Raw genomic sequence first — 70,169 nt, 5'->3', positions numbered from 1 at the left:
CCACAGGACCCGAATGATCCACTGCCAACATCCTGGTGAAAGACACCATGGGACAGCAACAGAGGTCAAAGGGACCTAGACTATATGAAACAAGTGCCGTGGCTCGTGATCGGCGTATACACCATCATTAATGCCTCTCTGAGCTTTGAGCACACGGTGAAAGTGAGACTCAATCATCTATTAAGGCATTCTGAAGTTATGTAAGGCAACGTTGGCTTAATTTATGCTCTGTAAATAATTATGTCATTGCGCAGTGATCTCGCTTCATCACACTGGATTTTACATCACATCCACAACTTCCAGCTTAGGTGATGTCACCCAAAAAAAACCCTGAACAACAGATTTCTGTTATTTCTCAGTGACTAAAGGACATCAGTTTGCCAAAAGAATATTTAATAACTGATCCTGAAACATACACTTTCGACTTTTTTGCATTAAAAAAGGAATGTGGCAGTGACTGGAGCACAGCTGAAGTTATTAACCCTTTCAGCAGACAGATAATGTGTTGGTCTAACCTCAGTGCGAGCCAGAGGAGCCGTCGAGGAAGCACAGCTGGCCGGGTGGCTGTGGGCTCTCGACACCAGCTGCAGACTCTTGTGCAGAAAGAGCCACCAGGTGTCTGGGATTTCACGCTCCTTCCCTCTTTCCAACGATTCCTACTGCCGCCTGCTGAACCGTTACTGGGTTGGATTAGCACCGGCTGTTCCTCCACAGTGCCGCTACGGGCCCAAAGCTCACCACGCTTTACTGCCCATCTCCCTCACACAGGATGGAGGAAAATGTTCTTTGGACTTATTTTCAAGTTTGCTGCCGAAGCCGTGTTTTGGTAGTCTGTGTTTAGTGATGGTTGAGATCTGTTTGTTTACAGGGTGAGCATATTTGTTTTCACTGTTGTCAAGACAAGAAATGTTTAATTAAGAAAGGTCACTTAACCAAAATTACAAAAACACAAATTGTTCATACAAATAGTTTTTGGTTTTGGTGGCGTTGGTCTACCGCTGAAATTTTCTATTCCCAGAACATGGTCCCCAAAACCCCGGACAGTCCAAAGGCTCAGTTAAGTTCTGACACTTCCAATGACAAACTGTGTGAATGAATGAAGGAATTTCAGATGTGCATGCTTTCCCGTTACTCTGACGGGATATGACTGCTTCAAGTACAAATGACTACACTGGTCACTTTTCCACAAAAGTTGTAATGGCAGCCTCTTTTCCTAGCTAGTAACATTTATATATTACTTTCAGTGCAGTGCAAGTTTAACTATATGACTGTTACTATAACACACAGGTGAAACCAGCCATGTTACAAAAGTGTCCTCCTATTTCCAGTCTTGCTGCAAAATTTAGCTAACTCAGTTCTAGCTGTGTTTAGCACATATAAGATAATCAATAGTATATATTTTCCAAAAGCTAGCTCTAGTCGGATTTACTGATTTGACGATATTCCACTGACTCCATTCTATCAAGGCAGTGGCGCAGTTATCAGAGATGAATGTTAAGTCTGTTTTTCGCTAACCAAAATTAGCATCCTATGTTATACCACAGTGCAGTTGCTAGCCACGCAAGTTAGCTAGCATATATATTAACATACAGTGAAGTGACTCTATGCAGTCTCATGAAAAACAAACTACACCGCACCATTCAGTCGCTTTTGGAATCATGTTTGGTAGTTATAACTTGAAGTCCTGGTCTTCTGTATGACTTTATCAGTCTCTTGTATCAGTGTGAAGGAATTTTGGTCCTCTTCTTTACAACATTGATTCAGTTCATTTTGAGGTTTGTGGGCATTCATTTATACACAGCACAGCTCAGCTCTGAACTTTGACTTAGCCACTGGTATACAGAGGAGTTCACAGTCAACTGCAACATCTCAATTTTGGTATCATCTGTCCAAAGCAGTGGCGTGTCTAGAAAATTTTTGTTGGGGGGGCCAGGTAGGGGCACAGATTTGGAGAAGGGTGGCAGATTTAATTGGCAGATAATGTTTAAAAAAAAATTTCTACCAACCGTTAACCATAATTCAATAATCCTATAAACCTAATAACCAAATGCACTTTTAACTCTTATTAGAATGAGATTTTAACCACTACGGTGCAAAGTTTTTAGATACTGCGTTGATAAAGTACAAGAGATACAATCAGTGCTTTGTCAGTGTTTACTCAGCATTCAAGGACATCAATATTTGCATAGTATTTTTACTGACATATAGTGCACATATGTTTTGGGCAAAAACATTTTTGAATATTAAAATACGAACATTTGTAACAAACAATTGACAAATTAGCCAATGCCAATGCAAAACTTTATCTGCCTGTTAAAAAAAGAAGATAATCTTCTCACAAACTGGTGTTTGATTTTGAAACAGGAAAAAAGTGGGGAAACAAATGAAAAGACGAACATTTGAATAAAACCTGAAAGCAAGTAAATACTTTATATGCTGCCTTACTTTGGTAATATTGATAAAGAACAACACTGGCTGATGATGAAATACAGTCAGCTGGCATGGTGACACTGCCAGTATTAACCTGCAGGGCTGGACTGGGACAGAAAAATTGGGCATTTTCACTACAGACCGGCCCACCAGGTATTAAAGCCATAAAGACTTTGACTGAAAACAAACCCTGTTGTGACAGTGATGTACAGTCTTGTTGGTATATGTATGATTTCTATACATTTTACGTCAGATAAAAACTTTGGTTGTATGATTTAGATAATTATTTAATAAAAGCGAGATATTTTAAATGAGAATAAGAAAAGTATTTCTTTGTGCCCCCCTTTCCCTGTTAATGCCCTACCTGGCCCCCTGGCAAAACTTTCCTAGATCCACCCCTGCACAGTTACCAGCTGTCAGCTACATAAAAAAGGATCCTGGTGTTATTTATCTCTCAGAAACAGTTCATAACTTCAACTCATTCATGTCACCTAAAAGGTAAACCTGTTTCTCCATCACCTGTTCTGCTCTGATGATTCAGTAAGGACATCTCCTGGTTTCATCTTCATGTTTCCCTCTCACCACATATCCAAACCGACATCATGACCAGCAGCTTTACAGCTGTGGCTCCAGCAAACATCAGCTGATACTAGAAATTAATATTAAATAAATTCTAACAACAGCTGATCAAGCTTAAACGTGCTGCTGTTGTTTAGCGCAATATCTGCTGGTTTCCTCTTTCTGGCGCAAAGTGGGCGATAAACAAACAAGAGAGAAAAGCCGATCAGCTGATCATTGATCAGTTTAATGATTGAAGTAGCAACAGGAGAGGGAGGGGGAGAGAATGAGAGAAGAAGAGGCAGCTGTGCCGCATAAAGACAGAATAAATCCAGCTTTGTGTCTTTTTTCCATTCTAGCTAAAGTCCAGGACAAACTGCGTCTCTTCTCAGCTCAATACGAAACGCGTAATATTTTCTCTGAATGAGGGACCATTCCATTTTTTTAAGGAGCCGTTGGCAACTCTACTAACTAACCTTATGAATAAAATAAAGTTCACTATCAGTAACATCATAGCACCCACCCAGCTGTATATAAACTCCGTCAAGCTGGCTAGAACGCAGTATGAGTTATTGTAACTGACAGTAAAAAGTCAGCAACATGAAAATAAACTCCACCTAAACTTGGTTTATATCTGACCCAGATAGACTGCAGGTCATACTTACCTGAAGTTCAGTTCACCTGATACTCGGACTGGCGGCTGCCTCGGGGCTCTCCTCCTGCCTCCCCTTCCCTCATCCACCTGCTGGCCTCTGTGGAAGCCCCGCCATAGCCACCACCAAACAACTGAGTTATTTTTACACATCGACCTGCATCTGGCCAATCCACCACCTCTCATTGTTCATGCCATTACAAAAAAAATAAAAAATAAGTCACCGGGCACATGCCCAGTATGCCCGATGGCCAGTCCAGCTATGTTAACCTGCAACCAAATCTGCAGCTCCATACAGCAATGTTACGACTTAGATTATATCTTATAACTCATAACTCTTATGTTAGCTCCCCTCAGTAGCATACTGTCTGAAATATTCCACAGCTGCAATAATTCTTTAAGTGTTATTTTTTTCCTTGGTATTCTAATTTCACCGAAGTTTACTAAACTCAACAAACTTGATATTACTTACCGGGACATTTATTCTGTCCTCATTTTCTTTCACCGAAAAATTGTTTCCTGCAGTGCCATCTTTCGCGCTTGGCTCTCCTACCTTTGCTAACGTGATGCGCATAGCGCAGAAGCCGATGCTGCATTCACTTACACTCGGATATCTGAGCTTCACCGTGAAAACATAATCGGACATTTGATATTTGATTGAAGTTTATTGTTTTGCCTTTGGGGTGGCACCTGGGGTGGCCAGTCTGGTTGGGGGGGTGGCCTGTGCCCCCCCAGGCCACCCCGTTGGACACGCCATTGGTCCAAAGGGCATTGTTTCAGAGCTCTTGCAGTCTGTTCAGACTTTGCAAAACTAATCCATGTTGCCATGTTTTTATTGGATACGAGAGGCTTTCTCCTCCAACCCTTCCAAGCAATCCATACTTGTCCTGTCCTTTTGAAATATGTATGAACTTACCTTAAAAAAGGTAAGATTTTGAAACAGTTACATTTCTGCTATTGTCAAACAGAACACAATAACCAAAGTGAGATTTTGTTTTGTTCATTTTACTTGCTCTTATCTCTCCTCAGCTTTCCCTCATTATTTCTCCCTTCCTTCCTCTCTGGTATTTCTTCTAATCTTCCCAACTAATCATGAGTGTTTAAAGCCTAAAGTGAAAGAGAAAGGAAGTGTTTAGAGTAATGCATCCACACAGATCAATACATAAACACACAGACACACACGTGCGTAGGTGTATGTTGCACTCAAAGAAACCAATAATGCGCACTGTAAACACACAGATATACTGTATTCATATACAGAAATACACACAGACCAGGCGGCTCAAGCAACTGCTAACAATTACAACAATTAGTGGTTGTACTTAGCCAGCCAGCCAGCCACGCTGCCTGTTTATAATGTGATGGAGCACAAATGTCATAACAATGAAGCTTTGAGACAAACAAGATGCATTATCAACATGATGCCTGCAGTAAACTGCAAGCACTTGTGTTATCAAGCCGAGAAACTGAGGAAGTCTTAATCTTCCGAACGTCAAAAAAAAGCCATGGTTATTTTTTTTCTCAGTTAGTGACAAAGCGTTTTAGTGTTCATAAAAACATGCTCAGAATTTGCAAACTCATGGTGATGATCTTTCATCTTGATCTTTATATGTTAAAGGTATCGGTACTGGTATCGGTATAGTATTAGTATTAGTATTTAGTATTTATTTATTTATTTATTGTCATTGTCAAGAACAATGAAATTGCGTTTGGGGCTTCCATACAACCCCAAAAAAAGAAGAAAATAATAAATACCCCTTAAAACCCAAGTGTACATATTTAACCCAGTGTGACTCCAATGCAATAAGACAATCCTTAGCAATAATGTTCGTAGAAATTCAGACAAAGACCTGAGAAACATGACAAAATACAACAATGCAAATAAATACAGTCCTGATGTTTACTTGCTATCAGGTCAATACCAAAATTTGCAGTATCACACAGCAGCCCTTATTATGTTTCAGACGGTCTGTTAAAAGGTTAAGATTCATTCACCAAGAATATCCATGACTTGTTTCATGGAAAACGTGACCCCGCAGAAACAAAAAACATGCTGGAGGTCAGCTCGGTGCATTTGATGTGGCCGCAATATCGTTTTGTGTTCGTGTGGACTGAAGGTTTGGCTGCATCGGGACACAGCGGGAGAGCTTTAATGGCTGCTGCTAGATTGAGCAGCTCTAAGTGAATTAACTGGAGGAGGAGAGCTTGAAAGTGACTAAAATAAGATTAGTGGGCATGAATAGGACTACAAGTGCGCGCGCACGTGTGTGTGTGTGTGTGTGTGTGTGTGTGTGTGTGTGTGTGTGTGTGTGTGTGTGTGTGTGTGTGTGTGAGAGGTCTTGGGGACATTAGTGAGTCCATACAGTCACATTGTGGCTCCGTTTTGGGGACAAAAGGCAAAAAGTCTGCATACTGTGAGTTAATATATTTTAGGGTGAATATTGAAAGTTAAACTTGAGCTTTAAGGTTAAGGCAAGTCTCCAGAAAATGAATGTCAATGTCAGTCCCCTTTTCATAGTGGACATTTTGCCAAAGTAAATGTTAAAATGAGTGATCTCATAGTTACATTTAGGCTCTTGAAACCATGCTCTCTGACTGTCATTGCATCGACTCACTGGGGCACTTGAATAGAACAAAACTATTGTTAATATCTTATGAACACCTGTGATTTTCCTACTGTGACTAGTCAAAATGTCTGGTGAGAAAATTCCACTATCCACACTTTTATGAGTCTTTTTTCACATCTTTTATTTTCAAACTATTATTTTTTATAGCAAATTCTAGTCTAGGACTTCATCTGATGAAGGTCATGTAATCTGCTCAAAACAATGTTAAATATTTAACATGAAACAACAAATTATTAATTCAAGGATTAATATTTTATAGGCATCTGTGTTTGTATAGCATGATAATTTCATTTGGCAGACCTTGGGGCACCCCCGGGTTGCTTTTGGTACTAGTTTGTTCTTGCTTCTTTAGTATTAAAAGCCAAAAAAAGGGAATGTGGCTTTACAGGTAACAAAGAAGTACACGACTGGATTTGGGGAAACTTTTTTCATCAATTAACTGAATTTTTTCAGCCAAGGAAACTGTCCACAGTTAGATTACAGAATGAATCACTCTAGTTTCATGGAAAGCCATGGAAATTTCCAGCCTGTTTTCATTCCTTGCACAATACACAATTTTTTTGCTTTGATGTAGGCAATACTACACCAAACTCATCAAACTTGACCTTGGCTTGAAATTCAAACATATTGCTTAAGCATTTTTTAACATGCCGTTTTAATGTTGTAAAGGTGCGTATTTTAACCCAAACTGCAATATTTGCCTACATTATTCATTAGTTTTAACCATATAAACCTTAACAAGCAAGTTTTGGAGCATTAACCCAACCAGTTGGTAGAGCCACACAAATATGAAAGCAAAAACTAAGTGGAACAAAGTGCTCTCCCAAATCCTGCCAAAAGAAAACAACCCACAAACCACCACCTGTCGTCGGGGACTGTGATCTCCTGGTGTTCAATATTGCCTCCAAAGTTGCGTCAAAGACTGGTGCCATGAGACACTGTGCACAAATCTCTGTGAACAGCAGTATTTGACTCCCCAGAATGTCAACATGTTACTAATTTGTGATTTTACAATGTCATACTTGGTTGTGAGGGTCCATGCAGCTTTGGCTTTCAGCACAAAGGGCCTATGTGTAGGCATGTGTAGGTTTAGGGTAAGTGTAGGCGTACCCTAAACTCTGAGAGTTGGCATTACAATTACAGTTGGACTTTTTTGCATATGTAATTTGTTTTCATGCACATATTTACATCTGTGGTAAAAAGACAGTGTATGTGAGGCTTAGTGCTCACATGTGGCTGGTAAGTGTTAAGGAGGCCTGTGTACTGTAGCAGTGAAGTAGCTAGCATTAGGCTAGCACCTTTGTCACAAATGGATCAATTTTTAAAATATTAGGAAACTGCCAGGGTCGTCCAGTGTACTGACAGTGATCAAGCGATATCCGTCTCTTTCTGTCTGTCCTCCTGGATCTCTCCAGTCATCTGTCTTCCTGGCAGGCAGCAGTCTATCCTACACTGGGACCGTAGCCTCCTCAGCAGACAGCAGCCCTAATTTCATTAATTATAAACCAATATGCTGCTCGCAGTCCCTCTGGAAAGGACTTTACCCAGCACTGGCATCTGTTCAGCACAAACACAGTGAGGGATGGAGGAATGGAGGGAGGAGAAAACAAGGGCATCTCCGACTCCCACCCTAGGTGAAGCATAGAACTGTGCAGGGAAGTGGATGGAGAGGGAAGGAGGTGGTTGTTGAGGTTTTAAAAGTAAGTTGACATGGACTCAAAGTAGGAATCCAAAACAGTTTCATGTACAGAGTCATGGAAAAGGAAAACTTACAAGCTTGAAGTAAAAAGGACAGATTTCTATAGAAACTAAAAACCTCAGATCAAGATTTTCTGTGACTTTGGTTCCAATTTTTTTAAAGAAGAAAATACACAGTTCTTTGTTTTGTTTCTTTTTATACTCTTATCAAGTTTTCCAAAAAAAGAGTGATAGAGGGTTTCTGTTTGTCACTTCCCGTTACCAGGTGTAACTCTATAACCAATCCCTTTTCTCTACCACAGCCAGAAGTTCCAGACTATTCCTCCTGGATCTTCTCCTGATTTAGTGGGATTCATGGCCTGGCCTCAGGTGGGAATTCAACCAACTCAGAGGCTACAAAGACACCCTTTCCTCCAGTCATCCAATAAGCCATTATCACATATACAATACTAAACATTCTACAACACACTGAAACACATTATGTTTAAACTTGACACCACCAGCTCACCAACAAATGAAAAATAAAAGCAAAGCAAACTTTAAAGAAAAGTGGAATGAAAGAATAATCATAAACAGGCTGTTAATTCATTCACACATGAGCTGCACAGCCTTACACACAAGCATTCAAAGTGCAAAAGCATGTTACCAAAGTCAGGGCTGTTTACTCCCTCGTCATTCATAAATTATATACGTAAACACAGACATTCTGGCACATCACAAAACGGCCGGACAAAAAAGCGATGCAGTTTTTTATTTTATCGTTGCATTGGCTACAAATATCAGGACAAAAAGGTGCTAAGCATCACTGTTTCTGTAAATTAGCATTAAGCAGCAAGTGTGAGGTTTGAATGCAAACAATGGGGATTAAAATATGCTGAAATTTGAACATGTCGTTTGACTTTTGTTCTCTGTGCTTTAAAAATTCTGACTTTAAGATATGTTTAACGATATGGATTTAAGGTACTCATGCATTCCAGTTCCAAACAAGCAATGGGAAAAGGTGAACTACTTCCTGTATCACAGGGCAGCTTTAATGTGATTTTCAGCTCTAATTAGAGTTAAGTCACTTAGTGAGTTGTAATGATGTTTGGCTCACCGAGTAGCAGACGCCGTCCATCAGCCAAATGAAATATTAAAGTGACCTACCGCTGGATTGAGTGCGTGTGTATGTGTGTATTTATATTTGTAGTTTTGTCGAGAGACCCCCATAGCACACTGTGTGTCCATCATGACCACATACAGTACAGTAAACACAAACGCACACACATTTATGACCTACATTTACTACACACACAAACAACAGGGTGTCAGGAGGGGCAGGGCAGCAAATATGCACGTGTGTTTGTGTGTAAGCGTGTTTGTTGGGGGGGGGGGGTGAAACTCTGCAGGTGCACTGGGCCATAAGTCTAATGCAAAATTAGTGTTATCTTCCTACCAAATAATTCATGAGCCCGCATCTGAAATGATCGCAGAATGACTCGGCTTGTCGTCCCCTCTGTCTTTGTCACTCCTCCCCCATGAACGATGATTTATTTAAGATGTCACATGGAGCAGAAAGTAGTAAATAAGAACAGCTACAACTGACAATTCTCTGGTTTGATCCCAAATGACCGTTAGGCATGATTCGAGTCATGGAGGGCATAGGAAAGGAAGAAGCAGCATCTTGATTTACAGTCATTGTAAAAAGAAGGTACACTATCTTTCAGTTTAAGGCTTTATGTACTAGGACGTAATTAAAAAGTCATCTAAACCTGGGTGGATCTTGGAATTAGGCAAATACAAATTCACACTAACCATAAAATTTGACAAAATGCAGAAACACAGTGGGGAAATCTAAGTACACCTTTATAGGAATTGAGAGGAAGCAACGCCGCTCTGCTATCCAAATGTGCTTGATTTGAGAGGGATCCAAGCAGAAAAGACATCAGTAATTGTTGCTGCCCATCAAGGGAAGGGTTATAAGGCTGTTTCCACACAATCATCCTACAGTGAGAAAAAGTTATTCACTGTGGGAAAACATTCAAGACAGCTTCCAATCTTTCCAAGAGTGAATATCCCAGCAATTGCCCCCAAGTACAAATTTGCCCAACAGCTACAGTTCAGACTTTACAGGCATCAGTTAGCATGTTAAATATCAAAGTTAATGAAAGTACAATTAGAAAATGATTGAACAAAAATAGCTTGTTTGGAGGGGTTTCCAGGAGAAAGCCTCATCTCTCCAAAAAGAACATGGCAAAGACTGCAAAAACTCTGGAACAATGTCCTGTGGACAGACCACACCAAAGTGGAGAACTTCTTTGCAAACCTAACTGTTCAAGAGTCTAATATGAGGTCATCTGTCTGACTGTAAAAGCTAAACTGGATCGTGCAACAGGACAATGATCCCAAACACAGCAGCAACTCGACAGAATGGCTGAAAAAAAGGGAAAAAAATCAAGGTTGTAGTGGACCAATTAAAGTCCAGACCTTACCCTGACTGAAGGGCTGTGTTAGAACCTTAAGAGAGCTATCCATGAGCAAATCCTGGAAACCCTCAATGAACTGAACAGTGCTGTAAAGAAGAGTGGGCCAAAAATGATCTGAGAGACTGATAAAGTCATACTGGAAACAATTATTTCAACTTATTGCTGCTAAAGGTGTTTCTACAAGCTACTGCATCTTGAGGTGTACTTTTTACAAACCTATATGTAGTCCTGTGAGAACTTTCTTCTTCATTTTGACTTAGTTTTTGTCAAATGAATAAATGGCACAGTGCAATATACCATGTGTCGTTGCTCATCTGAGGTTGTATTTGCCTAATTTAAAGCCCCGGTAAGGTCTACATAGTTTTTATCTCCTGATTTTTTAAATCTTAGAGTTGACAGAGGGTGTACTTTGTTTTTGCCATGACTGCATATTTATTTTTACTGCAGTTTGAGTTTAAAACACTATTCAAACAAAGGGTGTCTTCTGTAACGATTTGGCTGTCAATAGTCTTAACGAAAGGCTGCAGGTGGGTGGGGCTTCTGAGCTTCTAGCTGTGTTTCTAAGATGACCACATTAGAGATAACAGCTCTCACTGAGATGACTGAGAACCATTTGTAGAAAGAAACTGAGTGCTTAGAGCAGACTGAAGCCTGAGCTTTTAGCTTATAGGGCTACAGTACATACAGTATGCCTCATTACTTGATACAAACATCCACAATTTGAACAGAAAAGTGGTCAAAATCATAATAGGTCTGCTTTAAAAAGCACAAGGGCTGTAATTCAGGGCCTATGTGGCTTGGAACAAGAAGAGGAAGATTAAATATGAACCATATCAAGTCTAATATATGCCTTTTTATAGAAATTGTGATCTAATAACTGCAATTTTGCTCCCATTTGTTTGGCCAACAAGGTAGCTAGCAAACCGTAAAAGCAGCAGCAAGCACATTACTGATGTTGTTTGGGATGTGGCTTTTCTCTGCACCCACAACAGCTTTCAATCAAAAGAGGTCAACAAAACAGTGATTTAGTATTAAGTTATAGTGGATCTTTTCTCCTCCACCAAGAGTGGCAATGACTGTGTGTGTGGGTGATGACAAAGTCGCCTTTTAAATTAAAAAGGTAGCATTACTGTGGCAGAATATCTTGTTCCCTCAGGAAGGAACGCTCAGGAAGCACAACCATAAAAAACATTACCAGTCATCAATTAATTTGATGAGCGCTGGAGTAGAGGCAGCTGACAGATACTATGAAATGTCCTCCAGCTCCATTGACTTTATGTCGTGAAACATCAACTGAATCGTACCATTATTTTCCTTTTACCTGATACTTCCAGAGGGAAATAGCGAGAAGACTTGGCTTCACTTTTAGTGCACTGGCCGGAGCCCAGTTGACTGTGTTTACTTTATTATAGGTCAGTGTGTGCACACCCACTAACTATAGCCAGGGCCTCAGCATATAAAACCCTAAATAATATGTCTACATTTAGAGAAATCATCGGGTGTCGCTGTGGAATGCAACACCATTGTGGTAAAACATTTTCACAAAAGAGCAAACAACCACTGGAGAAAGCCAGAAAAGGGACAACGACTTTGTGTTATGATACAATGTGATTGACACGTGTATTTTTTTGTGGCCGTATTATATATGGATCACCTATAATGGTTATCATGCAGCAAATACTTCAACATCCACTGTGGGCAAAGATGTTTTTGTGCAATTATTTTTTGTTGTTGTTTTTTTCTTGTTAAGAAATGGTAAAATAGAATCAGTGAAATGATTAATTCCATCTTCTTGCTTTTCTTGCATTGCATCAGGCCCTTTTAATTAATTAATATAGCAGAATGAAAAGTGCTTTTGTAGTTATTACCATTACAGTGGAACTTACAAATACCCCATTTAACGAAAAAGCCCAGAATGCCCAAAAATGCCTTCCGAATCATGTGACAAACCCTTGGCTTTCGTACTTGCGCTTCGCTGTATGCATGCATGCGTATGCTTTCTTCAGCCTCCACCACCTCCTCCTCCACCAAGAACTTCGTCTCCAGCCAGCATCGCCTCACTCAAAAGGGCGATGGGTGCTTCGACTTACGAAAATTTTCGACTTACAAAAGACCCTCGGGAACGCATTAATTACTTAAGTCGGGGTCCCACTGTACTTATTGTTGAGGTTATTAGAAACACCTCTGCTTATACTGCTGTGACAAGTCAAAATATCAGCAGTTAAAAGGGTTTATTATAACATCCCCGTTCTCTGTACTCACATACAAATCTGGCCCACAGTCCTGGATTTTTACCTGAAGTTCTATTAGAGACATTAACCAATGTGTAAGGAAACTTTGCGTGAGATAGAGTGGCATAAAGCTGGCATTCAGAAGAAAAGCTGTTTTTTAATGTACTGGTAAAAAGATTAACAAAAGCTGTGTCCCAATTCCTAGGCCGCATCCTTCGGAAGCCGCATTTGAAGGCCAATTACGTCACAGCCAGGCGACAAAGGCTGTCCCAATTCGAAGCCTGCTACAAATGCGGCTGACAAATGTGTCCTTTGTTTCTCTGGATTTCAAGCATGGGGTGTAACTATCCCAGAATTCATAGCGCAGCCCAGCCAATTTCAGTTTCCAACAATGGCGGCAGCTACTTAGTTTTAATATTACTCTTTCTGGGTCACAAAATAAACTATTAAGTTATTTTCATCTGCTTGGTTTATCAAGACATCACATAATTGCAAAAGTGCTCCGACATTTTTGGAGACGTCTGTTACCCACCAGCTCAACAGCTAAACGGGAGGTCAAGGCTCACTAGAGCCGGCGAGAACACCGAACCTCTAGCACATTGTTTTCAGACCCCCCACAGTCCTTCACTACCCAGGTTAAACATGATATATAATTACTTGGATAACTTAAAAATGTTGTTATTTGGCTTTTTTCAGTGTTTTTTTTTTGTTTCTGAGTATATCAGTTTGACTGAGATTTAAGTTAAAGTTTTCACACAGCTGAATAAACATCAAACAGAAAACTGATGGTCGAGAATTTACTCCAATGTCGTGTTATATTTTAGGGGAGAAAGGAGCAGACGGTTGAGTTTATTAAACTCCACCGAGACAGCTGGGGATGCAAATTTGAAGGCTAGCCCGTCCCATTTCACAGCCTCGCGCTTCCGGGCTTCTCGGTCTTCTCGGTCTTCGAAGGACCGACCCCACGTAGACTGTGAAGACTGGGTTCTCCGAAGGATGCGGCCTAGGAATTGGGGCACAGCTATATAGACGGCATTGTCATATTTCAGTATATGTCAGGGAGTTAAATGGGTTCCATAGAAACAATGACTCTTATCCAGTGATGCTCAACTAATGGCAAACTTCTGGCTTCAGTAACCATGTGACCACGCCATGAGAATAAAGGCATTTTACTGTTACATGGAAGTTTTGGATTTCATTTAAAGTCTATTTACAATCATGCAAAAGAAAGTGGTTTCACTTGCCATGCCCCAAAATTCAGCAGACTGCAGAATCATCTTTAGCAGCAATAAGTTGAAGTACATGTAATGGCCCACTCTTCCTTACAAAATTGCTTCAGCTTACTGAAGTTTGCAGGCATTTTTTTCCCATTTTGGTTAACCTTTAGCTGTGGAGAGCTGGCCTCACATTTAGCTCTTGAAGACTTTGGTATACAGAGGAGTTCATGGACAGCTCAATGACTGCGGAGTGGCCCGGGTCCTATAGCTGTAAAACAAGCCCAAATCATCACCCCTCCATCCCTGTGCTTGACATTTTCTATGAGGTGTTTGTGCACTATTGTGACCAGACATCTCCACTTTGATCCCATCTCTCCAGAGGACATTATTCCAGAAATATTGTGGTTGACTTCAGATGCAACTTTGCAAACCTAATCCAAGCTGCTATGAACTTTTTGAAGAGAAGAGGCTTTCTCCTTGAAGTGTATCCAATTGTGCTGTCATAAACTTTAACATTTAACATGCTAACTGAGGCCTGTAGCATCTGAGATGTAACTCATGCATTTTTTTTCAGCATGGCACACTCTGACCTTAGGGTGAATTTGGTGGTAGCCCACTCCTGAGAAGACTATGACAGTTATGACATTGTGTTAACACACACCTGAATAGTCCCAAAATGTTTGCTTTTTCAGACGTGGTCACAGCTTTGATGATTACTTAATTAAGTATATTTGATTAGCAGCAGCTGGGTATTACTTACCCCCTTAAATGAAACAGAAACATATTTAGTTTTTTACACCAGTCCTGTGAAAACTTTGTTTGTTTGTTTGTTTTTTTACTACATACAGATGTTGCCGTGTGCAAGTTAAACACAAAGCCATAGCTAGGAAACAATTTGCTGAGAGAAAGAACCTGCCATGAGGTTCAAATAGGTTCAGTGCACTCAAATGAAACAACAGGCTATAGATGCCATGTGTAGTTGGATGGCTTTAAAAGTAGCTTCATATTTCCTCCACTATAGCCTATGTTTAGGGTCCTTTGCATAGTCTGAGGTTTTATTGGCAGGAATTTTGAAACTTGAAAAAGAGTAGGATAACCTTAAACAAGCGTTAGATCAAGGGTTTGAATCAAATAGAACTGGGTCCACAAAAGTAGATATTAGCTGTGACATTAGTTTAACTTATCTTTTCTCATCGGATCCATTTAGACATACTAAAGACCAAAACTCCACACAATATACTATAAACAATGAACCCCCCCACCCCCACCCCCCCCCCAAAAAAGATCTCTTCTACTCAGTGGTATAAACTTACCCCAAATTAGGGGGTCATCTGGGCCAGTGGTCCAAAGTTAAAAGGAGCGTTACCCATTCATTTACCCACACAGCCTTTTCTAAACACTGGTCTAAATAAATTGGATATGAAGCCTGGATGCTAAGCAGGCATCATATGATCTTTGTTTCGTTCTGGCAAACGAAATTTGACAAAAAACACAGTCGATAGCAAAGCTCCTCCGATAACCTAAACACACTGGCACGCAAGGACACACACACACATATTCGCACATGTCTCAGTGGATCATATTTGCCAGCAAATCCATATGATTGTAACATAAACACAGTGATGCACAAAGAGGGAGGTCTGGGCCTTGTAGGCACCTGAGTGTTTGCAGACATGAAGGTGCGCGTTTGTGTGTTTTCTTTCGCCCAATCCCCTCGTGTGTCAGAAAGTGATTTCATCCCGCTCCGTACAAGCTGCTTTTGTCGAGCCATCACATCTTACTCACCACCTCCCCACCCCGAGCACATTTAGAAGAACAGATGAATAAATGGACGAGGGGGGAAAAAAACAGTAGACTAAAACCACAGTGGAACTCAGCGATGGTCAGCCAGGCCCACCACGCCTCAGCAAATGTTTGTCCAAACCTGTTATTTCTGGCATTGTACTGTCTCAAAGAGATCATTTTATTCTCTGAGAGGAATGCAGCAGCTATAAATAGTCTGGAGATGAAGGAGGGGAAATCAGAGATTTGTAGAGTAATTACAGAGTCAGAGTTGAACCCTTCTGTTACGGCTCATTTTTCATCAACCTCTGTCTCCACGACTGTCTGACTGAGTGACCGACTGAGGTAAAAACGGGCCCTTTTTTCAATGGGAATGCAAGTCTGACCTGATATTTGACCTCCATTTTTATTTCTTCCATGCCTGTTATTTACTCTCTACCTCTTGTTTGTCACAAAACCAAGAGTGGATAGATTTGAATCTCTGTGAGGCACAACTGATTTTATTTTGGAACACTTACCTCAGTATTTTTAGTCTGAAATAAACAAACAGAAAATGCTGCTTTTTGTCATTTTCATATCAATATGTTTGATGACAAATAAGCTACCTCCAAACCTTATATTCCAGATTAAAACCAGCCCTCTTCCTCTGCATTTGGCAAAGCCTGCACCCCTCCAGCGCGAGGCTCATTTTGGGCCAAATTACTCACTCCGATGTAAGACAGATGACACAACGAATATTGCATTTGAACGTCAAGTCAGCAGTTTGTGTCTGATTCAGACTCATCTGAGGTCATTTTTGTTTGATTTAAGTCAATTAAAGGTTGAAATGATCGCAAAACATATATACATTACATAAACATACACATGGCATGCAAATAACTCATGTTCAGTCCAGCAGTGCAATATAACATCCCAATCTAACTGAGTATGTATATATATATCTATATATCTATAGATATATATATAGATAGATAGATAGATAGATAGATAGATAGATAGATAGATAGATAGATAGATAGATAGATAGATAGATAGATAGATAGATAGATAGATAGATAGATAGATAGATAGATAGATAGATAGATAGATAGATAGATAGATAGATAGATAGATATGGGTGTATGTATGAGCAGATATATATGTGGGTATGTATGTGTATATATGTATATATATTTATTTATGTTATTCAAGTCCTTTTTTGGAACCCTGTGTTGGAGAATTGTCCTAATTTGTCGGTCTGATGACAATAAAAAGTCTTGAATCTTGAAACGCAGTGATAGAAAGGCTTCTGACGCACAACATTCCCTAGCAATGACAGGGTGGGGGGAAAAATAATGTATAACATGGAAAATTTATATTAAGAGGAAATGAGGGTAGTCAATACAAAGCGACAAACTAAAACAGTCAAAGAATAAAACCTTCACTCTCCTTTGTTTCCAGAGAAAACTCAAACAGCCAGGCGAGTTGCCCTGACAGCACTTGTGTCTTAAATGATCTTTGTGGAGTATAAAAGGACTTTTAGCTCGTAAATTGCTGTAATTATCAAACATGCCCTTCTCATTTTGCACAGTCAGACTTCGTTGGCAAATTCACCCCAGCAATTAAGGAAAGCTGGAAATGAATGACAAGTAATGGTGTGGCCCACATTACTCAGATGAGGGCAAGCAATCCAGAGACAGAAGGGTGTAATGGTGGGAAATGTGCAACACAGACTGAGAAGAATTACACACTGAGTGGATTATAAACTGTGTTTGCACATTTATTCATAATAATATGGATGTGTTCAAGGCAAATCCTGTTCCTGCTTGTGTGTTTTTCATTCACTATTAGTATTACTAGGTATGAATTGGTTGCCCCCCCTCCCCCACACCACCACCCTCCAGCTCTTGAAGACTTTGTGCAGTGTTCAGTGTCACTTTGTTGTGGTCCCAGGGAGGAGCATAAAAAGGTGGTGGTGGGGGGGCACGAGATGCAAATGATGGCGTTTCAGAACACTTTGCAGCCAATCATAGACAAATTATGGCTCCGTGAGGATTTTGCTCAACATCTGAAGTGGCTCCTGAAGCATCAAGAGAGGAAAGAAATGTGGAAATGTGGAAAAGTCACTCTATTCTAGTTTTTCCTGCAGCTCTTAATGGCGAGGAACATAATATTAAAACACATTAAAACAAAAACAAAAAAAGATTTTTAAGTGGAAATATAAGCTGTGTGTGTTTAATCAGCACAAAGGGATTCAGTCAGTGATGAGATATTTGTGAACTTTGTAGACAGATTTCTTTGGCAATATTTCACATTTAACAAAATTTTCACTTTCATAGTTCAAATAGAAAGAAAAGAGAAGAACATGCTTGATTCCGATGCGCCCTGGGTCTCTGTGACTACCTATGCCTTTTTTAGCAACAGAGAAATGGCGCCTCTATGTGGCCACGTTTTAGTACTGTACTTTTTAATACAACAAACGTGGACTGAAGTAGGACAGCAAAATTGTTCCATGCCCATTATTTTATTTTTTTTTTTTTAAATCAGGAAAGGATTCAGCAGTTAAGCACATTTTAGGTTTAAAATGAGCACATTTCCCCACCTAAAACCAAACAGGACATTGTGGCTATTCTTTCTCTATAAAAGGTGAGAAAGAAGCCGGGAAAGGATTTCTTTTATTATTATGAAAATTATATTGTCTGGAATTATTAAGACGTAAAAGAAAAAATAAAACTTGTTTTAACGTCTCTTTTTTTAAATTAAATTATATGACTTATTATTGTAGTTAAAATAAGAGCGTACATTAGAGGTGGGCGTATCATTATCATTAAATATCGATACCAGTGTCGATATTGGTACTAGATTTGACTGATAGTAGCACAACAGGATGTGGGTTTCTAAGTTCAGTATGTAGCCCACTGAATTCTGTTAATGCTTTTTTTTTCTTAACCTTTTTGTGTTGACTGTTTCAAAATACATGAAAATTTGATACCTTGAAATTTTGAGTTATTAAGTGTTTTTTTTTTTTTAGATAATATCCCACAATGTTGACTTAAGACAAAAATAAATAAATAATTAAATAAAAAATAATAATCTGTGGTGAAAACACGCCTTCATACATAGTTTAATGGGAGACAATAAAAAAAAACTTTTAGAGTAAGTAATAAAAATGTTACGTATTCACCCGTTGCTTTCCGAGATACACAAACCAACTGATGAGGTCATAGTTCGTGTGAGTGGTGAAGGCTAACCTAACCTAACGGTCGGAGGGGAGCAATGAAGCTGTGTAACAACCATTAGCCAAATCGTGAATAGGCCACCGTTAATCAGAGCAGTAACGTGCATTTATCTTTTTAGCTTCAGAATAATATGGCTATGGAAGCGGAGAGCCAAAAGGTGAGTGCACTGCCAAGTTTGCCCTTGCCGCTTTGCGAGCAATTATTTTAGCTAACAGCTAACGGAGCTAAGGTAAGTAAGTAATGCTGGGTTATGTTATGTGATATAAACTTTATCACAGTTAGTTTTCGATACTTTTGAGCTACTTTATTTCCAATAAATTGTTGGTTATAATCTTAGTTTACGTGAAAAATACATTAAGAAAAATGCTAATTAACTTGGAATTAACTTGTGCAATATATATAACTTGGCAACATGCTAGCTAAATAGGTTAGTTCAAAGTAGCTAAGACGTTAACTACACTTTAATGGGGCATGCTGTTTACACGATTTAAACCATTTTTACCTGAGAAATATTAATGCTCGTTGAAGATAATTTTAAAAAGTTCGTGTTGTTTGAGTAACTTTTTTTTTCTCAATTTGCACACAATCCTTTAAACTATAGGGAAATATACTGATTAAGTTAATTGCTAATCATTTTTCACTGTGTTGTATCTTCCTGACAATTTTTCTCCATATTCTTTGGACATTTGAAGTGAATCTTTAAAGGAATTGAATTGTTACCCAGCCCAGAGGCTGTTTCTTGTGTATAAAGGTTGAAGGTACATCTACTTTGGTTTAAGAACCTGCTGTTTAATTATTTATTTTGTTAGTTTTGATTAAATCAAATCAAATCAAATCACTTTTTATTGTCACATCACATGTGCAGGCACACTGGCACAGCACATGCGAGTGAAATTCTTGTGTGCGAGCCCCACAAGCAACAGAGATGTGCAAACACAACAACACAAACGAGCAAAATACAAGAATGGCCAACCTGAAACTAATAAATATATGTACAATATATAATAGTGTATGCATTTCTGGATGTGTATACTAAATATTTTCCTACGTGTGTGTGTGTGTGTGTGTGTGTGTGTATACACATTTTTACAAATTAAATAGTAAAAAAAATAAAATAAAATAATAATAATAATAATAATAATAAAATATATAAAATATACAGAGTTGAATATGTGCAAAACAAGTGGCATTTATATACAGTGTGGAGTGCATAATGTTGAAGTTCCAGTAGTGAAGCTGAGGTGTCTATGACGTGTTCAGCAGTCTGATGGCCTGATGGAAAAAGCTGTCTCTCAGTCTGCTGGTACGGGACCGGATGCTGCAGAACCTCCTTCCTGATGGAAGCAGTCTGAACAGTTTATGGCTGGGGTGACTGGAGTCCTTGATGATCCTCCCCGCTTTCCTCAGGCACCGCTTCCTGTAGATGTCTTGGAGGGAGGGAAGCTCACCTCCAATTATCCGTTCAGAGCACCGCACTACTCGCTGGAGAGCTTTGCAGTTGTAGGCGGTGCTGTTGCCATACCAGGTGGTGATGCATCCAGTGAGGATGCTCTCAATGGCACAGTGATAGAAGGTCCTGAGGATGCGGGGGTTCATGCCAAATCTTTTCAGTCTCCTGAGAAAGAAGAGGCGCTGCTGCGCCTTCTTCACTGTTTTGTTTGTGTGTACTGACCACGTAAGATCCTCAGCCAGGTGTACGCCAAGGAACCGGAAGCTGCTCACTCTCTCCACAGCAGCACCGTTGATGGTGATGGGGGTGTGTACTTCTCTGCACCTCCGGAAGTCCACTATCAACTCCTTTGTCTTTGCGACGTTGAGGGTGAGATGGTTGTCTTGACACCAGTGGGTCAGGGCGCTGACCTCCTCCCTGTAAGCCGTCTCATCACCGTTGGTGATAAGACCCACCACTGTAGTGTCGTCCGCAAACTTCACAATGATGTTGGAGTTGTCAGTGGCTGTGCAGTCGTAGGTGTAGAGTGAGTACAGGAAAGGGCTCAGTACACACCCCTGTGGAGCACCAGTGTTCAGTGTGATGGGGGATGAGGTGATGCTGCCCAGTCTGACCACCTGGCGTCTGTCAGACAGGAAGCTAAGGATCCAGCTGCAGAGGGAGCTGCTCAGTCCTAGATCCTGCAGTTTCCTGTCCAGCTTCGAGGGAACGATGGTATTGAATGCTGAGCTGTAATCTACAAACAGCATCCTCACATACGTGTCTCTCTTCTCCAGGTGTGACAGGGCAGTGTGTAGTGTCAGGGCTATGGCATCATCAGTGGACCTGTTGTGGCGGTATGCAAACTGTAGAGGGTCCAGTGAGTCGGGTAGTGCAGAGCAGATGAAGTCCCTGACCAGCTTCTCGAAGCATTTGCTTACGATGGGGGTCAGGGCTACAGGTCGCCAGTCGTTCAATGAGGAGATGGTGGAGGATTTGGGTACAGGGACGATGGTGGCCATTTTGAAGCAGGCTGGGACTACAGACAGAGAGAGGGAAAGGTTGAAGATGTGCGTGAACACTCCAGCCAGCTGAGCCGCGCATGACCTGAGGACGCGGCCGGGAATCCCGTCCGGACCAGTAGCTTTGCGTGCGTTCACCTTCCTGAAGCACTTCCGCACATCCTCCTCAGACACAGTGTGCGCACTGACGTCATCCGCGGTGCGCACACTGTCCGGTCTCATGGTGTTCGCTGTGTCGAATCTAGCGTAGAATACGTTTAGATCCTCACACAGAGAGGCCGTGGTCTGCGGTGTGCTGGTTTTCCAGCACACCACTTAATCCAGCTGGATTAAGTGTTAAGTTTTAGAGCAGAATTTCCTTGTGAACATGGCTACATTCATTTTACGAGTCAGGTTGTGTAAATAGAAGTGGGATTCATAATCTCTGGCCACTTTAAGTAAAGCTAGTTACCTATTCCTTAAGACACATATGTAATCAGCCAATCACAGAGCAAGTAAGTGACTCAAAGTCACTGAACAAGTAATCCTGCTGCTGCACCTCTTGGTCTCAGTGTGTCAGAAACTGCTAATCTTCTGGGATTTTCCCACAAAACCATGTTTAGGATTTAGAGAAAATGGTCTGGAAAAGATAAAATATTCTGTGAGGGGGAATCTCTGAGTGAAAATGCCTTTTTGAGGTGAGGGGACATAGGAGAATGAGCAGACTGCTTTGAGCCGAGAGAAGGCAACAGTAACTCAAATAAACACTCGTTATAAGCAAAGTATACAGAAGATCAGCTCTGAAGGAGCACCACTTTGAGCCTTAAAGCAGATGAGGTTCAGAAGCAGAAGACCACACACGGTGACACTCTTGTCTGCTGAGAACAGGAAGCTGAGGTTGCAGTGTGCAGGGGCTCAAGAAAACTGGAAAACCTTTGCCTGGGCTGAGGACTGTCCCAATGCCTTTCTCTTGACACTTCAGGTCCCTTAGTACCAGGTGACCATTGTTTAAACACCACAGCCTGCCTGACTCAATACTATAATGATCTCCACACTCACCATATCTCAATCTAAAAGAGCATCTTTGGGATGTTGTGGAATGAGAGAATCACATCATGGATGTGTGTGATGCTGTCATGTCAATATGGACCATAACCTCTGAGGAGTGTTTCCAGCACTTTGTCGAATCTGTGCCATGAATGCAAAAAGGGGCCCAACCCAGTACTGGCAAGGTGTACCTAATAAACTGTCCAGTAAGTGTAGCACTTAAGTTTTAATACTCATAATCTTGACTACTTTCTGGGAAAGAAATTAAAAAATCAGGCCAACCTCATTACGTGTAAAGCTTCTTACTGGCCCAGAGTAAGACCAGTACACGCTGTCTTTGGGCCTGAGTGAACAGAGATATGTATTTTCCACTTTACATTTGCACAATAATGTACACATAAATACAGAAATTTTGGTAGGAGAAATAAAATAATTGCTCTTGGCTTGAAAGCTGGACATGAAACTTTTCACACAAAATTATATTTGGTGTTTGTTTTTTTCCCAGAGCGGGGGCAGTTCCTCCCTAAGTGATGTGCTACTTCCAGATGATTATGCTGACAGCCTGACAGACCACAGCACCACCTTTGGCAACGTGATCCCTAACAGGATTTTTGTTGGGGGACTTGACTACAGGGTGAGGGCTGCTGAAATAATGTAGAGCAAATGATTCAGACCATGATTTAAAAGCTCTTTTGCAATGATGAACCAAACTAATGTGTTTCAAGGTCAATGAGCGTGACCTGCGGCACATTTTTTCTCAACACGGCACAGTGAAAGAGGTGAAGATTGTCTTAGATCATTCAGGAGTGTCGAGGGGGTGAGTTCATTGTCTTTTTCCTCTCATACACAGAGTGCGACTGAATGATAAAGTATGCACAGCTGATTTTCTCAGCTTTGACTTTAAGAGTTATAAGCGTTATTTACACATTTACTGTCACAGTAAAACACGCTCTGCCTTTTGTTTTTTAACAGATATGGGTTTGTTACATTTGAAACCCAAGAAGATGCTCTGAAAATCATCAACAATGTAAGTAGTTTAGTGTCTTGCTTTGGAATATTTCATGCATATAATCATGCAAGTAATCTGACTAGAATTTGTTGTCTGTACGTTTGTTTATGTGCTGTTACAGACTAATGGAGTCACTTTCAAAGACAAGAAACTCAGTGTTGGTCCGGCTTTTCGAAAGCATCAACCTTCAAGTCAAAGTAGGTTGACGGTCCAGTAGTGCAGGTGTTTGAACATGTAGATTAATTGTTATCTGGAGTACTAAATTTCAGGCTTACGGTCGGTCCAGCTTTTACAGGCACATTTCTTGTGATGGCTAAAGACACCAGATCATGGTTCTGTGGTTTCATTCTTTTCTCAGCAAAGAGCACCTCTACAGCCAGCCTTGAACCTGCCATGTCTCAGCAAACATCCTATGGGACCTTCTACCTGACCACATCCACAGGCTCTCCCTACACTTACCATAATGGAGTTGCCTACTTCCACTGCTCCAACATAAATACTCCTTCCTACCAGTGGCTTGTAAGTGCTCATATAACACCCATTTAACACTTTCAGTACTATGCAGAAGGCTTGATTTTATGCTCAGTTTGCCTCAGCTGGTAGTAGTTTGTGGTGTAGCTCCCTCTAGTGGACAAACTAAGCAATGCAAAACTAACAACATAATAACATACACCACCACCACCCTAATCAGCTGTTATAAATGCCAATTTGGTTTTAACCAGTTTATCCAAGGGAGCTGGTCTAATAAGAGCTCATGCGTTTGTGGTGTCTTTTCTAAAAGAGACAAATTTATACCCACAAAGACCAAACTTGCATCTCCAGTTATAGTTGCAGTAACGCAGATGAATCAGAAGCTCTTTTCTAACTTTAAATATTTGCATGATTGATGACTTTCTTCCAGCCGCCATCTTCGCCAATGGGCCCCCATCCTTATCAGCCTGTGTATGAGCAACTATCCAGTCACCACTACCAGGTCAGCTCAGCCTTTCAGGGATCCAATCATTTCTCCCATTGGTGCCATTTAACAAGCACAGCAAGTTATTTAACAGCAAACTTTCTTTCTGCCTACTCTCACTGCAGTGCATGCCAAACCAGTATCAGTGGAATACACCCCAGGTAGGCAAAATGCAGCTTGACTTTAGCTTCAGTTCAGGAGCGTTTGGCCAGTTTTGACCTGTTCTTGATGTCTGTTCTCCAGTGGCAGATGCCATCCTATGCAGTCTTGTACCCCCAGCAGTCACAATATGTTTACCTGCCTGCTGATGGAGTTTCTGTTCAGCCACCTGTGTTGTTCATGGAGGACTCCACAGTGGAGGTGCAGATTCATCAAGGAAGACCAAAATGTTGCACATTTATTTAACTGTATCTATTCCCTTGAGTATGTTTTATTTTGTTAGATAAGACATGATACATGACTGTAAAATGCCTTCGATCTTTCTGCTATATTTGTAGCTTGTGTGCAAAATGAAGTAACGTACCATATTATAATTCTGTCATGACTATTGAGGAAACATGCTGTTCAGGAGGCACTTACTCTGTCCTTTTCTTCTACGCTTGCAGTTTCTTGAGCCAACAGTGCAGCATGTTTACCCAGTGTATCCTCAGAGAGCAGAAGAAATGGCACCTGCTGTTCTGCAGCATGACCCTGGAAAGGTAAGAAATGGATATCCCTCCTGTAAGCCAGCTCATAAATAAAAGGTCCTCGCAGCAGGTGGGTAGAGCGTCTGTGCTCTCGTTGACATCATAAAGAGCCAAGAGGCAAAAAAACCCCCTGCACAACCAGTATTTAGACCAGTCTGAAGCCTTAGCATCTGGTTCAGAGGGTTTAACTTGTATACTAACATGATTATTTTAAACTTTGGCCATGTTTAATGTGAACATCCATCATTACAGCAAATTATATATGACAGTAAGTAAAGAAAATAATAATAGGTCTCTGTGTCTGAGTAGGGGAGGGCTCAGGTGCAGGTGATAAGTAAGAGTGTCTTTATAGCTAGCACTCTTATATATCACCAGATTGCTTTCTCTGTATGGTGTTTCTTGGATGGTCCCAAGTTATAAAGATGCCAAAGTAAGAGTACAAGTTAGATAGATGGAGTCTAAATGAGGAAATTATTTTCTTGCACACCCAGTGTCAGACTGTACCACTGCTTCTCCTCTGACTCTGTCATGGTTAGTGTAATAGTGTTCACTGAGTCATAGTGTGTTATTTTTATTTTTTTTCCTCCCTCTGCAGAATCTAAAGTTTTCACCCTCGTGGGTCCATCACAAGCCAAGACACCGCCGCCACATCCACCACAAGGAATACCACCATCTGCCAGAATCAATAGAGCCTCCAGACGCCTCCATGTTTCACACTCCCCAAATGTCAAATGTAGGCTAAATCCACCGAGGGCTTTACAAGAGAAACGAGTTACACATCTAATTTTAGTCACTTCCTTTTTGCCCTATGGGTAGCTGATAAACCTCAGCCTTACAACACAATAAAGGTAAGCTTTCATCTAGTTGTGCAGTCAGATGACTGAGATTTACTGTTACAGTGGGGTTCTTTTCTTACGCTGTATTGTTTGTTGTTGTTTTTTTTGTTTTTTTACATTTAGGCACAAATAGTAGCAGTGGTGAAGTATCCCAGTAACAAGTATTTACTTTAGTGTGAAAACACATAAGTATTCATAGCATATCTTGACTTGATCAAAATAAAAGCTGAAGATGTTCATGTGCAGTAATAAGTTGTACCCTCAAGATTACAGTCATTACAGTCCAGTCATGACCTTCATGGACTGAAATTTGGACTTCAACTTAAATATGAATTATATCAAATCTAACAGTCAATTTTATAGTAATTTGTTCAATTCCAGCTATTTGTGCTTAGTCATTTAAAATAGACAAATTAGTTTTTATACATTTAAAATTGTCTGTGTGGTTTTATGACGTTGCTGATCGTCTTTGTTCATTTTCTTTGCTTTTGTTCTGTATTTTGCTTGAGGTTTTCAAGCTTAAAGCAAACTGTAAAACTGAGAAATAATAAAAAAAAATAATAGCTCTGTAATGTCACATGACCACCAAAGCTTGTTTTGTTCTCACATAATTTTAAGTTCTTCAGTGGTAATAAATGTTTCCTGTGGTGTAGTCGCCATGTTGTTTCCATTTGTAGGCAGCGATTCTGAAGTGGTGCCTGAAAGGATGGAAAATGGGAATATTTAACAGTTTAAAATAACAGCATATTTTAAATGTGCAGATTTAAAGTAAATGGGTCAAAAAATCAAGTAAAGCCAGACTGATTTATCGGTAGATTAATGTTATTGGCTTGTAATCGCTATTTGCATATATGTATCTGTGTCAGGATTTAGAACAGCCAATAAGTGAAAATGATAAAAGTAAAGAAGAGATGGGGGGGGGGAAACACCCTTCAACTGTGTTATCATTGCTGACATTGCACAGTTTGTCCACAAGAGGGCACTCTGTAACTTCCCTGTTTGCCACAAACAAAACAACCAGTTGCTCCAAGCAGTCAGGCAAAGTGTACTTAAAGTGTAAATAAACAACTACACATAACAAATGTGGGACATGTTTTTTATATTTTAAGAAGCAAGAAGAAAAAATATCAGACAAAGTTTCAGATTATCTGGTCTTAAAAATCCTTTATTGGGTCTGTGATTTGAAATGTACAATATCAAATTAAAATGTTTTGAAGTTGTAGATGACTTAATATTAATTTTCCATTTCTAAAGCAATGATCACAGTGCAAAGGATTTGTGCCTTTTAGAGCAAATCTTTCAAATTGAGTGTGTAACACAGGATTTGCATTATGAATATGAAATCTGCATACATCAGTTTAGCACAGATGGGATGAATATAGTTTTTTAAATGCTCGGAAGGATTTGTAAACTCTAGACATTATATGTGTGGCCACCGTATGGGATAATTGCAGCTGAATAATGGAGCAGTCTGGCACTGATGAATCAGGGATTTTATGTGTATGAATGGGATAAAGGCCTTGGCAGAGTGGCAAAGCCAACAAAATGCCAGCTTATTAGAATAACAAGAGATGGAGTCTCGTGACCTTAGGTTGAAGTTTTTAAAAAAAAAAAAAAAAAAGTTGTGTGTCTATGCATAAGTAGCATTATACCGTTTTTATGTCATTTTCAGAGTTTTTCCAGTTTTCAAGATCTGCTTTACCTGCTGTAAAACTGAAAGTAAGCTTTCACATATGTGTAATACACATATTACAACACATTAAAATAGATTCTGTGACCCAGAAGTGGCAAACAGCATCATATTTAAGGTCTCCTGTTCAAGCTTAGTGTAAGGGAGCAAACTACACTACACAGTCTCCCAGGCTCTTAATCAATAATTATTATTTTTTTAACTGCTTCATACTTTATAATGTCACTTTTAGGCCTTACATGGACAATAGTGAAATTGGCATACTGAAGCTTTGGCTTGGATTTCCCTCCATTATATAGATAAACAAACAATGTAAACAAACTGTTGTCAATACTGTGTATCATGTGTATATACAATGCTGTAATCTTTATTAATAATATCAACTGACAAATAATACTGGATGAATAACAGGTTTACATGAAAAAAATGTCAATAGAAAATACAGGCAGTAATTTAAATTTCTGCTTTACTGAAGTTTTCTTTCTAAAGCTGCCCCAACACGAACCATTTCATGGAAACAGAGTGGAACCCATACCATAAAAATGCTAGGATTTGGATTTAGTGTTTCTGTTATCATCAGGTACAGGCATGCGTTATCATAGGCCCTAAATGGGGGTGTACACGGCAGCGCTTACTTTGCGAAGCCTCCATTCAAAAACCCACAGTAAACATCAGCAAACCTAAAAATTGAATAATTAATTCAACAACAGTGTAGCCTGTTTCCATAAATGATTGAAATATATGCAAAGATGACATAATGTCCAAGCTAAACACTATACTTGGGCACTGTAGCAATGCTGATGTCAATACAAACACAAATACTGATGTTCACAATTTCAGTAGAGGCTTTAGTGTATCTATATTTGCTATTTAGCTCTAACATTTGTTACATTACACTCAGGGCCACAGCAGTTCTGTGATTATGGCTAGATAAAAAAAAAATCAATTAAAAAACGGTAAAGGTAGATTTAATTATCCCTTAAACAAGTTTATGACAAGATTTAATCATTTTTCGTTGTAGAAATTATTGATTATCCAAAACAGCCTGAGGTACAAACAAAAAACTGTAGCCTTTAGCCCCTCAAAGCCGTCCAGGATCCCTGAATGACAAAATTCAGGAAAAATACTTGCTCCGACCCTGGCATTTGTACAGTTAGGAATCTATTTGAATGAGAAGGACGCAGTTGTTTTGCACATAATGTGATCACTGACCCGTGGGGCACTAGCAAACTATGGTGTTTTGATCAATAGTGATGAACGTGTGAAAAGTGGACAACAATAACTCATCATCACACTGCAGTGCGTCGCTATACATAACCAGATTTGTTTTATAAAACCTATTTGGATGACAATACTTTATGCTGTGCCATCACACAGCTACTTTATATAAAAGGACAGCAGCACAGAGGGCATCTATTGAGCATCAGTCGGGCCCCCACTAAAATAACAATGGGAAAGGTAAGTTTATTATGTTACTGAAAATACAGAATTAAAAACCAAAGCAAAACATTAACCTTGAGCTAGGAGCTTGAATGAAAAAGGAGCTAAAAATTTGCGAATGCTGTGAAATACATTTGCAGATCATATTCTACGAGGACAGAAATTTCCAGGGTAGGCACCATGAGTGCATGAGCGACTGTGCTGACCTGCACCCCTATTTCAACCGCTGCAACTCCATCCGGGTGGAGAGCGGCTGTTTCATGGTTTATGACAGACCTCACTATCTTGGCCACCAGTACTTCCTGCGCAGGGGGGAGTACTCCGACAACCAGCGCATGATCGGAATCAATGACTGCATTCGCTCCTGTCGCATGATTCCCATGGTAAGCATAAGATTGTATTAAAGATGCAATGAGTTAATATTATTTAGAAGTGGGCATGTTGAATTGTTGAATTATTGGAGTACAAAGCAAGGTCAAAGAAAGAAGACATGTATGTGCTCAATAAATTATTAATAAAACTCAAAGTAACAAAATGAAGAAGCTAAAGTAAAATAAAGGCTGACTTGGATCAACAGGTAGAAACTCTAACACAAACTTTGTAAAGGAACTGTCATTATTATTAGACAACTTGGAATAAAATTGATATAAATTTAGTTTTGGGGAACATTTCAGAATATAAATCCTTGACAGCTAATGTTTGACCAAAACCTTCATCATATTTGGTTCCCCACATCCAGTTGGCTCAGATGCTGGGACCATCTGGTCGTCCCTGCTCCACAAAAGAAACATAAACTGAAGAAGAACTTTTTGGTTAAGGATGTTTTTCCATTAGATTGTCTTAGATGGACTGTTTTACTCTTCCATAGTGTCTGACTAATAAACATTGTTCTGCAGCACCGGGGCTCCTACAAAATCAAGTTGTATGAGCGTCCAGATATGGCCGGCCAAATGCAGGAGGTGAGCGACGATTGCCCCAACGTCCAGGACCGCTTCCGTATGTCTGACATTAACTCGTGCAATGTGGTAGACGGCCACTGGCTGCTGTACGACCAGCCCAACTACAGGGGGAGGACCTACTACCTGAGACCTGGCGAATACCGCAGATACAGTGACTGGGGCGGTGCGAGTCCAAGGATCGGCTCTCTCAGGCGAATCACCGACTTTAATTAAAACCTTCTGAACCTTGTTCCTTTGTCTCTTCTCAATAAATATGCTGGGCTTAAACTGCTTGTGTTTATGTCTTTATCCAAAAGAAGACAGCCTTGATGTTTAAACATTTTTTTGCTGTAACATTTAAACTTCTTGTAAAACAATAGTTTGTTAGACAAGAAATGTTTGTGTTGACTTAGACCATTTCATGCCGCTTTCTTCAGAGGTAACGAGAAGCAATCAGTCCTTAAATATTCCAGACGACTCTAAAAAGTTTAAGCAACCAGGAAAAAAACAAACAAAAAGCAGCTGACACCACTCTGGTCTTTTGTTTGGTTTATTGGTAGTACTTTTTAAAATATTTCACATGAAATATCTCACATCGGCATTCTCACATAATTATGCGTCTGATGGATCCAACCCTGGGACTCATGCCTCCCCACTCATGAAACCTCCTGTATTCACCAGGATGTATCAGGTACTGCCGTCCCCTGTAGTGAGGATGCTCGTAGAAGATCCAGTAGCCATCCATTACGTTGCAGGAGTAGATGTCATTGAAATGGAAGCGTTCATACAGGGAGGGGCAGTCATCTGTCAGCTCCATCATCTGTCCTCCAAGTTCTGGGCGCTCGTAGATCATCAGTCTGTGAGTGCCTTGGTGCTGCAGAAATGATGATTACAATCATAAGTGTAGATCAGTGAAACCTTTAATACAAAAATGCCCAACTGAGACTTACCATAGGGATCATACGGCAGGATCTCACGCAGTCGTTGAATCCCATCCAGCGCTGGTAGTCTGGATATTCGCCCTTCCTCAGGAAGTACTGGTAGCCCATGTAGTTGGGTCTCTCATAGACCATCCAGTTACCACTGTCCACTCTGATGGAGTTGCAGCGACTAAAGTGGGAATGTAGGTCAGCGCACTCGCTGCTGCACTCATAAGAGCGACCATCGAAGTTCCTGTCCTCGTAGAAAATGATCTGAAAGAAGTTTATTCAGGGATTTTCGGTAAATTGGATGCATGCTTGATTAAATTAAAGACATTTTGCTAAAAATACCACACGTGAAGTGGTTCTGCATCACTGGTTTTCGATGAATAGTCCATGCAGGTATGCAGAAGCACAAAAGGAACAGGATTTTTTTTTTTTAAAAAGGTATCCTTACCTTACCCATTGTGTCGGCTAACTTTTGTCACACTGTAGCAGCAGCCGTGGGCTCCAGGCTGCCTTTATAACCCATGGATGACCTGTGTCATTGTGATTGAGAACAATGACTGGGCTGGTCAGCTTTTTCACACAGAACATATTTTTTTCTTGTGCTTTGTTTGGTGAGGTCTGCAGTGCAAATCAGCTGTTTTTTTTTCTGAGCCGAAGCTGCCCCTTGCATTTGTTTAATGGCCTACACATAAAATCCACAACTAAACTAAAAATACCAACAACTATTGTCAACAAATCCCTAAACATATACAGTATTTACACTGGAATGGTGAAAGATGGTATATAGACATATCACCAAATTACATTCACGTGTGTTAGGGTACACATTTTACACATTGCGTATAATTAAATGTATTAATGTTAATGCTAATAGCAAAGATGATGCATTTGTAAAAGTGATAAAAGCTGCAGTGAACATCTTTCACATGGTACTGCTTTCAGCTGCCACTGCTGCACCCTTGTGCAAAGTGGCAGCAGCCTTTTATAGGTCCAACAATTCAACCACTTTTTTTATGTCAGCAAACAAGTTGTTTTAAATAACCTCTTGTCTGTTGTGCTTTTGTTTGGTTCTTATCAGCTTTTTCTGATACGATGTTTAATACACTCTGTGATTATTTAATGCAATGGAGATACAGCAAGTATAACGTGCTATTATTAATGCATCAATACATTTCAATCTGTATTGTTAGGATTATTTGATTTCTTTGCTTGTCATATGACAATTAAATCATTACTAATTTATTTACATATGAATCAGTGTCGATACTGTGGATTAGGAGCATCGTGTCAAAGTAGTATTGCCTAATTTAAAGCATGATTATAGTCTTAATCATGATTATAGTCATCTATAAATATATATATGGTGTACAGCATGCATTTTAACTGCAAGAGGCTTATTGTGACATTGTAATTATTCATATCTCAGAACCTTGCAAAGTTGTAAAGTCTATAAAACATATTTCTGTAAAGTTTTATTGCAGTAAAAACCCACATTTGCCAGAAGTGCAACACTTGATCTTTTTCATACAGGGGTTAGCTTGTTCAGGCAGTTTGTTTTACTATACTAATATTACTGGTGTAACTTAGTCAGTGAACAATGGGTCTATCAGAATTCAACCCTTATAAAATACTTTCCCTTCTATCAAACAAAAACTTAAGGACATTAAGAAGAACCATTCATGTAATCCTAATACAGTTATCCAGTATAGTGAAAACTGAAAAATAGATGATAGATGGTTAATAAAGTAGGGAATGTAAGTATTGTATGTAAAGTTGTATATTATGCAAATGAGAGCAATTGTTCTACCGGAAATATCAAAAAAGATTGCCAAAATGTGTTAGTTACTGATTATTCAAAATATAAAACTGGTTTGCCCTTGTTTTTAGCAAAGTTGTGTTAAATAAAAAAAATATAGAAAATTATAATGTATTTATTTAAGTGGGTTTAAAGATTTAGAACCATCAATATGTGAACTGTGAATATACATATATGATTGGGTAAATCAGCTATTTATTTTGATTGAGGACTGAGTTGAAAAACAACTTACCCAGATCTGTGTCCAGTCTATTTATTATGTGCACCACACAATAAAAGTAAATTATACATTACAGCTGAAACTACATTCAAACAATGCACAAATCACAGTTTCAGGATAAAACAAAGCTTTCTCTTTTTGCCTTTGACAATTTGTTAATATTAATACAACAAACCATCTGCAAAACCTTTTAGCCAAATAAAAGTCATGGGACAGTTAAGATTCTGTGATGCGTCTGAGGGAATTGAATTTCATGTCATTACTGCCGACTCCTTTGAAGTCCCTGTACTCTCCTGGCTTCAGAAAAAACATCCGGCCCTCATAATTTGGTTGTTCAAACATCAACCAGTAGCCCTCCATCACCTTGCAGGACTGCATGCTCGACATGTGATAGTTATCCTGGATGGAGTTGCAGTCATCTGTCAGTTCGTGCATCTGGCCTTCAAAGTTTGGTCTTTCATAGATCCTCATATTAAAAAGTCCCTTGTGCTGTAAAAGTTATAAAAAGTATATATTTTAAAGGAATGAAATCATAGTTTTGCAGTTGAAAACAAATGTACCCAGCTAATGCTAATGCAGAGGTACCGAAAAATTGCTTTAGGCCTGGAAAGGAAATGGGAATAAGCTATATGATAACTTTTGTTGAAGAATGTGTGTGCTGCTGTGTCACGTGGGAATCTTAATAGTAGTTCTGGAAAGTTGTCTTTTGAAAAATGTAAGTCCTTAAGCTCTTGCTAGGTAGCATGCTAACAGGTAGCAGATCTTATAGGCTAGATATATAAGATCTATACATAAAACAGCTTTGATACAAAATGTTCATTCATGACTAATAAGTGTAACAAAAACGATCAATTTTTTAGCTCAAGTTTAGACTGTTTGGTTACTTTATGCACTTTTTCTATGGTTTTAAGGACTGTGGTAGGCTACATTCACATTTGTGGCAAATTGCTTTATAGAAACATAAATTATGTTTCTGGAAAGAGAGATAAAAAAAGAGATAAAAATGCGTGATAGAAGCTATATGCTGGACATATATAGAACACATATCCTCTGCTTCAGACAACGAAGTTGAGCTTCTCATCTAATGGGTTACACATGAATTCAACAAACTGATCCTTTACATTGCTGACTGTCCTCGTCTTTACAAATGATTATATTATATTTACCGCAGGGACAATGCGGCAGGACTGAATGCAGTCGTTGAAGCCAAAGGTATTCGTGCATTCGGGATATTCTCCCCTGGTCAGGAGGTACTGCTGGCCCATGAAGTCGGGCTGGTTATAGACTATGAATGTCCCGCTCTCCACCCTGCAGGAGTTGCATTGGCTCAAGTGAGAGGCAATCTCAGAGCAGTCGCTGACGCACTCAAAAGAGCGGCCTTGGAAGTTACTCTCCTCGAAGAAGATGATCTAGAGAAAAAGACACAAATTGTGTTTGTGTGAGACTATTTCCAGAGAAAGTGTTCAGAGTGTCTGAGATTATCGTAAGAGTAAGTCATATCAGACAGTGCTGCACGGCAGAAGTTACAGAATAAAAATACTATTGAGTTTGACACAGTATATATAGAGTTCAATGTCCTACACCAGCTGCTGCAGGGATCTGTACCCTGCATTACCTTTCCACTCATGGTCGCACGATTTGATTTCTGTTGTTTTTCTCACTGGCGCGCTGCCTTTTATGCATCATGTGACATCCAAAGAATCTGCCTCAATTGTACGGAATGACTGAGTCAGCTCATCAGTATGGAAGTCTCTACTGTACTACACATCAAACTGTGAACACTGCAATTACTGAGATTTAACTTGTGCAGATTTAATGGCGGCAAAGCAAACATCTTTTTCATTATAGGACACATTTATATTTGTAGAGCATTGAATAATAGTGTTTAAAGATGAAAAAAAGCTTTGATTTTCGGATAAATATACAATATTTGAAAGACGAAATGGTGCAGTTCTCAACTCACTTGACGCTGCATTTTTTAATTTCTTTTTTTTCCACACCATAAACAGGACAGACTTTGCATTTAGTTTTATGGCAAGACTGAAACAATAGAATCCATCCACTCTTTTAACTGCCTATTCAATCCAGGGTGACTGTTCACTGAAAGTGTGAGCACTTATGCAAAAGCAGAGATTTTGATAGGTCGCTGGTCTGGAGCATTCAGGTGTGTGTTAACACAATGCCACCGTTTCCCAGGAGTGGACCCAAATTCGCCCCCAGGTCAGACCGTGCAATGCTCAGAGAAACTGCAAAAAGCCAAGCAGCTACATCTCAGACTCTACAGGCTTCGGTTAGCATGTCAAATGTAAAGTTCAATTAGACAAACGCTGAACAAGTATGGCTTAAGCATCTCCCAAAGTGGAAATGTTTAAGCCATAATGCACACATGTGACAAAAACCAAACATAGTATATCAGCACAAACATCTCAAACCAACAGTCAAGATTTGGGTGTTTTGCAGCTACAGGAACTGGCCAACTTGCAGTCACTGAATTGAAAGCATTTCAGTCAAAGGTGAGCTCATGTGTCTGACAGCTAAAACTGTCAAAGTTCATTAGCCTTCATGTATTAACAGTGCATATGCACAGGTGTGAGTGTAAATCATCAGTGATTTATCAGGACTGAACCTTTTTAATTTAAATATCTGGTATTCTTTATCTAATTTTATCTTTATTAAAAATAGCGTCTATCATTACTGGATGCATCTCTTACCCTTGTATTTCTTAGCTTTATCTGACTGATGTTGGCAAATCTGATTTTTTTTTTTGTCTCTGCAACTGACAGCTCACATGCTCACGTGCTCTCCCTCCTCCTCCTTTCTTCTTATTTTTCTTGTAAATTATTTTGTCTTTATTCATGTTAACTTTGAATCCAAAGGTTTTTCATTTTTTCATTGTTGTATGTTTTCACTTGAGCCACGTTGACTGTCTCAGGGAAACAATCATCACCATCCCTGCTATTTCAACCCAAACCCAATGTTTTCTATTTATTCATAAATGATCATCACTCCTATGGAAACACTTTGGAAAGATTTCCCATTTCTGTATTACTCATTGGACCTCTGAACCATTGGACCATTGGACACTAATATTTTAGGTTTCTCTCCCTTCCCTCCTACATCATAGTCACCACTCTCTTCACTTCATCTCCAGGTAAACTCATAGTCACCAGTGCATATGTGTCCTAAATCTGACAGTAATTTTACATGGAAACTCTTTTTTGCACAGGATTTAACATATTAGTACACGAGGACCAGCGATCTGAAGCACACCCCTAAATGTACAAAGGAATGACTGAAAAAGAAAAGAATGCAGGTGTTGCAAGACCCAAAGTTCAGACCTTAACCTGATGAAAATGTTGTGGTGTGACACTGAGAGAACGATGCGTAACCAAATGCATAAACAAAGGAACTAAAGCAACACTAAAAAGAAGAGTGGGCCACAATTCCTCCACAATGATGCCAGAGACTGATAAAGTCATACATTAATTACTTCAAGTTATTGCCGCTGAATCATGGGGTGTACTTCATTTTTAAAATGATTGTATAGAGTCCTGTGGAATGTTTATTTTTCTCATAGCTGTAATAATATTTTGATTGATATGTTGATTATAGCCAATACGGAGCATTAAAGTAGCTCGGTGATGCTGTGATGTGCTGTATTACAAATGGCGTTTACATTAGACCATCATGGTCATTTTTGTATGTTATCTTTGTGTCCATGTCAATTATCTATAACTGAGATAACAACAGAGCAACAGCGGCGCTTTGCTACATAAGTATTTAAGTAGAAACTGTTTAAGTGATGATGCTGAATCGAGGGATCCAACCTCTAACTCAGGGGTGTTGAACTCCAGGTCTCGAGGGCCGGTGTCCTGCAGGTTTTAGATGTGATCCATCACAGCTGATTTAAATGACTAAATTACCTCCTCAACATGTCCTGAAGTTCTCCAGAGGCCTGGTAATGAACTAATCATTTGATTCAGGTGTGTTGACCCAGGGTGAGATCTAAAACCTGCAGGACACCGGCCCTCGAGGCCTGGAGTTCGACACCCCTGCTCTAACACAGCTGGTGTGAAAGTTGTGATGGCATTTAGTATTTTGTTGAATGTGCACAAACGCCATGGGAAATATTCCTGATTAAGGCTGTAAGGTTATGATAAACTTAGAAGTTTATCTTAAAGGATATAAAGCATGACGTTTGCATCTTTGACTCCACACATGAAGCGAAAGAGATACTTCAAAAATATTTCATTTTTTTTATTTTTCTCCCAGAGTTTCTTGTGAACGGACAGACAATCAGCACATTTCCATGATGCGTCTGATGGAGCTGATTTTCATTATGTTGCTCACTCCCATGTCTCTGAGGTTCCTGTACTCTCCTGGCCTCACATATATCATGCGCCCTCTGAAATTGGGCTGTTCGAACATCAGCCAGTGGCCGTCCAGCACGTTGCAGGACTGGCAGTCAGACATATAAAATTGTTCCTGGAGGGACTCGCAGTCATCCATCAGCTCGTGCATCTGGCCTCCAAAGTTCTCTCTTTCATAGATCCTCATCCTGAACTGTCCCCTGTGCTAATGGAGCGGGGGAAAAAGACACGAATCATGAGAAATGCAGTCTGTCCCAGGTCCAGCTGACCTAGCAGCTACCTCTTTGGACTTTGGAGTGTCTGTGCAATCCCCACATGAAATGGTACAGACCATCTACAACCACCAAAATGTCTTACCATGGGGATCATGCGACAGGAGCGAATGGTATCCATCATCGTCATGCCTCCCATGCGCTGGAAATCAGAGTACTCTCCTCTCCTCAAGAAGACCTGATTACCCATGAAGTTGGGGTGGTCGTACACCACAAAGCACCCACTGTCCACTCTGCAGGAGTTGCAGCGGTTCAGGTGCATGTGGATGTCGGAGCAGTCACTGCTGCACTCATAGGAGCGACCCTGGAAGTTCCTCTCCTCATAAAAAATGATCTGCAAAAAATAAACAGGAAAGAGGTGGTAAGCTGACAGCGCCACAGAGTAGTGATTTAATATTTGGATGGACTTGCTTTGCATTTCTAACCCTCTTGCGATGTTTCCACAAGTCTTAATTGTTCAGTATTGTCAGATTTTTCTTTAGCACTATACAAGCAAATGAGAAGTATTACCCTGCCCATGGTGACGGTTTGGTTTTTTTTCCAACTGATGCCAACCCGTGCCACTTTTATATACAGTATGAGCCCGAGACCACCTTCCTCACCTTTGTGTGAAACAATCCTGACTCATCATGAGGTTCACGTGGCACAGCATTCACATTTCACAGTATACCTCAATAGAGTTTGTTTAATACTGTTATTGTTACCACAACATTCAGTCTCATCTACAGATCTGATGTTCATACTACATAGATTTTTACAGAAGAGAGATGAATGCAATAGTAGAAGTTGCTGGAAGGGAGCATAAATCCCAAATTTCTATCACAATACCTATTTGCAGAATCGGACATGCAGTCTGCCACGCTATAGTGCTGCTGTGCCACAATATAGAGTGATGACTCAAAGGTTTCAGCACAAGCTGTGCAATGTATAAAAAGGGAAAAGGGTCGATGTTGATGAGATGTATCTGAGATAACCATGACCATGGGGAGGGTAAGTGAAACTTAGCCAATAACAGTAGGAAGTTTTAAAGTTAAACTTCACAAGTTCATAATAACAAATATGCAAAATAGCTGTTTACAGGTTGCTTATTTATATATACTTCACTTGTTTTTCTCTTTTGCAGATCATTTTCTATGAAGACCGGAACTTCCAGGGTCGCTCCTATGAAACCAGCAGTGACTGCCCAGAGCTGACGTCCTACCTTAGCAGGTGTAACTCCTGCAGGGTGGAGAGTGGCCTCTTCATGGTCTATGAGAAGTCCAACTTCATGGGCCATCAGATGCTGGTGAGGAGAGGAGAATACCCAGACAACCAGCGCCTGATGGGAATGAGCATGAGCGACTGCATAAGATCCAGTCGCATAATCCCCACGGTAGGTGGATGACATTGAGCTGCATTCGGGGCCCAGCCACAACAGAATGGACAAGACAGAGACCTTTTAAATATGTAGATGTAGAAGGCCAGTGACAATAAAAGCTAAAAAGAAACAGCCATCTGGTCAACATTTGTCTGAGCACAAAGGCTGCCCTCCTGCATGCAGGAGAAAAATTGTAATTAATTGTGAAATATATTGAAATAAAAATTGAGCCTAGCTGTTCAGTCCTATCTTTCTGCATGTATAATATTTTAAATTTAGGATTCGCTCACTAGAAGTCATCCATATCTCCCAGCCTTCTTTAACCATCCTCTGGTGTAATCACCTGTCCTAAATGAAAGAGAACAAAACCTCCAGATCCCATGGATATGGCGATATAAAATGAAGCAGCAAAAGTTTTCATAAACGTGGAAGAAGATGAATGGAGGGAAACATTAAAATATAGTTTTAAAAATTCTATTTATGCTAATTTTATATTTAATTTTTTTAATAATATTGCTACTTTATGTTGTCCAAGATGTAGTTTTAGATTTACATTCTCAGCTAAAGATAAGTTTTATAGACTTACAGGCCACAGTCATTCTGCTTCTTCATCCACAGCACCGAGGCCCCTTCCGAATGAGGATCTACGAGAGGGAGAACTTCGGAGGCCAGATGTACGAGCTGAGCGACGACTGCGACAACATAATGGATCGTTTTCACATGTCTGACTGTCAGTCCTGCAACGTGATGGACGGTCACTGGCTGATGTTCGAGCAGCCCGGCTTCAGAGGCAGGATGCTGTACCTCAGGCCAGGAGAGTACAGGAACCTCAGAGAGATGGGGAGCAACATCACAAAGTTCAGCTCCATCAGGCGCATTATGGACTCCTGTTAACTCAAAATGACACACTCCAAATGTACTGTGAATAATAATAAAGCAAGCTGAAATCCCATCCAGACACACCCCTGGTTTTTCTAATGTAAATACTGATAAGTCAAAATTCAGTTGTAAGTAATATGTTAGAAAGTTTCGAAGATTAACTGCATTTACAGATGCTTCAAAGTTCTGTATTTGAGAGAGGATTTACTATTAGGAAATACATCCCAAACAGAAATAATAAGGAATTCTGAATACTGAGAGAGTTCGGTTTTATTTTATCAGTAAATTTCAGAACTAGAAGCTCATAAGACTTCTATTTGTATCTAAAACTCAAAGACTTTAGGAAGAAGGGAAACTGTAAAGCATAAGTAAGTGAAGTTTATTTATATAGCACTATTCACAGACATTAAAGTCACAAAGTGCTGTGTATAAATTAAAAGACGATATGAACAGAGAACCGTGTTGAAACAATCAAAAGATGTGAAAGTGTAGTGGGTTTGTAATGAGCAAACCATGCTGAATGCCAAACAAGAACGAACAAAACTTCCCCCCAAGCTTATACCAAGACTGAGAACCCAAGAAGAAGAAAAATAAAAAACAATCCAAGGAGATAAAATCAAAAGGACTCATTCGGTGGACTTTTAAGGATTCACCTCTTTATTTTTAGACGGTTTAGGAAAAGAAAGATGAAGGACATCAGTTGTTTGAAAAGGTTGTCACCCTCTTTTATGCCCGTGTGATCCATTAAGTGTGTGCCTTAAAACTGAAGCACTTGGAGTAAATAGAAAGTAGAAACAATATGAGGCACAAGTGCTCATATTGTGTATTTTGGAGGTGACATGGCCAAATTGGCTAAGGCCACTTGTGGAGTGCAGAGTCCCCCCCTGTGTCCATCTTAAATATTTATTGAGTAGATTGTACATTATAGTATAGTATAGTTGATCAATTTCTTGCATGTATTGATGTTTAATTACTTTAAAGCTGTTACATATATAGTCTGAAGGTTCCTAATGGACTTAACCAAATCATCACTAAATAAAAGGTCTATCCTGTTTAATGAAACTAGACAGAAAGATGTAATATTCTACAGTTTCACATAATGTAAACACTCTAAATTGCACAGAACAGGTCTTAATGTATGCATTTTATATTTGCAACAGTAGTCCAAAAGACATTTTGAGTCTATCTGCATATATTTAAACCAGTAAATACTACATGAGGCGGGGTTTTTGTTTCATGTAGGATCAGAAATAGAAAATAAAAGCCTAAAAATGCCATTTTAGTTACATGTTCACATAGGTTTTTTGCAGTAATACCTCAATTTTCAATAATACCTTCACTTTTTTGTTTTTTGTTTTAAAGGGAGTTACTATTAAACAGTGTTAAATGATTTCTGTCCCTCACAGTCTAACACTGATCCTCTGCCTTCACTGTTCCAGCATGTGTTTGATACAGAGCCATCATCAGGCCAGAACAAAGGCAAATCAAACAGCTCCAAGCTATTTTGCTGATATGTAAATCTACCTCATTTGGGTATCAAAGACTTGCCACACTCTGCACATTTTGTTTATCGTTAAATACTTTGATGGGGCTGCAGCAAAGAATGAGGTCTACAGTGCATCCAAATGGGGAAGGTAAGCTAAGACCTGTTGCGATCAGTGTGCGTTTAAAGACTCTTCCTCCTCTTGGGTTTATTAAAAGTGTACGTTTTCCACAGATCACATTTTTTGAGGAGAAGAAATTCCAGGGTCGCTGCTACAACTGCAGCAGCGACTGCGCTGACCTGCACACATACTTCAACCGCTGCAGCTCCATCCGAGTGGAGAGCGGCGTGTGGGTCATCTATGAGAAACCCAACTACAAGGGTTTCCAGTACGTCCTCAGCCCAGGGGAGTACGCCGACAACCAGCAGTGGATGGCCTTCAACGACAATGTCAAATCCTGCCGTACCGTCAAAAATGTAAGTTCCCCCCTTTTTTTCCCAAGTTCCTTCAACCACAAAATCCAACAGAGGTTTCACATAGACTGCTTCTGGAAATGTGTTTGTGCAGTCCCTGCAGGACAGCATTGTACAAGGGCACCAGTCCAGGCTGGGTGCTCACTGTTAAGCCAGCAGACTAAACAAGTAGACAATAGGAAGCACAACTGGCAGCAACTTTTAGCTTTTTCTTAAAGAAAAAAAAAAGATTAATGTATGTAAGAAATGTAATTTCTTTCTGTTTGATGGAACATTTTAGCCTCTTTAAGCTCATTGTTTTGATTTAATCAGTCTGTGCTTTAAACCAGTCTAATTGACAGTGCAATAGCAGCCAAAGACCAGCTTTTGAAGAGATTACATAATAAAAATGTAAGCCCATGTGAGCTGATAGCCTAGAGTGAAACCCTGCACATGTATTTTTTATCTTTGGGAGGAATTTCCAGGATTTTTCATAACACTAGCCATAAAATGAAAACGCTGCTCCAAAGTTGGCAGTGTAAATCTGCACCGAGTACACTGTGCTTTGCTTGTGTTTGCAGGTCTACGGTAGTGCGTGGAAGCTGAGGCTGTACGAGAGGCCGGACTTTGGTGGGCAGATGGTGGAGTGCTCTGATGACTGCCCATCGGTTTATGATACCTACAAGATGCGCGAGGCCTACTCCTGTGTGGTGACAGATGGTGCCTGGGTATTCTACGACCTCCCCAACTACCGTGGGCACCAGTACCTCCTGGAGCGGGGCGAGTACCGGCAGCACGGCGACTGGGGGGCATCTTCACCTGGCGTCGGCTCTTTCCGCAGGATCACAGAGTTTTGATTAACAGTCATAATGAAAAAGTGATGCACATGACAATCAATAAATGACTTATAAATGACTCAAGCAAACTGACTTTGTCCTTGTGGATTTCATCAAATGTGCCTCAAGCTCGATTTGGAAGAATGAATACATTAATAAAAACCAAGTCGAACTATTAAATCACGTTATTTTAAAGATGTGAAGACTTTTTGTGTGGCAGTTTCACAAAGTTCAGGAATCTGCAATAGACTCCTCCTTTGTTAGACCTCTGGTGTAAATACAACACTACAACTCCATGCCATGCCATATATATATGTCATGTACGTGTATGTATATAAATACATATATTATAAAAGAAAACTCTGCACTTGTATTAACGGGCTGAGCATCCTGATCTTAGTTTAAGCAGGAAATCATATCTCTCTCAGGTGGGAAAGAAGCAGGAGAACCGAGCAACTATGACAAAGTACAAAGAAACCAGTAGTTTCACTGCTGAAGGTAATTCAGTACTGATGATTTAATGTTGGATACCTTTAAATGATGAATTGTATCATTACTAGAAGGGCAATACTTAAAACATTGTTATTGTTATTTTAAGAATCTGGATCGTTCTTCAGTAACAACAGCGATCTTGTGGTGGCAGATTTAAAGGTGAAGATCATCGTGTGGGAGTTCACCCTCTGGGGAGCATGAATGTTCATATAAGCTGTGGCAATCTGCTTGTTACATTTAAAAGAAAAATCTGCCTTGATGATTCAATAAAGGAAAGGAAGTTTATCAAAATGACATTTGTTTGTGTGGAAATGACTAAGTGTGGAGTTAAGGTTCTGATGAATAACAGGGTGGGAACAGGAGATCACCTTTTGTTTGTGTTGGTTCCTTTTAAATGCAATCCTGCTTGTTTCCTAAACATTACCTAACCTTCACCACAGTGTCGTGCTGAAGACCATCACTTGTGTCCTCATGCATTGTTTCAAATGGGAGTTTTTCCCTGCATCATGAACAGTGCATGGAATCAGCTTATTTACCATGGAAAGGAACGCTAGGGGTAAATGATCGATCAAATTACTGCTTACTTGTTATAATATGGATTAGTTATAAAATGTGTATAAATATCTCCAGCAGAGTCTCTGGTGCCTTCCTGCTGTGTCACTGACTCAGCTCAAAACGTTTCATATCAAACCAACTGTCCTGCAGTGCCCTTGTTTTTGTCAGCACGCTCTGCTGCATCCAGTGGCTTTGGGATGCTTTGCACTGTGCATTTGCATTGTTTAGGGAAACAGGATTCACTGCTTCAGAACAATGTGATAAGCCTGGATAAATATTTGAATCAGTGATTGAATAATCCAGTTCACAGAAAGCAAGCCATGTGCTTAGTTTTATTGTCCTTGTTCTGTATAAAGTGAATATAGGAGGTGGCTGCTTTAATGTTTTATATCACACCAAACCTGTTGATATCGACAATGGAGAAGGTACTGTATGTTTAAGACAGGCACATGTTTGTGGCAATATGATTCATGCTTATACCGTATTTTGAGATGAATGAGTACAAAATGTGTTTGTTTTACCATAACAGCCACTTCCTAGAGTTCAGTGAGTGCAACGTTTCATCAAAACTTGTTTTCTCAGATCATCTTTTACGAGGACAAAAACTTCCAGGGTCAGTCCCACGAGTGTGACAATGATTGCAGTGACCTGCACACCTACTTCCCCCGCTGCAACTCCATCAGAGTGGAGGGAGGATTCTGGGTAGTCTATGAAAGACCAAACTACATGGGCTACCAGTACGTGCTAAGCCCAGGAGAGTATCCAGACTACCAGTATTGGCTAGGTATCAACGATTCCATCAGGTCCTGTCGAATTATTCGAAATGTAGGTGACTATGTGTGTGAATGGTGTATAATCAATTCACAATATAATACAGAAACCAACAATGCAGACATTCCCATTCTTTCATTTGTTCCTTCCAGGTGGGGAATTCATGGAAGCTGAAAGTTTGGGAAAAGCCAAACTTTGAAGGTCAGTCGATGGAGATGGCAGACAACTTGCCTGCCTTCCCCGAGAACTGGAAAAGCAACAATGTCCACTCTTGCAAGGTGTTCGAAGGAGCCTGGATCTTCTTTGAGCACCCAAACTACAGGGGGTGCCAGTACCTGCTTGAGAGGGGCAAATACAGGAGGTACGCTGAGTGGGGGGGCATGCAGCCCAGCGTTGGATCCATCCGCCGGGTTAAAGAGCAGTAGCCACTGACAAATCTTTGAAAAAAATAAAAACAAGGAAAATAACTAAACATGCTTAAAATAAAGTCATGATAGAAAATTAAACATTGGTTGTCATTTATTACCCATGATCCTTTTCACTCATTATCCATATTGTGTTACATTTAATCACAACATTTAAAAAAAATCAAATTAAAGCTTTTTTTAGACTTTAAAACTTAATATATAAATAATAAATATTGATTTAAACTGGACAAATAGTGAAATAGTGAAAGTCATTTTAAATCATAGTAAAATAACTACAAGAACTTTAGGTTAAAATTTGCACCAGTATATAAACTCACGTGCACGTTATGCATGCACAAAAGAAATATATTAGGTTTTTTTTATATCTAAGCTTTTTATTAATTATATAAATGAGTATATTTATTAAGAAAAACAGGAGAATACACACAAAATTTTATTATTTAATATTTATAAGATGATGTAATGGTCAATGGTTTATATTTATAAATATTTTATATCTAACTCTAGTAGTGAATAGTGTTCAGGTGGGAAGGCTGTGCATGTGACAATAAGAACAGCTATAATAATAAACAAGAGGATAAGTTACAGTTGACTGGGCAAACAAAACAAAAACAGAAAAATAGAAAAAGAGTATATGTGATGTAATGTAATGTAACATGAAATACAAAACACAATAATACATGCTGAAACAATGTTTCCATAAATATTAAGATAATAGCAGCTATATCCTACTGTATATTACTGTATACTTGTATTCTATTGTACATATTGTATATCTTATTCCTCTGCTCCTCTGTCTCTCTGGCTGCATTGAGCATATGTATGACAAAAGAATTTCCCTCGGGATAAATAAAGTTCTTCTTATCTTCTTATCTTATCTTATATCCTCCTGAGAACCGAGGAAAAAAGAATCTTCCCACTGAACTTTGGAGCTAAAAGAAACCACCCAAACACATGAATATCAATGGAAAGCCCAGGATGTCCTGTATTTAGTACCAAAAATCAATGTCCATTACAGAGGACATAAATGATTAGGCTGGTTCTTTGGAGGATATGGGAGGTGACATGAATGAAGAAGTGATTTTTCAGCAACAATATTTCTATTTTTCTAGAGTTAAACAGCATTCAGTCAAAATTTCTGCATCAACACATATAAAGGCCATGTGCTAAAACAATTGCAGAATCAGCTAATGTGCCGATGTTAATGGAGAGCTCATTTGAATGACAATGATTCCCCTGGCAATGCAGTTCATCAGCCTTTATTTAAAAGTGGACTGCCGGCAATGCAGTGTGTATGAGTGGCTTTAATCTGATTGGGTGAGGAGGAACACGAGGCGATTATGGAGCGCACAGGGAAGGTAAGCGCCACAACTGTGCGACATGATAATGCCGTAATGACCTCACGCTAAGCTGTGGGTGAATTGCTTCTTGCTAAATGGCGTTGAGCTGATGTCCTGTCAAATGTTAGTTTGTTAGTGTGACGAGCGGGCGGGGCTTTTGTCAGATATAACCTGATATAACCTGAAGTGCATGAATGTTCCTGCACAAATAAATAGATGGTAACCCTGACAAAAACCTTAAAGCTGAATTATTTCATTTTTAGCCACTAGGGAGCAGCACAAAAAAGTGAAAGTCCAACATTTGCCCTGCGTTAGTACAACAAACTTATCTATAACTATCTCTAACGTATAATTCAAATTCTCTGTCAAAAGAGTTATATCAGCGGTGTTGTCCATAGAGATATGGAGAGTTTTGGGGTTTGCTTTACTTGCACAGCTTTTAATTCACACTCTTGCTTGCAGATCTTTTTTTACGAGGACAAGAACTTCCAGGGTCGTTACTTCGAATGCAGCAGTGACTGTCCCGAGCTGAGTTCCCACTTCAGCCGCTGTAACTCTGTTCGGGTGGAGAGTGGAGCCTGGGTCATCTATGAGAGACCCCAGTATATGGGCTACCAGTACGTCCTCTCTAAAGGGGAGTACCCCAACTATCAGAGCTGGAATGGCTTCAATGACACCATTCGCTCCTGTCGCTTCATTAGATATGTAAGTCTCAGGAAGCAACCACAGAACTAGAATACTATGTATACTTTCTTCACTGTAATTTTTTTTGAGAGCAATGCAACGCTGTGAGAAATGTTCTCCTCCTTACAGGATGAACAAATGTGGTCTTAGCTGCTTAAAGTTAAAGGAATTCCTATCAATTATTAACATGTTCTTATTTTTAAATCTTTAAGCCATCCACCAGGCACAGGATCCGCATTTACGAACGTCCAGACTTCAGTGGCCAGATGATAGAGTTTAGCGAAGACATGCCCAACCTGCAGGACCGCTGGCGCTACCGCGACATCCACTCGGCCCACATCCAGGACGGCACCTGGGTCTTCTATGAGCATCCGAGCTACAGGGGGCGCCAGTACCTGCTGGAAAAGGGCGAATACAGACGACACTCGGAGTGGGGAGCTCTTAATCCTTCTGTAGGCTCCATTAGACGCGTCGTGGACTTCTAGATCAAAAGCTCACTTGCCTTTTCTTGCTTTCCTCCCGTCGCTTATTCAAATGAGCAAATAAACCCACAGGCATAGACAAACAATGAACTGCTGTGATTTTATTTCTTGTTGTTTTAAACCAACCCAAAAAAACAAAACAAAATAAAACAGGATAAGTTCCACTTTGCGGTGCCCGGCGGGAGTTTTTTTAATTAGCGTGCCAACAGCTGGCGGCTCGTGGTAAAGCCTAGAAATAAAACTGCTGAAAAAAGCCTGCTGGTAATTCAGGAGGGTTCACCAACAGGGGCTAGTGGTATGCCAGCAGCCAGCTATTGTTTATTTGTGCCAGAGGTGGCAGAAATAATACAGCAGAGCAACAATATCCACTGCCCAGCAGGTAGGGTTGCCAACTCCCTGAAAAATAAATAAGGGACACCTCGTGGCCAGGGCCGGGCGACCCAGTTGTCTTCACCCTTCCCAGTTTGGTGAATTTTCTAGCTCTTTTTTTGTGTGTGAAATTATTTTTTTAACCATTTGACTTGAAGTTGATTTAAGTAGATGCATATTCTATTCTTTGTGATATGAACACATGTGAAGCAAATGATCATTTAGCCATTTATTTTTAGCTCAAAATGACAACATTAACACAGTAAAACAGGTCTCTTTCTTAAACAGAAGCCTGTCATGCTTAACTTTTGAAAATATAAGTAAATCTTTCTTTAAAAGAACTCTGTCCTGCTTAACTTAAAATAATAGAAAACAATAGAAAGAAAAATATTCTTGTAACAGTGCACATTTAGTGCATTTAGTACAATTGGCTTCAGTTGAGGTATTATTTCAGCTTTTCTAATCAGCTGCTCCTGTTTGTAAACCCGCTTGTTCCCATGATTATGCATCATAACTCATCATCATTATTCATCTATGTATTACTTTTATGTATTAGTCATCTATTTGTTGTAATCATCTATCCTTGCAGTTGTTTATTACACAAAATAAATTATATTATCACACTTCTGGCCACATAGCGCTGATATTCACTGCACATGCCCATATTAACTTTTTCCAGCCAGGTGTTTTCCTTTTCCCATTCTTCCCTTTCTCTGAGGGGAACAAACATTGCTGCTCTAATGCTGGGCTCACACTGTGCGATTTTTGGCCCATTTTGAGCCGATTTTTGAGTGATCGGACCGATTTTGGCCTTCATCGTGCGTCGTGTAGTATACGTGGGGTAACGAGAAGTGATTAACACCTCACGACCAGCTCCCGATCATCAATCGCTCGTGAGGGTGTCACCACAGGCGCTCACACTGCTCACGCGCAAACACGTAAACGTCGGTGAAAAAGACGGAGCAGCACGGCAGTGCAGCGTGTGATCTGGACACAAGCGATGGAGGCACAACTTGTAGAACTTTGAAAAGCTCATCCGAGCCTTTTCGATGTGGCATCACAAAATTATCACGACCACAACAACCGTGAAAATAGTTGGATCTACACTGCTGCTCAATCACAGCTGCCTGATCAATGTTTTTCATTAGCAATTTAGCAAAGTTGATGGTGGTGGTGTGTCTGTGTGAGTGAAAGACAGAGAGAGAGCGCGAGCGACAGATTTTCTGTTATAACCTTCATGTTATGGAGGCACAGTGTGAGCACTCAGGTCGCATCAGAGCATCGGTGAGAGTGTGAGACCTGCATCGTGACCTACCAACTTCTAACCCCTGCGAGTCAATCGTGCAGTTTGAGCAGGAGCTGAATAACGTGACTGAAAAAAATCGCACAGTGTCTGCCCAGCTTTAGGTGTACTGTCGTCCGAGACTTGCACCGCAGTGTCGGCGTTTGTTCCCCTGTTGGCCATGCTTCTTGTTGTGGTCATCTGTTGTCTTCCGGTATTTTCTCCGTAAGCGACCTTTCCTCGACCAATGAGATGAGCGGTAATCTGAATTGTCATACTCGAATTGTCATAAGTGTGCTGTCAGCTCATTGGTCACAAAGCAGGAGAGGGGCTGGGAATTATGTTTTCAAACAAAGCGTTAATTCCATAAACATTTATAGACTACTTTTGATTCTCACTGTATTACGGGACAAAGTGCGTCCCTTATTAGCTCAATACGGGACGTGTACTTTTGTTTCGAAATACGGGACGATTCCGTATTTTAAGGGACGGTTGGCAACCCTACCAGCAGGTGCCCAGACAACAACAGCAAAAAACTGTCACCATGTCAGACAGCTATGGTTCGCTGATACACAGTACTGCGGATATGATGCAGGATGCTGATTTTACGATTTATTTAACTTCATCAACATCTGCCTGACCTGGGCTCAAAGTAGTGCCTTTACATTTGATACAGTGCTTTAATCCAACACTGGTAATGGTTTGCATTAATGGCTCTGTTACGCCCGTCTAGGGGTACAGGAACGTAACATAAGAGTTAAAAAAGGAAGTGACCCCGCCCCGGGCCCCAAAACCATACACAGAAAAACCAATTTCTTAGTGAACGGTGGTTTATTTGTCTACACTGAAAATGAAGCTCCGGGGTGAACAAAGGCCAAAATAACAAACAAAACAAGCTAAGTCAGGTGAGGAGGTGCTATCAAAAAACAGTACAAGGAAAAATAATAAGGCAGCTCACCCCTTCTGTATCAGTGCTATTTACAAGTGAAAACTAATGTACACACTATATACAAAGCTCGGTAAGTCACGAGAATCTCAAACAAATGTCACAGGTTTTGGAAGCCAGGGTCAGGTCTGCTGCTGCTGTCAGTGGCTGCCCCGGGACAACTGCTGGTGAGGGATTTTGAAAGCAACCACATGATCAGGGGACCAATCGGCAGCCGTCAGCTTATCCAATCAGGGACCTGCAGAGACTTAAAGACACAGACAGGACAAGAAACAGCCACCAAGACACTAATAATAGTGAATGATTTACTTATCCTTTATAGTTTAATTATTATCTTTTAATAATAATTAAACGATACCTTTAGGGTTGCCAGGTAGGTTTAGGGTTTGGACAGTTTGTCCCTCTCCAATCTGTATTTTTCATTCTTTTTCACAATGTGTTTTCAGCCTTTTATGGACTTTCTGACCTTTGACTTTCTGGAGAAATGAGCTTGTGTCTAAATCCATTCATTAACATCAGCATATGTACATGATGACGATTAAAACTTTTTTTTAAATAAAAAAATAAACAAACACAAGAAACAAAGCTAAATTGTTTCTTGTGTTTTGTAATTGTATTATAATTAACAACTAATTATAATACCAACTAATTAGGCTAATTGACAACAGCTCAGGAACATGATTGGGTATGGCCTCAGGAACACTTCCTTATCACTGTCTTTGAACACAGTTCACTGTGGCATCCACAAACGCAGGTTGAGGTTGTATCATGCAAAAAAGAAGCCACAAACATGATCCAGAAACACTGCCGTCTTCTCTGAACCAAAGCTTGTTTATAATTGACTAAAAGAAAGTGGAAAACTGTTCTGTGGTCAGATGAATCAGCACTTGAAATTCTTTTTGGAAAAAATGAAATCTGTGTACTCTGGACTAAAGACTAAAGGAACCATTTGCCTTGTTATCAGTGCTCAGGTCAGAAGTTTGTGTCTCTGGTGGTATGGAGGTACATGAGTGCCTGTGGAACTGGCAGCTTGCACATCTGGAAAGACACCTTAACCAGCATATACAGATTTTAGATCAACATTTGCTCCATTCAGATCACATCAAACTCAAAACGAGCTAATATTGCTCTTAAAATTATACAATGTCTCAATTTCAGTGTGTTATTTTCTTTTCAGCTGTAATTAAAAGATGGGGTTACGTGACTTATCATTACATTTTTATTTTATTTACACTTTACAGTGTTCTGACCTTTTGAGAAGCGGGTTTGTCTTTGAATTTGTAATCTGTGAATTAATTTATTATTAAAGTGCAAAGTCAATGGTGTCAAAGGTGAATCTGAGCTGAGAGCTGCTAATAAGTGGTCAGTGCAGAGCAGCTGGCTTTTAGGGGTTTGTGTGCAAACGTTAGAAAGTTTAGGAGGAGCACAAAACTATGCAGGGAAAAACAATGTGATCTAAGATCTCTGGTTCTATGAGAGCTGAGGTAATTTATCACTCTATGAGGACTAAAGGATGTAGGCATGAGAGCCACCCAGTGGTTTAACAACTGCATTTCACATGACAGGAAATAAGTGTAGTAAAAAAGCTTTAAAACTGTGCGATTTAGTAAAAAAAAAAAAAAAAAGAATATCCATACATCTCTGTCTTTTTTAATCCTGATATTTTGCCTTGTGATCTGTTTATGTAAAATTGACTAAATATTGTAAATCAGCATAATCCCTGAGAAGTAACTGATCCCATATTTAGAGCTAGTCAAAACAATAATTATTATACGGGTGTAATTTTACTTACAATACTTACCCGTTGCTGTAGGTCAAAATGGGGTGATAATTTATCATATGTGACAACTTCTGTTTCCCTAATAAATATACAGATAAAAAGGGAAAAAAGACATCAACACACAACTGGAACATTTGATAAGAAGCTTTAAGACTGCAGTGTGTAATTTCCTGTTCCAGGATATGTTCAACTATATCACGCTTGTTGATCTGCCAGAACGGAAGAATAAATTTTAAAAAAAATCTGTGATGTGATATTGTGCACAGTCGTAGACGTGCGGTGGCCGAGCAAACAGGAGACACTGCAAATCAGTAACAGAGCTGCTGAGCTCAGCTGATGTTTGAACTGGAACTTTTATCACACGCACAGATCCGTTCTGGCATCTCCCCACGCTGATCGAGCACTTTCTAAGTCGAATGCAAACAGTCGGCGCAGCCCTGCAAAAAAAAAAAAAAAAAAAAAATCCACCTGAAGAGGTCAGTCAGTACGAAGCCATAAAATAAACATTTACACGCATTTTCACTGCTAGCAGATCAACATTAACCCTTTAATGCTGAACAGCTGCTCTTTCCTTCCTGTTGTTTGGATCCATTAATTGTAAAGTCGGTTTTATGTCATCAGCTCTGTCAAGTTCCTTTTTAATAAATACATAATATATTTGGGACAAAAAGAGCACAGGGGAATAAAAGAATTACTAAATCTATATTCAGTGGGTGATGCAGTCTGCAGAACTTTAAGCAGAAAAATGCACAAACACCTTATAATATGCAATGATTTTTCTCCTAGGTAGACAGGAACACTGTATTTGTTTAGAGCAACATGTTGATAACTGCAGGGTTTGCAATGTTGTAGCTTTCCAAGCATTGTAAAGAGCCACCTGTTATTGTGGAGGTACTGTATGAGGGGATTTACCCTGTAATCATGTGGAATTTCTTTGGGTGATCACTCTGCAGCAGCAGGTAATGAAGTGGAATGAGATCAGAGTAGAATTAAAAGTGCAGCAAGGGCTCTGCCACCCACTGAGATGAATACTCTTCAAACAGTCATGTGCGATGCTGGATTAAACCCGTCGAACATTTGACAGTTTCCCAGTTTTTACAGGACTACTTAAATATCCTCAGTGTTACATGCAGTCCAGGTCACGGGAGTCTTTTTGAAGTCTTATCCCCACAAAAACACATATTCTGCGGTAGCTTCCAAAAACTGATGGATGTGCCTTCAAAAAAGAAATAAACTGTAACTGGGGCAATACAGGTAGCTGAGGAGGAACATGTGAAAGAACTGCATTAGGGTTGGGTACAGTTTTCGGTATTCCACAGTCCTGAGTAAGAAATGCTCTAAGTAACAAAGATTTGAAGCTTTTCTAGGGTTAATGGCCCTCAAAGCCAAATTTAACCTTTTCATACATGTTCAAGTGCTTTATCTATCTTGCATTCACACCTATGGACGATTTACAATCACTAGTTAACCTAAAATGCGGATTTTTGGGAGAATCCGGAGTACTGGGAGGAAACCCACATAACCACATGGAGTTTGTGCCGTCTCCACACAGAATGGGATGATAATGAGGCTGGGAGATAGGACCTACTGTACTTGCTGTGAACCAACAAAGCTATAAAGCCTTTTAGGGTCTTATTGTAAAACGACTGTTAGTCTGATAACCTGATGATGCTCCCCTGTGCCTGTGCTCACCTTTATAGTGAGTATAACATTGGTTCATCTTATTCCAGGCTGAAGCTAAGAGACACATTTTTTATTATTTCTTTGACTTTTTTTGTTAAATTATTACATATGCAACTTCCCCCCCAAAAAACCCTTGTAATTGACTGTAAGGTTTAATAACAGTAACACTAAATATATGATCTACTCAGTGGTGGTTGTCGTTGTAGTTCCAATTGTAACATCATAAGAGAACAATAAAATTAAGGAAATCAATTATTATTACATGGCAAGTATTTCTCTCTCTTCTTGCTATAGTGTTTATTATGATCTGTGGCAGGAAAGATGATCTCATGAATATAACCTAGTTCGGGTGTCACACTCATTTTAAATGCAATTTCAGCAGTTTTTCTACTTGATAATGAAATGATGTTGTAGTCAGTGAAAGAAAATTTGTCAGCGTAACTCTTTGGGCTTAAATTGTGAAAAAATAGTGTAGAATTAAATATAGTAGATTGTGTATTACATTATTACTTTGGTGCAGCATGCATGGTCTAAAGATAAAGATCTCTTTATCTCTGAATTATGCCACATTCAGAAGTTTGCAGACGACACAGCCATCATGGGGTGTATCTGGGATGATCAGGAAGAGGAGTACAGAAGTCTGGTGAGGAACTTTGTCGCATGGAGTCACACAAACCACCTGCAACTCAACACCTCAAAGACTAAGGAACTGGTTGTTGACTTCGGGAGGTCTAGAGCAGGTCCACTGCCGGTTCAGATAGAGGGGGAGGAGGTGGAGGTGGTCAACAAGTACAAGTACCTCGGGCTGTGGGTGGACAATAAACTGGACTGGTCATGCAACACAGAGCACCTGTATAAAAAAGCCCAAAGCCGACTGTACTTCCTCAGGAGGCTGAGGTCTTTTAACATCTGCAGGAAGCTCCTGAGGATGTTTTACCAGTCAGTGGTTGCTGGAGTACTTTTCTATGCTGTGGTGTGCTGGGGGAGCAGCACAGCAAAGAAGGACTCATCCAGGCTGGAGAAACTGATCAGGAGGGCTAGCTCTGTGGTCGGCATGAAGCTGGACACTCTGGTGACAGTGGCAGAGAAAAGGACATTAAAGAAACTGATGGACATTATGAACAATGCTGGGCATCCTCTGCACACGGCCATTAACCACCAGAAGAGTCTGTTCAGTGACAGGTTGCTTCTCCCAAAGACAAGAACTAACAGACTTAAAAACTCCTTTGTCCCACACGCCATCAAACTGTTTAACTCCACTCTGGAGGGGAGAGGGAGGGGAAACAGGAGGACAAAGGAGGGGGGAACAACTAAGCTGTAGTGCCTCTTCACCTCACTGTACAATACCTTGTGCAATACTTTTTGTAAATAGTCAACAGTGCAATAGACCTCAATACTTGAAATGTGCAATTCACTTGTATTTTTATTTTTTATTCCTATTTATTCTATTTATCCCCTTTGTATATTTTATTTATATTTGTCTCTGTATTTATATATGTGTGTGTATGTGTGTGTGTGTGTGTGTGTGTATATATATATATATATATATAATATTCTGTAACTCTGTAACTTCTGTCGGTGCTGTGCTTTTTTGGAAATTGAATTTCCCAGAGGAACCCACCCGAGGGATATATGTGTGTGTGTGTGTGTGTGTGTGTATACGTGTGCATATATGCCCTGCTTCAAATTTTCTAAAGCTGCCAGGCATTATGTTTAACACCCCTGATTTAGTTGAAATCAGTAGGCTATATAATAAACCAGCAAAGGCATGCTTTTAGTGCTATTTTCATCATTATTGTTCCCGTGTAGAAGTTACAGATGACCTTGAATTTGGTTATTTATTTACCTGTTTACTTTATAAGACCTTAATTGCAGCGCTGGCACTTTAAGACAGTCCTGGTTTCATGAATGAAACGCAGCCATTCATAAAAAAACAGCGGGGGCCGGGCCACAGAGCAGCCTCGATGACGATTGGCTCGCCTTCTGACTGACTCTGAGTTCCAGCCAATGGCAGGGCAGGAGATCGTTCGTTTTAGCCGCAGCTATCAGAGTCCTTCATTGAGAAAAATCCACAGCCGAGTGATTAATCGAGGTGCTGCATGGGATGTAGGGGAGGAAATCTGCGACGAGTTCTGTTTTCACACTGCCAAGAAACTTCACTTACCGAGTGAGTCTTCTTCTTTTTGTTTTTATCTTACCGCTTTAGTAAAAGCTGGCGCCTGCTTGCCTTTAATTACATAAACACCAGATGCATGGTCGCGGTTTTTTTTTCTTTGCTACAGGCTCCGAGGGGAGCACATAGGCGTTCAGAGGCTAACGCCATTTTCTTAAAAATCTAACTCAGCGCTGCGTTTATTCCCCGCGACCGTCTGCCTGCCTGCAGTGCGGCATTTCCGTCTGCAGCAGCCTTTTTTTCAGCTTGTTGGCGCCGGGAATCCTTCACTGTTTGTCTGTGGCGAAATTTCTCAATGGTGAGCGGGTGTCTCCCCCCCCCCCCTCCTCCTCCTCCTCCTCCTCAGCCTCAGCCAGTATCGTGTTTCACTTCATTGAGAAAAACAAGGAGGACTCAACGAGCGTCACGCGAAACTCCATTCACAAATCTTTCACTTTAAGCGAGGATTTGTTGCTAACGTTAGCGGAGTTAGTTGGTGTGATTTCTCCTCGGTGGTGTTTGTAGTCACTGAAGCAAAGCCGAGTGACACACACACACACACACTAAATCGTTTGTGGAGGTTACTTTAACCGAAGACTAGACAAAACGTTACGCAACGTCGGGGGCTGACCTTTTCATCTCTTGAAATAGTTTTTCACTGTTTACTTTTGTCCCATATTTCACGAGCTTTAGTTGGACTCTTGAGCAGTTTGAGCCAGGTCAATAACCCCCTTTTTTTTGTTTGAAGAAACATTAAAAATGTATAAATTTACAAAGCTTTGAAATCTGGTGTAGTTAAGAGGTGCAAAACATTGTTTAAAATAATGTCCCATATCTTTATCGCATATATACGTTTATCGGCTACTTTAGGTACACCAAGAAACCAGTTTGAGGTGATCTGAGCTTTATGACGTTGTGTTGTTCTGCTGGATGGGTACACTACGGTCATAATGGGATGGGTATGGCCAGCAATAAAGCTCAGGTAAAGTGTGGCATTTAACAATGCCCAGCTGGCACAAACTGCAGCACTACAACCAGTTATCTGGTCATCTGAATGTCACAGAAGAGATCAGGCAGCTTTCTCCCCCCCTTGTCTAATTATTGGTTAGCCTGTGCAAATTTTAGCCTGTTTCCTGGTGACAGGAGTGTCACTCGGTGTGGTCTTCTGCTGCTGTTGCCTGTCTGCTTCACGGTTTGAGGTGTTGTGCATTCAGAGATGCTCTTCTGGTTGTACCAAGTGGTTATTTGATTTATTTGTTTCCGCCTTATTAGATTGAAGCAGTCTGGTCATTCACCTCTGATCTCTAGCATAAACAGCCTTAGTAAACTCTAGAGGCGATTGTGCGGGGAAACCCAACAGTTCAGCAGTTTCTGATATACTCGCACCAACAACCATGCCACATTCAAAGCCACCTAACTTCCATTTCTTCCCCATTCTAATGCTCACTTTGAACTTCAGCTGGTCACCTTGACTGTGCCTAAATGCACTCAGTTGCAGCAATGTGATTAGGTATTGGCATTATTAGCTGAACAAGTAGTTTGTTTGTTTGTTTTTTAAATGTTTCTTCTTTAATCCTATCTCTTGGCAAGCAAAGCATCAAACCATTTTAATTCCTGTCTTTTCAAACATAGCATTGTCATTCTTTGTACATATGCTTCTCTGTACGTCATTAAAGTTGGCACAGCACAGCCAAAGGAAAAGACGTCATGTTTTATTTGACTATTCAGCTGCTTTCTTTTCATTGCCTCAAATCAGCCTTTGAAGAGCGATTCCTCCCGCAGCTTCACGTCAGTTTATTCATGTCAGATTTGCGTACTGCAGATTGCATAATTCTTTCTGTGACAACGGGGCTTTTATAGCCACTGTAAACAAACATGCCAAGTCATGTGAAAGGGATGATGGTAGTATGGATGGAGGGGCTAGTCCTGTAGGGGGAAAAATAGACTACGATAGACTTGGATTTCTGCTTAATGACTCCAGTATGTTCAAAGTATATCACTTCCTCACTGCTCATCCCAGGGTGAAGACTCCTGCAACATGGAGGCCTTTTATGATCAGCAGGTTCCCTTTGTGGTCCCTGAGAGTGTGAGTTTGAAACGTTATGGTTTTATATTCTTATCTTTTTATTGTCTTGCTGCATGTGTGCTGAGTTTCATTCCTTTGCCCATTTCTGCAGAAATGTCACACACAGGAAGCAGCAAAGTGTCTCAGCGATAGGAAGAGGAAGTTCATGGACACCGAGCTGGCTCAGGACACAGAAGGTACATATAAAACTCAACTGCAGTTTCATAGTCAGTCTAACTTCTTGTGAGTGCCAGGATAACATCTGTCTGCTGGATACAAACAATGTGGGGAGAAATTATATTCATAAATTTGCTAATAGGATTATTTTTTTTCCCCTCCCCTGTTCTTTCAAGTGCCCCTCGTGGTCTTTGGTATTTCTTTAATAGGTCATGCTTCTCTGACAGTCTTATATAGGCCATTTGTTGTCATTAATTACATGTGAAATGTCAAATAATTGCGCCCACACACATTCTAACAAATGAATGTGAAACCATCTTCCAGATCTATTCCAAGACCTGATTCAGCTCCAAGAAATATGGATCGCTGAAGGTGAGCATCCCACATTATACAAATGATGTGTGATAGTTGATGAGAGGGGTCCTTAAACGGCATGTCTTTTCCTCCCTCTCAGCTCAAGCTACCGATGACGAGCAGTTTGTCCCGGATTTCCAGTCCAATAACTGTGAGTACCTGCTTCTTCTTGGATGTTTGGAGAGATCACGATTTCAGGTTTTAGCAGTGGTGCGCACTATTTATGCACGAGAGTATTTTTGTGAGAGCTTTATGATGGGTCTGGAACTGAGCGTTGGAAGTTGGTCTTTAACGTGGAGTTGGACATAAGAGGGTTGGCACGTGTGATCACATTGCACTGTCAGCTGTTGGCTCTCATTTAGGATCTGTGCAGCTTCCTGCTCAAATGGATAAACTCCACTGAACTTACCAGATTGTGACTCGTGATCTCAAAGGTCATTGGTGTAAAACCAGTTGTTTACAGTGCTCTCATTCGTTGGTGTTTCCATTCACCTTGGAGCTTTGCCAGTTAAATGATAGTCGTCATGTACCAGAGGAAATGAGGCGAGATAAAAAAAAAAAAAAAAGTACTGTACTTAAAAGTGTTACAGATAACGCGGGCGATGAGGAAATGGTGCGTTTAGTGCTCCTGCCAAACACGTATTGCATATACTTATTGTTGCCGTAATCATAGCTGCTTCAACACAACGACTCCCCGTGCGGACAATAAAGCTGACGGAGACCGTGTCGTGGATGGAAACATTAGCGGCCTGGCGTCATCGGCGCAGCATACTGATGAGAATCTCTACAGATTCCTGGAAAGCTCAGATCAGATAGGGGTAGGTTTCCTTTCTTTCACAGACGCAGGAGTCGGGAGCAAACGCTGAAAGGGACGATAAAGGAAAAACTTTATGCTAAAGCCTGCATTGCAAACTGGAAGAGTGCAACTTAAAGATGTGCAGAGCTTGTCTATTTAATGTGAGGTGTCATTGCTACTAAATTATCAACATGAGCAGATAAGAGTTAGGAGGGAAATATTCAGGGTCTGAAGCGCTGGCGGTAAACTCTAATTTGGATCTGAAGCCGTTCTGCCACACCAGCAGGCAAATGTTTCCACCAAAGCTGCCATTTAATAGGTCTCGAGTGTGTTTTGGTTATGGAAGTGCTGCTTCAACAAACACATTATTTTCCCAACCAGTGTTCCCAGAGGTAATGTTGCGTAATCCTAACTGTCTAACCATTACGCTCACCAGGGATCCAACACTAGGCAGTTGGAGGCAAATTAGGAGTGTGAGACTTGTGTAACTGTGCAAAAGATGAACTGATGATGATGAAGTCAATTAAAATGCCTTGGCATTGAATAGGGACAGAACATTCAATTTTACTCATTTGAGACAGCAAAAAACACAGTTTTGAGATAAAGACTGACTGATGTTCATATACTTGTAATACCGGGGGGGGGAATAAATAAATTTTAGGATATTGGAAGTTAAAGAACTGAAGTAACACAGGTGGGGGAAAATCAACAATTAGATGACCCCTGTGAGCAAGCACTTGGTGACAGTGGGAAGTAGAAACTCTCTTTTAACAGGAAGAAACCTCCAGCAGAATCAAACTTGGGGAGGGGTGGCCATCTGCACTGAGGCATTGGGGTTGAGGGGAGGGCAACAGGACAGACGAGACACTGTGGAAATGCAAAGTGTTGTACAGAGACACTGTGTTGAGTAGAACACTGCATCATGGGAAGCCCTGCGTAGCCTAAGCTTATCACCTGATTCTGCCTGAACTATGAGCTTTATCAGAAAGGAAAGTTGTTGTTTTTTTTAAAAGACTAATCTTTGAAGCAGTCCACTTGGCCATCTAATGTAAGGGTGTTCATTCCATGCTCTGCAAACATGTATGTATTATTTGCCTGTGTGTTTTTTGCAGTGATGTTTCATGGACTGGCTGCCAGCAAAGTGAAGCGTGAACCCAGTCCGTCCAAAGACTTCTCTCCCTGCAGAACGCCTCAGGCTGACATGTGCCTTTACAGCTACAGGTAACCATTCATGTTTTTAAACCTGTGTGTGATATACTGCAATACCACCACCACACACCTGGCAGACAGAACTTTTGGATGATGTGTTTTTATCTGGTCTCCTTAGTGCCTGTGAGCCCGCTCCGACTCCATCCTCCACACCTGCAGTACAACAACGTGGCTCCATCCACCCTACTGGACCTCCACCTTTACAGAGGCAGTTACAGCCATCTACCCCTCAGCTGACCAACAACTGCTCCCCAAACCACACTCCTGCCCTTAGCCCCTCCCACCTCCGCAACCTTCCACAGGCCAATCAAAGCCAGCAGTTTGCTATGCCACATCCTCCCATCGGCTCTTCCAGTGTGTCGTTCAATGCAGAACAAAGGTAAGCTTTAAAATAAATCTATATATATATATATATATACACACGCACGCAGGCACGCGCGCGCGCGCGGTTTAAGCTGGAAGCGAATGAGGTTCAAACCTTTAAACATCCACTTCTTTCCACACTTCAGGTTCCAGCGGCAGTTGTCGGATCCCTGCCTGTCTTTCCTTCCTCCAAAGAAGACCGCAAACACGCCATACCACCCCGCCATCCGTGACGGGAGGCCAATGTATCAGCGCCACCTTTCAGAGCCTCTGGTTCCCCACGCTCCCCGGGGTTTTAAACAAGAACTGGTGGACCCGAGATATCCAGAGCCAGGGCCTCCTACGTCAGGTCTGGCACGTCCTCAGACTGCCTTCAACCATGTCACAATTAAACAAGAGCCAAGGGACTTTGGCTATGACTCGGGTATGTTACCCTTAGTGTGGCGACGGCATCTGAATAAAATGTATTCACGTCTGTTAGGGTAACAGGCAGTCTTGCCATAGGTGAAACATTCAAATAACTACAGGCCTAGGCTCAGACACTTTACATTTGCTTGCAGTTTATGAAGAATTGTGACTTTTGTGCCTTTCAGAGGTTCAAACATGCCAGCCGTCATCCTTTGAGAAGTCTGCTTTGTACCAAAATAACAGTGCAGGTGAGTTTGTGTCCTGGGTTTAAAAACGCCTTTTCATGCTGCCACAGCCTTTTTACTCTATTCTTTGCTCCACAGGATTTGGTCCAGACAGAGAGCAGTGTCTGTACTATGATGACACCTGTGTTGTGCCGGAAAGGCTGGAAGGTAAGACACGGACTTCCAAAACATCCTTGTTAACACTTAGTGTATAAGACAAAGGAGGGAAGGACAATATCATTTAAGGCAGTGTGCTGTGAGTTGGCGGTATTGTGTTCGTTATTGGCATTTGCATACACCAGGTTGAGTATTCTGTTTCTAATGTTGTAACTATGTTCTGTCCAATGAGATGTGATTTAAAAAAAAAAAAAAAAAAAAAAGCATAATTTATTTATTTATTTTTTTTAAATGAGCAAACGATCAAGAAATTGGTTTTAAAAAAAAAAACAAAAAAAAAAAAACAACCAACCAACAAAACAGCACAAAAGCAGGAAAGGTGACTTCTGCGTGTCTTCACCAGGTAAAGTGAAACAGGAGGGTCTGCCGTACCAGCGCCGTGGCTCCCTGCAGCTGTGGCAGTTCCTGCTCACACTCCTGGACAACCCAGCCAATGCACACCTGATCATCTGGACGGGGCGAAACATGGAGTTCAAGCTGATTGACCCCGAAGAGGTCAGCTACTGCATACCTAATGTGGAACTTTGAGAAGCTTAATATTCTTAAGACTGGGGAAAAACAACATTTTAAAGCCATATATTAATTTTTCCCTCCCCCATCATGTTTTTAGGTGGCTCGGCTCTGGGGGATCCAGAAGAATCGACCTGCCATGAACTACGATAAGCTGAGTCGCTCGCTGCGGTACTATTATGAAAAGGGCATTATGCAGAAGGTAAAGGCAGGTCATGTTCCACTTGAGTCTTCCTTTACTCCTATGTTGTTGTAATCACAAACTATTTAAAAAAAAAACAAAAAACTAGCTATTGGGCTCTTACACTGAAGCACTGAGTTTCTGACCTCTTATTTCTAATCTTAGCCTCTAATGAAGCACATCTGGAAGCCATCCAGTTTAATGTTTTGAGTTTTAAAAGACTTGAGGTTATTTTATTTTTTATATATATATATATATATATATATATATATATATATATATATATATATATATATATATATAAAAATATATAAAAAAAACACCCAGCACGCCCCTGCGGGCGGTTTATCCTTCAAGCTCGGGTCCTCTACCAGAGGCCTGGGAGCTTGAGGGTCCTGCGCAGTATCTTAGCTGTTCCCAGGACTGCGCTCTTCTGGACAGAGATCTCCGATGTTATTCCCGGGATCTGCTGGAGCCACTCGCCTAGCTTGGGAGTCACCGCACCTAGTGCTCCGATTACCACGGGGACCACCGTTACCTTCACCCTCCACATCCTCTCGAGCTCTTCTCTGAGCCCTTGGTATTTCTCCAGCTTCTCGTGTTCCTTCTTCCTGATATTGCTGTCATTCGGAACCGCTACATCGATCACTACGGCCGTCTTCTTCTGTTTGTCTACCACCACTATGTCCGGTTGGTTAGCCACCACCATTTTGTCCGTCTGTATCTGAAAGTCCCACAGGATCTTAGCTCGGTCATTCTCCACCACCCTTGGGGGCATCTCCCATTTTGACCTCGGGACTTCTAGGTTATACTCGGCACAGATGTTCCTGTACACTATGCCGGCCACTTGGTTATGGCGTTCCATGTATGCCTTGCCTGCTAGCATCTTGCACCCTGCTGTTATGTGCTGGATTGTCTCTGGGGCATCTTTACACAGCCTGCACCTGGGGTCTTGCCTGGTGTGATAGACCCCAGCCTCTATGGATCTTGTACTCAGAGCTTGTTCTTGTGCTGCCATGATTAGTGCCTCTGTGCTGTCTTTCAGTCCAGCTTTGTCCAGCCACTGGTAGGATTTCTGGATATCAGCCACCTCCTCTATCTGCCGGTGGTACATACCGTGCAGGGGCCTGTCCTTCCATGATGGTTCCTCGTCTCCCTCCTCTTTCTTGGGTTTCTGCTGCCTGAGGTATTCACTGAGCACTCGGTCAGTTGGGGCCATCTTCCCAATGTATTCTTGGATGTTCCTTGTCTCATCCTGGACTGTGGTGCTGACACTCACCAGTCCCCGGCCCCCTTCCTTCCGCTTAGCGTACAGCCTCAGGGTGCTGGACTTGGGGTGAAACCCTCCATGCATGGTCAGGAGCTTTCTTGTCTTTATGTCAGTGGCTTCTATCTCCTCCTTTGGCCAGCCTATTACCCCAGCAGGGTACCTGATCACGGGCAGGGCGTATGTGTTGATGGCCCGGATCTTGTTCTTACCATTCAGCTGACTCCTCAGGACTTGCCTGACCCTCTGCAGGTACTTGGTGGTTGCAGCCTTTCTAGCGGCCTCTTCATGGTTCCCATTTGCCTGCGGGATCCCCAGGTACTTGTAACTGTCCTCTATGTCTGCAATGTTGCCTTCTGGTAGTTCAATCCCCTCAGTTCTGACTACCTTCCCTCTCTTTGTTACCATCCGACTACACTTCTCCAGTCCGAACGACATTCCAATGTCATTGCTGTATAGCCTGGTAGTGTGGATCAGTGAATCGATGTCTCGTTCAATCTTGGCATACAGCTTGATGTCATCCATGTACAGGAGGTGGCTGACAACTGCTCCGTTCCGTAGTCGGTATCCGTAGCCAGTCTTGTTAATGATCTCACTGAGGGGGTTCAGGCCTATGCAGAACAGCAGTGGGGACAGAGCATCTCCTTGGTAGATCCCGCACTTGATGGTAACTTGTGCTATGGGCTTGGAGTTGGCCTCTAGTGTTGTACGCCACATCCCCATTGAGTTCCTGATGAAGGCTCTTAGGGTCCCATTGATCTTGTACAATTCTAGGCATTCCAGTATCCAGCTGTGGGGCATTGAGTCATAGGCCTTCTTGTAATCAATCCAGGCAGTGCACAGGTTGGTCAGTCTGGTCTTGCAGTCTCGGCTGATTGTTCTGTCTACCAGTAGCTGGTGTTTTGCACCTCTGGTATTCTTGCCAATTCCTTTCTGTGTCCCGCTCATGTATTGACCCATGTGCCTGTTCATCTTAGCCGATATGATGCCTGACAGGAGCTTCCATGTAGTACTGAGGCAGGTTATTGGTCGGTAGTTGGAGGGATATATATATATATATATATATATATATATATATATATATATATATATATATATATATCTCCTCAAGCTCCCAGGCCTCTGGTAGAGGACCCGAGCTTGAAGGATAAACCGCCCGCAGGGGCGTGCTGGGTGTTTTATATATATATATATATACTACCGACCAATAACCTGCCTCAGTACTACATGGAAGCTCCTGTCAGGCATCATGGGAGCTTTATATATATATATATATATATATATATATATATATATATATATATATATATATATATATATATATATATATATATATATATATATATATATATATATATATATATATATATATATATATATATATATATATATATATATATATATATATATATATATATATATATATATATATATATATATATATATATATATATATATATATATATAATATTTTTATTAAAGGCATTTATTTATTTATTTATTTTTTTGTGTGTGTTGTTGTACCAGGCTATTAAACATCATCAGTGTTGTTTTTTTTCTGCTGTTTTGGTCATTTAAACACTGAAGTCCATGGAGACTGACTCGCTGTTTAAACCAGCCTCAAGTGGCCGTTAGAGAAACTGCAGTTTTCTGTCCTCAACATTTTGTCATCAATTTCCAAATTTTTGAGAGATTACTTTTGTTTGATTATTATTATTTATTTATTTATTTATTTATTTATTTATTTTTAATTTCTCAACTCAAACTCTTTGCAGGTGGCCGGTGAGCGGTACGTCTACAAGTTCGTGTGCAACCCCGAGGCACTTTTCTCCATGGCTTTCCCAGACAATCAGAGGCCAAGTCTCAAGCCTGACCCGGATGCTGTCCTACCTCCCAGCGAGGACGAAGGCTCCCACCTCCCCAGCTATGAAGATGACGGGCCTTATCTGGCTGAAGGAGTGGAGCAGTGCATCCAAAGACTGGGCCTCCCTGACGGCTACCCGTACTAGACTCCACAGCCTGGCAGCTGAATTATTTTTAACACGATGTAACCTATATTTACGGAGCAGTGTTTGAGAATTTTTAGTATGTACCTACGTTATCTGTCACAAAGACGCAGCATTTGAAGAAGTTAATTTCACAAAAAACAAATTATTATTAAGCCAGAAAGCTAACAAAAAAAATAACTGATGGTTAAACCCAGAAAATGGGGAAAAAAACTCATCGTAGTTCTGATTTGGTTTCACGTATTATAATATTCTAAAAATACCTGGAATTTTAAGATTAGTTTACATTTGAGCAGTCAATAAGATTACAACATGTATCTAGAAGGAGAAGGCTTTACTTTACTTGGGAGACTTGTGATGGGTAAAATGGTATTGAGTCAGGTTTGTTGGGTGGGATAGGCAGTTGTAGCAAAATGAGGCTGGTTAAATTACAATGACAGTTTTATTTTTTGTAAAAACTGCATCGGTCCTGAAATATTCCAGCTTCTTGTAAAATTGTGATGCTCAATATTTTTTTTCCCAAGCTTTTTTTTTTTTTTTTTTTTTTTCCCCTTCAAAATGCTCCATTTTTATCTTTAAAATTCTTTTTGTTAGTGACAGTGCTCTTGATGCCAGTTGTATTTTTTTGTAGCATGGCCATCTTTGTAGTCCTCTTGCTTGTGAACTCTGGGATTTGTATTACAACCAAAGTATCTCAAAGCCATGGCAGTCCTTTACTGTTTCTGTTTTAAACTGCTTGAAAGGGACTGACTTGTATTTTCAGACCTATGAATTATCCTATAAACATCTGTTTGAAATGTTTTGTGTTCCTCTTCTTGTTTTCAAAGCTGATATTTTTTGGCTTTCTATGGACTCGTAAGCTTTTCCTATTGCTGTTTTTGACAAAGGTACTGCTTCTATTTTTGATTCAGTGATACTCTGATGCGAATAATAAGCATGGACTTTCTTATGAATGCATCAGCAGTTCATGTCCTCGGATAGTTTTCTGCATTTTGTAGAGTTTATTTGCTTCGACATGTAGAAAAAAAGTGTATAATTATATATGGATATATTTTTGCAAAAGGCTGCAATTTGTCCTGTTGAAGTATTTCTTCAGCCTTCCAAGGATTTACCCATGAACTCCTGGAGCTAGATGGTGGATGTAAAGGTATATTTTGCTATCTGATCACATGGTTGTATAACATACTGACACTGGTCTCTCTTCTGCCCTTGGATTCTGTTATTCGTGCCTTCTGTTGATCTTTACTGATAAAATAAACTATTTTACTCTTTTCTCTCGCCTCAGTTCATTATTTCAAAACTACTACCACGTGAAGAAAAGAGAAAGTCTCCCCTGAGAAAGCAGCAGCGCCCTCTGCAGTTTGTTTAGAAGTGCAAAAGCTTTGCAAGACACACTAACCATCCTATTAGAAAATGAGCTAAAAGAGGGCCTCAGATTAGTTTCTATATTTAAACTGTCATTTGTATTATTTCAAAACAAAATACCGAAATATTAAGTGATGTCCTTGTTATCATAGTATTCCTTGATGCTATCTCCACTGAGTGAGCAGCGGCGCCCTCTGCAGTTTGTGTGTGGAAGTGCAAAAGCTTACAGCACCTGGTATTCCCAGGCGGTCTCCCATCCAAGTACTGACCAGGCCCGACCCTGCTTAGCTTCCGAGATCAGACGAGATCGGGCGTGTTCAGGGTGGTATGGCCGTAAGCGAGAAAGCGATTCGGAAAAAGCCTTTTTATACATGCGGTGACGACACACATACCCTTACATTTTGATCTTCTATATATAAGTTAAAGTCTCCAAACGACAAGAGCTGCTGTTCATCTTTGTTCTTACAGGCATGAACAGTTACATTTCTGCGCATTTGCATCTATTTTCTGTCTTTAATGAGAATATCAGTTTTCCATCTTGTGTTCCAGATAAATCAGTTTAATTCTAAGATTGCATTTCTACAAAAAAACTGCAGAGGGCCCTGATGCTCACTCAGGGGAGACAGCTTTAGTAAATACTTTAGTAATTTACAAAACTTCTGTAAGTGCTGCTTTTATATTTTGTGTAAAACTAATAACTAGGGATGGGTATCGTTTAGGTTTTATCCGATACCGGTGCCAAATCGGTACTTTTGAGACGGTGCCGGTGCTCAAACGGTGCTCAAACTGGTGCTTAAAGAATGGAGAACACAAAATTGGTCCAAAAACCTCTCATGTTCAGCTGGTTTTTTGTAAAAAGATAACAATGTTAGCCTTTTCTGCAGCTATGGGGCATATATGGTATCACTCTTGGCTGGAAGCAGTGCTTAAACAATGAAAAAAACACAAACTTTGTCCTAAACCTCTCATGTTTAACTGTTTTCCGCTTTTTCTTTGGTCATTTTAGCCTTTTTGGCCAGGGTGAAGTTAGTATCTGCCATCAAACAAGAAGACAGCCGCATGTAGCTATGATGATGTTTGCTAGTTCACCTTACATGCATTAATGTAATAACGTGGTTAGCCTACTCAACGTAAATTACACACGAACAACATGAAGCTACTCACGCAGAAAAGAACGGCTGCTGCTGCATCATCATCCGTAATCATTTCTGCTACACTGGCAGGGCTAGGGGCCAGGACTCTCCTCTTTGTGTTTTTGGGGGATGTCGCATAACAGGCAACCCACCCGCAGTAGATGTGCTCTGTGTGAGGTCTCGCAGCAAGCTATCAAATACGGCGCATTTCTCGGCTTTTAATGCGTCGCCAGGTGTTTCATCGGATTTGAGGTGTTACCTCCTTTGACAGTATCACAGTAGCAGCTTAAAGCACTTGTTGCAGGCTGCTGAGTTTGCATATTTTGCTGTGAAGTACAGCCAGACTTTTGACCGCTTCACCTTGGACATTTTTAATCTGTAGCTCTGCTCTAAAAGAACGTACGTACCTGGGCCCGCCTACTATCCTCGGAAACGTAAAATGATTGGCTAGAATCTAAAGTGTATCACAGCTCAGGAAAAAAAAGCACCGAAATAAAGCACCAAAATGTGCGCTGCTTTCGGTCTGGTTACTACCGTTTATGTCAGAACCGGTGCCATCATGGCACCGGACACCGGTACCCATCCCTACTAATAACTACATACAGACATAAAATAATATAAAATCCCCAAAATAAAATAACAATTTGAAAAAATCTTTACAATACAAATGATACAAAGTCGTGAACCACTGAAGTGGTCTGTAGCTTCCTCCTGTTTTCACTTCTGTGCAATGACCCTCAGTGATGATGTCCACTCTACTCTAATAAAATTCTCTGGAGCAGCAGCTAAAGGATCTAAAGGATGCTGCTATAACTGCTGTGATTGTGATATTTTTCCACATTCACTGAAATCTGCCATGTTCTGTCATAATTATAATTACTGTTATATTACTTAAACTCAACAAATTCTTAAGAAACATTTCCAAAGCAACATCATGAGAATGATCTTTAAAGATCACAGCAAAGCTGCTCTCATTAACAGCAACATTGCAAGTGTAGAGATTGAAGGTTGAAGATGGTCAGTGAAGGAAATTCTGTGAAACCTCAGATTGGCTGCAGTGAGTTAAAATAGTGGCCAGGTGACTAAAAAGCACCTGCACATCTGATCAGTTTTAAATTGGAATATTTATCTGAAATGAAATCAGTGCAAGTCATCTCTATATGAGATATGCAAATTAATTATACAAAATATCCATGAGAGGAAAGTTCACCAACTGACGATGTCATATAATGCAGTATCTGGAAGGTGAAATAGTTTTTATGTAGTGAGTAAAAGCCACCGAGTAACCGCTAAGGGCCTCTATACTACTCGTGCAAACTTTCAGGCCCAAAGCTCTTACAGGTACAAGCCCAGAATAAACGGGACATGAGGGTCAATATCAGTCAAATACGTCAAATTCGGATCAGTGACGTCCGAAGCTTCATTTAGAACCTAACTGCTTCGGTGTCTGATTCCCTGGTATATAAGGAAGTGAATCATTCGCGAGATTTGTGGAGTATTTTGATGGTGACAAATAGTGAACCACTGATATTTCTACTGAAAGATTTGGAGCCAGTGAGGAATAGAGGAGGTTCTGTTGTGTGGGAGTATTTTGAGTTGATTTTGGTCAATCGGGTGGGTTTTCCTTCTTTGTGTCAGTGGCGTGTCTAGAAAATTTTTGTTGGGGGGGCCAGGTAGGGGCAAAGATTTGGAGAAGGGTGGCAGATGTAATTGTCAGATAATGTTAAAAACAGTTCTACCAACCGTTAACCATAATTCAATAACCCTATAAACCTAATAACCGAATGCGCTTTTAACTCTTATTAGAATGAGATTTTAACCACTACGGTGCAAAGTTTTTAGATACTGTGTTGATAAAGTACAAGAGATACAATCAGTTCTTTTTCAGTGTTTATTCAGCATTCAAGGACATCAATATTTGCATAGTATTTTTACTGACATGTAGTGCACATATGTTTTGGGCAAAAACATCTTTTAATATTAAAATACGAACATTTTAACATACAATTGGCAAATTAGGCCTGGGGGGGCACAGGCCACCCCGCTGGACACGCCACTGTAAACGAGTAACGTATGAAGCACTGATCCCTATATAAAGTGCATTACAGTCAGTGTTGGGGAGGTTACTTTTAAAATGTATTCCATTACAGAATACAGATTACATGCCCCAAAATGTATTCTGTAACGTATTCCGTTACGTTACTCAATGACAGTAACGTATTCTGAATACTTTGGATTACTTAATATATTATCATGCATTTTTACAACAACGTGAATGTACTATTGCTGTGTGATTTATTACTATTACTGAAGGTCCGCGGCTCCGAACCGTAGTAAAGGGACCTCTGACTAATACGTCGGGTTCGTGTCGGGCTCGTAGCCGAAAAATAGCTTTACTTTGTTGTCTGGGTCAACTTTGCTAGCAGAGACAGAGAGAGGCGTTGAA

At 40.4% G+C, this 70,169-nt stretch overlaps 7 protein-coding genes, 1 non-coding gene and 1 pseudogene across 11 annotated transcripts; 6 read left to right on the top strand and 3 right to left on the bottom strand.

Annotated features, from left to right (window-relative positions):
• Positions 1-18,442: 18,442 nt before the first annotated feature.
• On the top strand, positions 18,443-26,493 carry LOC113016001 (protein boule-like). 3 transcript variants are annotated; one of them, XM_026158439.2, is made up of 11 exons: positions 18,458-19,035; positions 22,861-22,989; positions 23,081-23,172; positions 23,328-23,382; positions 23,486-23,561; positions 23,723-23,883; positions 24,266-24,337; positions 24,445-24,480; positions 24,563-24,679; positions 24,925-25,017; positions 25,601-26,493. In XM_026158439.2, the coding sequence occupies exons 1-11, from the start codon at positions 19,009-19,011 to the stop codon at positions 25,745-25,747; spliced, it is 1,005 nt and encodes a 334-aa protein (XP_026014224.1). In that variant the 5' UTR covers positions 18,458-19,008; the 3' UTR covers positions 25,748-26,493. The 3 variants fall into 3 exon arrangements, with proteins under 3 accessions (XP_080153610.1, XP_026014225.1, XP_026014224.1); XM_080297484.1 differs by lacking the exon at positions 25,601-26,493 and having other exon boundaries at positions 18,443-19,035; positions 24,563-24,742; positions 24,925-24,996; XM_026158440.2 differs by lacking the exon at positions 24,563-24,679 and having other exon boundaries at positions 18,453-19,035.
• Positions 26,494-28,833: 2,340 nt separating this feature from the next.
• On the top strand, positions 28,834-39,825 carry LOC113016020 (uncharacterized; annotated as a pseudogene). The gene is made up of 6 exons (XR_013905310.1): positions 28,834-28,989; positions 29,112-29,354; positions 29,868-30,158; positions 32,572-32,592; positions 38,640-38,888; positions 39,492-39,825. The product of XR_013905310.1 is annotated as an uncharacterized LOC113016020 (transcript).
• LOC113016017 (gamma-crystallin M2-like) lies at positions 30,444-31,479 on the bottom strand. The gene is made up of 3 exons (XM_026158461.2): positions 31,287-31,479; positions 30,860-31,102; positions 30,444-30,783 (listed from the first exon to the last, which is right to left on the bottom strand). Exons 1-3 carry the CDS (start codon positions 31,293-31,295, stop codon positions 30,514-30,516), a joined length of 522 nt encoding a protein of 173 aa, XP_026014246.1. The 5' UTR covers positions 31,296-31,479; the 3' UTR covers positions 30,444-30,513.
• On the bottom strand, positions 32,892-38,131 carry LOC113016013 (gamma-crystallin M1-like). Its single transcript, XM_026158455.2, has 6 exons — positions 38,027-38,131; positions 37,602-37,850; positions 37,178-37,449; positions 34,430-34,451; positions 34,041-34,268; positions 32,892-33,363 (listed from the first exon to the last, which is right to left on the bottom strand). The coding sequence occupies exons 1-6, from the start codon at positions 38,033-38,035 to the stop codon at positions 33,091-33,093; spliced, it is 1,053 nt and encodes a 350-aa protein (XP_026014240.2). The 5' UTR covers positions 38,036-38,131; the 3' UTR covers positions 32,892-33,090.
• Positions 39,826-41,230: 1,405 nt separating the features above from the next.
• Positions 41,231-42,613, top strand: LOC113016015 (gamma-crystallin M2-like). Its single transcript, XM_026158458.2, has 3 exons — positions 41,231-41,386; positions 41,470-41,712; positions 42,270-42,613. The coding sequence occupies exons 1-3, from the start codon at positions 41,378-41,380 to the stop codon at positions 42,543-42,545; spliced, it is 528 nt and encodes a 175-aa protein (XP_026014243.1). The 5' UTR covers positions 41,231-41,377; the 3' UTR covers positions 42,546-42,613.
• Positions 42,614-43,837: 1,224 nt separating this feature from the next.
• Positions 43,838-44,848, top strand: LOC113016010 (gamma-crystallin S-1-like). The gene is made up of 3 exons (XM_026158451.2): positions 43,838-43,996; positions 44,154-44,396; positions 44,495-44,848. Exons 1-3 carry the CDS (start codon positions 43,952-43,954, stop codon positions 44,765-44,767), a joined length of 561 nt encoding a protein of 186 aa, XP_026014236.1. The 5' UTR covers positions 43,838-43,951; the 3' UTR covers positions 44,768-44,848.
• Positions 44,849-45,969: 1,121 nt separating this feature from the next.
• LOC113016014 (gamma-crystallin M2-like) lies at positions 45,970-47,362 on the top strand. Its single transcript, XM_026158457.2, has 3 exons — positions 45,970-46,128; positions 46,573-46,815; positions 47,007-47,362. Exons 1-3 carry the CDS (start codon positions 46,111-46,113, stop codon positions 47,277-47,279), a joined length of 534 nt encoding a protein of 177 aa, XP_026014242.1. The 5' UTR covers positions 45,970-46,110; the 3' UTR covers positions 47,280-47,362.
• A 7,986-nt stretch (positions 47,363-55,348) lies between these two features.
• On the top strand, positions 55,349-66,498 carry LOC113015997 (ETS translocation variant 5-like). Its single transcript, XM_026158435.2, has 13 exons — positions 55,349-55,503; positions 57,509-57,574; positions 57,666-57,750; positions 58,055-58,102; positions 58,185-58,235; positions 59,993-60,101; positions 60,208-60,468; positions 60,599-60,876; positions 61,046-61,108; positions 61,184-61,252; positions 61,605-61,756; positions 61,872-61,973; positions 64,995-66,498. The coding sequence occupies exons 2-13, from the start codon at positions 57,527-57,529 to the stop codon at positions 65,226-65,228; spliced, it is 1,500 nt and encodes a 499-aa protein (XP_026014220.2). The 5' UTR covers positions 55,349-55,503; positions 57,509-57,526; the 3' UTR covers positions 65,229-66,498.
• A 312-nt stretch (positions 66,499-66,810) lies between these two features.
• Positions 66,811-66,929, bottom strand: LOC113017044 (5S ribosomal RNA). The gene has a single exon (XR_003271375.2). It is a non-coding gene; the product is annotated as a 5S ribosomal RNA (ribosomal RNA).
• Positions 66,930-70,169: the final 3,240 nt, after the last annotated feature.

Source organism: Astatotilapia calliptera, chromosome 23 (assembly GCF_964374335.1).
Source record: "Astatotilapia calliptera chromosome 23, fAstCal68.1, whole genome shotgun sequence".
Lineage (NCBI taxonomy): Eukaryota > Metazoa > Chordata > Actinopteri > Cichliformes > Cichlidae > Astatotilapia > Astatotilapia calliptera.
Note: the sequence above shows the minus strand (reverse complement) of the source record. Positions and strands in the feature narration are given on the sequence as shown.

Coding starts and splice junctions, on each gene's coding strand:
- LOC113016001 (XM_026158439.2), top strand. CDS start 19,009: ATGGCTATGGAAGCGGAGAGCCAAAAG. Junction 23,562..23,722: donor GCATCAACCTTCAAGTCAAA/GTAGGTTGACGG, acceptor TTCTTTTCTCAG/CAAAGAGCACCTCTACAGCC. Junction 25,018..25,600: donor TGCAGCATGACCCTGGAAAG/GTAAGAAATGGA, acceptor CTCCCTCTGCAG/AATCTAAAGTTTTCACCCTC.
- LOC113016017 (XM_026158461.2), bottom strand. Junction 30,784..30,859: donor CCTGCCGTATGATCCCTATG/GTAAGTCTCAGT, acceptor TCATTTCTGCAG/CACCAAGGCACTCACAGACT.
- LOC113016013 (XM_026158455.2), bottom strand. Junction 37,450..37,601: donor CCTGTCGCATGATCCCCATG/GTAAGACATTTT, acceptor CCGCTCCATTAG/CACAGGGGACAGTTCAGGAT. Junction 33,364..34,040: donor CCTGCCGCATTGTCCCTGCG/GTAAATATAATA, acceptor TAACTTTTACAG/CACAAGGGACTTTTTAATAT.
- LOC113016015 (XM_026158458.2), top strand. Junction 41,713..42,269: donor CCTGCCGTACCGTCAAAAAT/GTAAGTTCCCCC, acceptor TTGTGTTTGCAG/GTCTACGGTAGTGCGTGGAA.
- LOC113016010 (XM_026158451.2), top strand. CDS start 43,952: ATGTTTTATATCACACCAAACCTGTTGATATCGACAATGGAGAAG. Junction 43,997..44,153: donor TGATATCGACAATGGAGAAG/GTACTGTATGTT, acceptor TTGTTTTCTCAG/ATCATCTTTTACGAGGACAA. Junction 44,397..44,494: donor CCTGTCGAATTATTCGAAAT/GTAGGTGACTAT, acceptor TGTTCCTTCCAG/GTGGGGAATTCATGGAAGCT.
- LOC113016014 (XM_026158457.2), top strand. Junction 46,816..47,006: donor CCTGTCGCTTCATTAGATAT/GTAAGTCTCAGG, acceptor TAAATCTTTAAG/CCATCCACCAGGCACAGGAT.
- LOC113015997 (XM_026158435.2), top strand. CDS start 57,527: ATGGAGGCCTTTTATGATCAGCAGGTTCCCTTTGTGGTCCCTGAGAGT. Junction 57,751..58,054: donor GCTGGCTCAGGACACAGAAG/GTACATATAAAA, acceptor ACCATCTTCCAG/ATCTATTCCAAGACCTGATT. Junction 61,253..61,604: donor TGTGCCGGAAAGGCTGGAAG/GTAAGACACGGA, acceptor TGTCTTCACCAG/GTAAAGTGAAACAGGAGGGT.